Genomic DNA, 72089 nt, shown 5'->3' on the forward strand with positions numbered 1-72089 from the left:
AGTGACACTTAACTGACTAAGTGTGAAGATAATTGGGAGATTTACTAGTAACATGCTCAGTAACTTTCATCAACTTCTAAACACTTTTCCATGTGTGGCCACGGGCCTGGGAAGGAGTAGATGGATTTTGGTAATCTTCACCATTCTTACTGCTATAAGGGTTTATGGCCAAAAATGCTTGCAAAGTAACATTCCATTGTTATCATTTCAATCTGATTGTTTCTCCATTGGAAAGTATAAATGAGACAGATGGATTTGCAATGGGGGGGTCTTTTGTCCCACTAAACTGTATAAAAAAAACTTTGAGTCATTACTACTGATGAGCAATTACAATTAATAACTGGATTGACCAAAAGTTGGGGGAGGGGATTTTGGTTGAGACCCAGAAAGTGAGTGGTCTCCCCAAGGACTCAGGCTTATGGAGAGAGTCTACATGTCCTGAGGTTAAAAATTAATTTTGAAAGAAACCATAAGTAGTCATATTCACCTGCAAGTACAGACAGGTAATAGTCAAGAATGATTCTAAATAACTTTATCTTACATCTCTATAATAGTTTAAACCTGGAAACAACTCTAATCCCAGGTAATGTTGTCTGTATACCCCAAGCCAGCACACTTACTGGATGAGGGTGGCATAGACCTATGGCTTCCTTCTCTGATCAGGTTGGCATGACTCATAAATCCTCCAGCAACACACCTTGCTTTTCCTCCTGGTTCTACTAGTTGTATTGCTGCCTGGAAGAAACTATGGATTGAGAAAAGGTACAAACTCACTCTGTCTTGTATAAATTGATCTGGAATTGGCATAATCCATGTGTTCTGTCATTTGATTTCCTCTCCCAGGCCTTCCTGGTTACAGGGAGAGTTGGAATTCTCAGAGGAACTAATGGAACAGAGAGCGCATGTGCCAAAGTGGAGTTGGTGGTCTTAACAGCAGTAGAGCCTCCCAAGTGGAGGGAAGACAAAGAAACCCAACAGTCATCAAATATCAACTGCATCTCCCTTAAAATATGACCTCAGCCCATCCCACTCTCACCTAGAAGTCAGTTATTTGATTTTGTAGTTAGAATGTTTGGATTTATTGTGGACTTTGGTTTATGTTCATTTTAATTTACAAATTCCTGCCATCTAGTGGCCAAATTAATAACATTTCCTTTGAACATTCTAGTATTTGCCCGACTCAAATCTCTTATCCTTGTAATTTGAGTTTTTAAAGATGCTTAATGCAAAGCATATGTACAAAAATATTTGTGACATGTAGTTCCCAAAAGTTTCAGGATATGGAATATGACACCCCAAAAATGAAAAATAACCATATCTGACAATATTTATTGATAAATTCTTTTGTCAATGCATTGTAATTCAGTATGGATCTCTCCTGAGAAAAATCATAGAAGAGCAAGAATAGCGAATTATGCTATGGACGCTATCTTCACCATCATCATCATCACCATCAACATCATCACCATCGTTATCCAGACAAAAAGGACCAACAACAGACTTGCCTTGAGAAAAAGAAATGGACTATAAGGGTGATTCCAAAATCTGCATATTATAATCACCCAGGGGTCTTCGAAACATTCTAAAACCCAGGCCACGTTTCAGACCAATGAAATCACAATCTCTGGGAGTGGCCCATGCATCAGTATTTTGAAGCTCCCAAATGATTCTAATGCTCAGCCACATATAGGGATCATGGATTCTGAGTTTTTAGCATTTACATCATGCAGTGGTATCATATATGAGCATGGCACTTCACAGTTTACGAGAGCATTTTGGCATGGAATATCTCAGCTAAATCTTGTGCAGTAAGTATAATTCCTAAACAATAAGTACAATGGTCTCCTTGGTGGTTCTAAATTTCTGTAGAAGGATAGCAAATTGGTAACCCAAAAGTTTGGGGAATGGTCTAAAAGCTAAGTTTGTATAGCAAGCCTGCTCCTCTTTCCTATATTGTATGGTTTTTTGGGGTACTGGGGTAAGAAAACTGATGAAGGATGTGGCAGCCTAAAGATTCCCCTCTATGGTCTCCTAAATGATTTACTATCTGTACTTTTTAAGAGATGGAGGCTGTCCTTAAAGATGCAAAAAAGTATTCAACAGAGGCAACCCTATGACTTAGATTGAAGTTTCCTGAGAACTCTTCAGATGCTACTGGTTCTTTTCACTCACAGAGCCGGGATCTACACCTTGTAGTGATCTTCATTTAAAGCAAATTGGATGTAGAAAATACAAATTGTGCCAATTACATGAGGTTATTACTTTGTGAAAGTTGTTTTCTCTTTATGAAAAAACAATTGTCATAGAATTTCTTAGGATAACAACTCCCTGTCTATATTTTAAATTATTCCATTTTAAAGTTGAGTTATACATTCATCTTTTCTAGTTTTTTAATCGTTTTTGGATTGAGGCTAAGCATGCCCAAATATTTGTTTATGTCATTGACTCTACATTTTTATACTTGTCTATCCAACACACAGTACCACAGAAAGAGAAACTTTCCAGAAACCAAAGAGCTGACCTTCTCTCAGGGTTGATGTTATGGGTGTATAGATTGTGTACTGCAGAACCCCAGAGGGCACACATCATGTGAACAGTAATGTGAGTCATACCTCCTCATTTGTGTGATAAAGTATGGCTGCTATGATGTTAGGTATTGCTGAAGAAATAGAGGTGCCTGCCTTGTTGTGTGTTTCTAATCTGAATGCTGGTGATGCACCAGCTCAGTCTGGGAAGACCCCACAGCCAGACCTAATGGTTATCCCTTTAAATCCAGTGCTGAATCTCCTGGAGAGGCTTCATGTTGGTCCTATGTCATATCTCCAGTCATGTAAAGAGCATTTCTTCTGGTATTTAAAAGAATTTCTCTGAGAACATTTATTTTTAAAGATTTGTCCCAGCTCATCTATATTCAAGAGAACTTCAGGCCTTTTACCCTAAACCTGAAAAGCTCAGTTAACAGAAAGAACATAGTGTCCTCTCTGCCAAACATACACCATGGCCCCTTACCGACCCTCAGCACCATACTTGCCATGGTTGTTTTGCGCAAACACTGATTCCCCTTGTATTCAAATACAATTTTCACCTCTTCTGAAGCATCTGATGAATTCTGTGTTTCTGCAGTTTGCTTATCTTTGAGGGTAAGCTTCCCCACAGTGGGGTCCCCAGCAGCTTCTGGAAGGGGAAGGGCAGATCTTGGAAGGCTTGTTCTCCTATTCAATACAAAGCTCACAAAAATGAATATGTTAGGGCTGGTTGTAGCTCAGTGGCAGAGCGCTTGCCTAGCACATGTGAGACACTGAGTTCAATCCTCAGCACCACATAAAAATAAATAAATAAAATAAAGGTATTGTGTCCATCTACAAAAAAAGTTTAAAAACAATGTGTTAAGAACGGAGGGGCTAAAGTCACCATGACCCATGGTCCTTTCATTTCTTCATACAACCAGATCTGCAGTCAATGCCAAAGTCATCTTTGGAATCCCTAAGTCTGAGGGCTATTCTCTGCACCACCACCAGGAATCATAAAGACCACATTTCCTTCTTAGCCTCTGTTAGTTGCCTGGAAGTTTAGGGAGGTTTAGAGCTTCAAATTCTCTCCTCTAACGTGGCTTTCTAATGTGATTCATCCAAATTCATTTGGTCATTTTAATCTTGCATTAGTATGTTCAGTTTGCTTATTTTGGTGATTTTTATCTTGAGGCTGACTCAAATTCCTCTAGGAAGATCAATAGAACTTTTAAAACACATATATTGAGCTGCAGATGTAGCTCAATCATAGAGGACTTGCCTAGCATATGTGACAGCCTGGGTCCCATTCTTAGTATCATAAAAACAAGACAAAGTGAACAACCACACACATTGGAAATATGCAGTTCTATCTCCAAGCCTTTGAGATTAGGTCAGAAGGCAGGAGACCCCTGAACACTGCTTCCTGGTCATGACAATGGCAGGAGTGGTTAGAGAAAGGAATGTATTTTTTCCTATTTTCTTAAATACATAGGAATCATAGGTTATAAATCCATAGCAATAAGCAGGGGCAGCGTGTGCAGTAATTCACTTGATAGGATTGGGAGGTCAAACCCACCTGATTTCAAATCACATCTCCACCACTTACCACTCGTTGATCAAGTTACTTTTTCCTCTCTGCCCTTCAGTTGATTAATCTGTAAAATGGGGGGTATTAATTCATACCTCTTCAGCTTTTGTGAAAATTAGTTGAAATAATGCAAACTCTTAACACATTGCTTAGAGTATGTACAATATGGGCTTAATATATGTAATAGGCATATATAATGAGTATAGTTTAATAATTGTTTTTTTCCAGGAGAACCTGGGTAACAATTATATGCAATTATATGACTGGGTTTATTGTTAGTCATCATTCTAAATAACAGGCACAATTGAAATTGTTCTTTATGAAAAGGTTCAGGGGCTACGGAAGAAAAATTTCTAGAAATGACTTTTTTCTCTTTGCAAAATTTTTCCCAGTTTATGTATGTGTGTGTGTGTGTGTGTGTGTGTGTGTGTGTGTGTGTATATGCATACATATTCCTTTGAAATAATATGCATTTCAAATAATATGCATATCTTTTAAGTGTAACTGCCCTTAAACACTAATTAGGACACTTGAATGTTTCATTTGCATACAGTAATCTTTGATTCAAGACTACAAAACACCATTCCTTTGGGGTTTGTTTCTGAAAATAAAAATTAAAAATACATGATCTCAGTGCACATTCATTAAAATAACCAAGAAGTAATATATTCTTAAATTTCATTCACTTTTAGAAAAACAAGTTCACTGGAAGGTTCTCTCTTGGAAAATTAAAATACTGAGTCAATAGTTTAACCAGGAATGCCACATACTTTCCATACTTTAATTTCTTCAAATTCTTGAGGAAAAAATACAATAAGATCAAAATTTTACCAAAACAATAATGATACAACAAACCTTTTTCTGGAAAAAATGAAAATATATTTCTAAAATAAATATTTTTCAGAAGTTAAGCTAACCCTGAAAATCTCAAGCTACATGGTTATAAGTCATATTGCTAACCAACAGCTTCTGACACATAAATTTGAATTTCGACATTTCCAATATTACCTGTTTTCTTAGGTAACATTATTCATTTTAAAGTTGATTTTTTTTGATTCTCTAAATGTACAAAGAAGGCAGCAGATGCTTTGCCACGAGGAGGAGCAAAAGTCCTTTGACCATTTAGATCTCTCTGTCCCCTATCTGCAATGCTCTGGTGAGGCTAGTTCAGAATCAAGAGCATAAGAATAGTCTCCATGTTAAGAACATTTTACCAGACCTATCTGATATGCAGTGTTTGTGTGTGTGTGTGTGTGTGTGTGTGTGTGTGTTTCCTACAACAGTGAAAGCACACTCTCTCTACAGCAGGATAATTAAATTTCTCCAGCCTCATGCACGTCCTGAGCTGCATTACAGGCCCAGGATAATTGGAGACAGGCAGCTATTTGCCCTCTAATTTAAACAAGTCCTAAGGCTTAGAAGCACACAAGCAAAACCAGACACTTGTAGGAGTCACTGGATCCATGGAGAGGGGTGACTATGGGATGGCAAAGCACAAACACAGGCATGACGAAAGAGTACAATTGACACATGGCCTCCATAGGGCTAAAATAGAGATTGCTGGGGTAGATGGCAGAGGCAGAATGCTGCCCAGGTCAAAGATATCAGACCAGGTTCAGGGACAGACGACTGTGGCTACGAGGAAAAGCAGGATTGGTGTTACCAGATCATCTGATTTTTTAAGATAAGTCAAAGGTCTGGTGCTTGTATGAAATCTTCCACATTTGAAAGTGAACATCTCATTCAAATTAAAGGCTGCAACACAACCACAGCACTATGCAGACCAAAGAAAATAGAGCTGCTGGACATTGGTTTCCCAATTTTGGCTTTGAGTATGTTTTCCATAGGGTTGCAATTTTCCTTGAAATATACATTGAGACAAATGCCATTCTTTTAAAAACTCTTCTCTGATGACAATATTAAAGAAAAAATCTTGCATTCCGGATTGGACCCTGGAAAAGGAAAAAAGCCCATAGTCATAAGGAGCAAAATCCAAATCAAGTCTGGAGATGTTTAGAATCCCACTGGTTCCCTAAGGACAAATTGCCTTATCCAACATTGAAGAGTGAGTGATTATCATCTGTGTTTCAAATTTTTTAAAAATCCAACTTACAAACAAACAATGGAGACAAGACTTCCAATTCTTGTCCCCCCTTACTTGCTAGGTAACCTATGAGGCTCAGTTTCTTTATCTGTACTAATGGAGCAATACCCAACAGGGTTATTGTCAGAGTTAATGTGACTCTCTGAGAAGGAACTTGACCTATAATAAGGGAGTCATGATCCTTTCTTGGGGTCTCATCAATGAATGAGTCAACAAGCAAACTTTTTCTATATTAAATTGATATGATTTATTGTTATTTGGGTTTCATACAATACTGGTGTTTGTTAAATGTATTGTATTGACTTCATTTAAAGCAATCTGGAACTGAAGGTCTAAGTAGCAGAGAGAAGTGAACAAGAATTAAAATTCCTGATGGTGGCTGGCCAGTCCTTCTCTCACCTATGACAGTGTGACCTTGAAACCATGCCAAGAAAGTTAATCATTTACTAAGCATGGCTTTTTCCCTAAAGACACTTGAGCTGAGGTTTTTTCAAGCCTGAATAAAGTCACATTATTTATTCTTTTAAAAGATTAAGAAAATCACATCATGCTTTTGAAAATCAATGTGGAGATAGTTGTTATCATGTATTGGCATTTGTGGAATTTTTTTTAATAAACTGTGGTTGTAAATCAGATTATTATATATGATAAGTCTTCAGAAAGTACATACAAAATTCTTACCTCCTTTACAGCTGTAGTTTGGAGGGGAAGATGTTTTCAACAATTATTCATTTTCTCTTATTCTAAATAAACACTTGTTTAAATGAGCTGTATAAAAAATATTGAGAAAGCTTTGATTTCAATGTTTCCCCATGATCATGGCTAAATTAATTAGGCAGGATAAATAATTTACTTCTTCTTAGCTGGCACTCCCGATACCTGAGGAGCAAAAGATACTGAACATGGGAGAAGGAGAAATAATGTCAGAATCATAGCCCTGATAACCTGATTGGGGAACAGCAGAGAATTATGGTCTAAAGATCTACTTAATAAATAAAACAACAAACAAGAAGGCAAACACTGTTAAATTCGGTGCTATTCTTCCAATGAAAGGAGGCTTAATATTCTGAGGGGAAAGAAGAAGAGAACAAGCCAATTCAGAATCTAGAAAGACAAGAAACTGAGGGGAGAATTGGAAAGGTGGTGGTGGTTGTTATTGGTGTGTGTGTGTGTGTGTGTGTGTGTGTGTGTGTGTTCCTTATTATATAATGATCGGAAAGACATGCTTTCTTGAAGTTATTTCTCATTGTTCTAAGAAGTTTCTAGAGGTCACTGAATGCTAATTCCTATCTTATAGCTAGATTATTTCAAAGTGTGTCTATGTGAGTACAGCATAAAGAGACATGGGTTTTCAGAAAGATGCCAAATGCTGAACAGTTTTTTGTTGTTGTTGCTGTCTACCTTGATCACATCAATTGCAAAATAATCACATTTCCAATTAACTGTGCACTGTGCCTTCTCTGAGAACAAATTTAAGGAGCATTTGTTGGAGAGCACTTCTAATTTTTAAAAATTTTTGCCTGCATCCCTTCTTTATATTTTATGATTTTTGTATGAGAATCTGCCAAACAATAAGCTAGATGAAGGATTGGCAAACTGCTTACGGCCTGCTGGCCAAATCCTGCCTGCTCCATTTCTATATAGCCGTCAAGCTAAGAATGGTTTTTATATCTCTAAGTGGTTGAAGGAAAGAAACCACAAAAGAATAATAATAAATAAGAATAAAATAATAATGAGAAGCAGAATATTTCATAGCACATTAAAATTAAATGAAATTTAAATTTCAGTATCCATAAATAAGGTTTTACTGGAACACAGCCACACCCATTCATTTATTTGTGCTACGGCTGCAGACTTGAATCTTTGGAACAGAGATCCTATGGCCAGCAAAGCTGAGTATATTTACTCTCTAGCCAAACATGCTTATGGGCTTAGGATGTAACTGTGATCAAGACTGACCCAATCCCTGGCCTAGTATTGCTTATATTCTAGTCACTAATGGGAAAAGACAGTCAATATTCAACATAAGACAACAAAGAGATAAATGAAGATAAATGGTGTAAAGGCAACCAGAACACAGAACAATGTGATAGAGAAAAGCTGGAGTGGGAATGGGGAGGAAAGGGAGTGATTATATATAGGGAGGTTCAAGAAGTAATATTTATAAACTGACTCAAAGAACAAAAGAGCTGAGGCTTTATGATGGAGGAGCCATGGAAAGAGCTTCTCAAGAGAGGAAGGTCAGGTGCAGAGGGCCCATAACCAGAGAGATTTTATGTGTTTTAGAAAGGGGTTGAAAGGACCTGAAGGTAAGTCAGAAAGGTCACATGAAGTTGGAGTGCAGGGATGATGATTCACTCACTTTGATTGTTAAAAACAAAAACAAAAACAAAAACAAACAACATTGTGATTGTTGTGTAGAAAGAAGTGGGAGGGAGGCAAAGATCCTGGGAAGAATGCCCTAAGGAGGCCCCTGTAAGGGCTGACTGATAGCCATGGAGATGGAAGAAGGTAGGGAAACTTGAGGTCCAAACTTGGCAAACAAAACCAACAGTCTTGGAATGGGAAGGGCAAGAGGCAAGTCACAGTCAAGAGTAATTCACACGTTTTGGACTTGACCAGCTGGATGATGGTGGCACCATGTATTCAGGAAAGAGCAGGTTATTGGGAGGTGGAGTATCATGCTTCCCAGTGGAGAAGTTCAGCTTTTCCCCAAAATGACCAAATACTAATGTGTGTTCAGAAGGCCAGTGTCTCAACCACAACCCTTCAACTCTGGGTATCACAAGAGCAGACACAGACAATATGTAAATGAATGAGTGTATAAATATGTAAAAATTGATTTATAAAAACAGGTTGTAGACATGATTTAGCCCTGGACCAGAGATTGCCAGCCCCTGGAGTATGTTTATTTAACTCTGACCCTTACTGGAGAAGTCTAAGCTTCTATAAGTAAGTGCTCAAGATTGTCACTGGCCTTGATGACATCAAGGAGGACATATAAAAAGAGTGAAGGTAAGAAAGTCCAGGATCCAGAACTGGGATGCAGCTCAGTGATAGAGCTCTTGCGTAGTGTGTGTGAGTTCCTAGTTTGCATCCCCAGCATTGGAAAGAAAAAAAAAGGAAAAGAAGGAAGGAAGGGAGGGAGGGAGGGAAAGAAAGAAAGAAAAAAGGAAAGAAGTAAGGGAAGGAGGGAAAGGAAGGAAGGGAGAGCATAAGAAAGAAACAAAAAGAAAGCAAGCCCAAGGACATACATGGAGGAATTCCAATTTTTTTTGGCTTGATGGAATAATCTTTATCAAAATTGCATTACTGGAATTATTTAGAAGAAGAAAGCATTATCAGAAGAAAGGAGAGGTACTCTTTATACACCACATTAATCTAAAATTGAAATTCTTTTCAACCACATTCACTTACGTGGTGGAATGAAGTAGAAGGCAAGAGAGAGCCATAACAAAGAACTGTCTGGCTCATGTTGACTTGGGCAAGTTACCCAATATCTCTGTTCCTCAGTTTCTTTACACATGTGAGATGAGGTTGATCATAATGAGACTGATCTCATAAGATTATTTTGAATGTTTTCTGTATAGTAAATACTACATACATATGCAAAATTATTATTTCTTCTCTTAAAAGCTACCTTATTCTAGAAGATTTGCTGAAACTTGCTTTTATTGGTCCTTACTTAATTAAGGCTCTCCAATTTTCCATCATATTGGTTCATACTAATGTTAAGCTCAGTCCAATTTCAATGACTTTATATTGTTCCTCTCATCAGAATATTACCCTGCCTCCTTCCTGAAAATCCATCTATCCTTGAATTAGTCTGCTTTTAATTTGCTATGATAAAATACCTAAGTCTGGATAACTTTGTAAAGAAAATAGGTTTATTTCATTCCCAGTTTTGGAGTCTGAAAGTCCAAAGAGTGTGTCACTGGTTTGGGCAACAGTTCTGCTGGCTGCATTACCTCATGCAGATGACATCATTATGGGGCGTATATGAGTGATCATGTTGCCAGATAGGAAGCCAAAGCACACAGAGAGTGGCCAGGTTCATTCTTTTATAACAACCTTCTTATACATCCTCAATGACCATCCACTAGGCCCCACCTCTTGTGTTTGTGTGTGTGTGTGTGTGTGTGTGTGTGTGTAGCAGGTATGCTGGTGATTGAACCTAAGGGTGCTATACCACTGAGCTATATACTTTGCTCTTTTTTACATTTTTAAATTTTGAGACAGGGTCTCACTAAGTTGCGTAGAGCCTCACTAAGTTTCTGAGGCTGGCCTTGAACTTGTGATCCTCCTGCCTCAGCCTCCTGCATTGCTGGGATTGCCGGGGTACACCACTGTGCCTGCTAAAGAGTAGTTCTGTACTGAACAATTTCAGCTAATCTTTTTAGACAGGAAGGATTGATAGAATTAGAAGTTTCCCATTTTTCAAAGGTAAAAAAAAAAAAACAGCCTTATAAATGGAGGAATCAGAAAATCACCTTAAACCAGTGATCAATCTCAATATCACTAATAGCAGAATAATTTGACATATTAATGTTGGATGTGATCATGATATTGGAGTCATTAAAAAAATGTCCTAGCTCCCTTCACATCCATTCTTGCCCCAGATCTTGAATCAGCCAAATCAGCCAATGATGCTTGTGTGCTTCCTGTGGAGGATAGTACTACAATTTGGATCTGGAGTGCCTCCCAAAGGCTCATGTGTTGAAGTCTTGGTCTCTAATGTAATGATGTTTAGAAAAATAAAAGTTTTATTTAGATTTAATTCACATACCATGCAATTCACCCACTTAAAGTGTCATATTTGATGGCTGTTAATATATCCACAGAGTTGTGCAACCATCACCACAATCAATTTTATAACATTTTCACTACCTCCCTAAAAGAAATTCCACTCTCCTTAGCCTTCACCCACCCAACATTCCTCCATCCTCTCATGCTCCAAACATAAGCACCCTTTAATTTACTCTCTAGATTTGCTTGTTATAGACATTTTATATAAATGAGCTCATGCAATATGTGTTGTTTTGTGTAGAATTTTTTTATTTAACATAATGTTTTCAGGATTCATCCATGTGGTAGTATGAATTTGAACTCCATTTCTTTTTATTACTGAATAATATTCTATTGAATGTATATACCATATTGTGTTTATTCAATCATCAGTTGATGGACATCTGGGTTGTTTTCTCAGCTTTTGTCTGTTGTGAATAATGCTGCTGAGAACTTCTCATAAACTATTTGAGTACCAGTTTTCAGTTCTTTAGGGAATATACCTCTGAGCGAAACTGTTGGCTCATATGGTGACTCCATGTTACCTGCTTGAGGTAGTTTTTCAGAGCACCTCACCATGTTACCTTCCTGTTGCCAACGTAGCAGGCTCCAGCTTTTCCACATTCTCACAACCATTTGGCAATATCTGTCTTTTTGATTATTACCATCATGGTGAATGTGTAGTGGTAGTTCATTGTGGTTTTGATTGGCCTGAGGGCCAATATGGTTGCCAGCATTTCATTTATTAGCCATTTGTATATCTTTTATTTATGTATTTATTTATTTTGGTACCAGGGATTGAACTCAGGGGCACTCAACCACTGAGCCACATCCCCAGCCCTATTTTGTATTTTATTTTGAGACAGAGTCTCACTGAGTTGCTTAGTACCTTGCCATTGATGAGGCTGGCTTTGAACTCACAATCCTCCTGTCTCAGCCTTCCTAGCCACTGGGATTACAGGCATGAGCCACTGCACCTGGCCCATTTGAATATCTTTTGGGAGACAAGTCTGTTCACATTCGTTGCCCACATTTTTTTTCATTGTTTAATAGAACTTTACATTTTAGAGAAGTTTAGATTCATGCCAAAACTGAGTAGAAAGTACAGAGTTTCCACAACCCCCCTGATCTCAGACCTGCTCAGCTCGTTCATATCAATATTCCACACCAGAGTGGTACATAGGCTACAATGAATTTCCATTGACACTCATTATCACCCAACATCCAAAGTTTATATTATGGTTCACTCTTGGTGTTGTGCATTCTATTGTTTTTGATGAATGTATAATGTGTATCCACCAATAATAGTGGCATGCAGAACAGTTTCATTGCACTAAAAATCCTCCATGTACTACTGATTCATCCCTCCTTCCCCTCAAATCCACTGATATTTTTAGTGTCTCTGTAGTTTTGTCTTTCCCAGAATCTTATTCTTAAAATCATACAATATGAATGGAGCCATCTCAGGTTTAATTCTTTCACTTAGTAATATGTTTTTAAGTTTCCTCCATGTCTTTTCATGGCTTGATAGATCATTTCTTCTTAGTGCTGAATGGTATTCCTTAGTGCTGAATGTATTACTGTTTCCTTACCCAGTGAGCTACTAAAGGACACCTTGGTTGCATCCAAGTTTTGACAATTATGAATAAAGCTGCTGTCAACATCCATGTGCAACCTCCTTTGCCAATTTTTGAATTGGGTTATTTGATTTTATATTATTGAATTGTCATTTGTTAATGTAATACAAGTCCGTTATGAGATATATGATCAGTAAACATTTTCTCCCATTCTTTGTGTTGTCTTTCACTTTCTTGATGGTATCCTTTGAAGCACGATATTTTTTTAAAATTTTGATGTACAGTTTATATATTTAGTGACTTCTACTTGGGCTTTTGATGTTATTTTTTAAAAAAGCATTGCCTAATCCAAAGTCATGAAGATTTGTACCTATGTTTTTCTCCAAGAGTTTTAGTTTTAGTTCTTACATTTAGATCTTTGATCAATTGTAAATAATTTTTTGATTATACTATGATGCCCTTATACAGATATAGGCTGAAGAGTATAAACGTGAATATATGACATCTTCCATTTACTTTAAAATATTTCCAAAAAATAAATGAAGTAATTTTGGCAAAATTTTTGATGGTTGCAAAATCTATGTGATGGTTGTATGGGTGTTCATTATACTCTCCTCTCTGTTTCTGAATTTTTCTTTAAGCAGTAGAAGATAAAAAGGTAAGATATATAAATAAAAATCAGAAAAAACTATTTGATTATGTGTGAAAATGCCACTAATAATGGAGTAACATTGAGTCCACTTAAACTTATTTTTAAAGTGATTTGTTTATAAGCTTTAGCATTTTATAATTAGTCACAAATTATTTGCCATATCCCTGGTAGAATTACATAAGAGAATGAATGTGTTGGGGCATCTTGCATAAGTCCTGGAAACCAGTGTTCTAGAGCTTCTAGCTCCAATAGAGCAACTACTCGACATATGTGGCTGTTGAGCACTTCAAATATGGCAAGACCAAAGTACAATGTGCTATATGTGTAAAATATACATCAGATTTGATGCCAAAAAAAGCATGCAAAATATCTCTTTAATATTTTATGCCAATTACATGTTGGATTAATGTGTTAGATTAAATAATGTGGATTATTAAAATCACCTGCACCTGTTTCGTTACACTCTTTTTAAAATGTGCACACACAAGAATGAGAAATTATACCTCATTTGATTCAAATGTATGATATGTCAAGATCATTGTACTGTCATGTGTAACTAATTAAAACAAATAAAAAAATAAAAAATAAAAATAAAAATGTGGCTATTAACAATATAAAATACAAATGTTGCTTGCATTAGATACCTTTTGGGTAGCACTGTTCTATAGAGGAAAAGACCAAGCTAGAAGACCTGAAGCCTAATTTTTTTTGCTGCTTTTCAATAGCTGTGTGACTTTGGGCCTTTTCTTCCACTTTGTAGCCCTAGTAAAAAGTAAATTCATTCAGCAAATATTTAGAGCTCTTACTACATGGAAAGAACTTGCCTAAATGAAATGAGAAGTTCAAGATGTGGAACTGTCCACAAATTCAAATCATTGTTTTCCCATTTCATGCCTATACATGAAGACAGACATCAACAATGGAAATTATTTCATCACTTTATTCTTTCCACATTTTATCTAAAAGAATGAAAATTTTATAAGATGCTCAAAATCAGAGATCCTATATACCCAGAGTATATGTTCTTTTTCTCCTCTGAGTCTTGAGTTTTGAGTACATGTTCCAGTTTTCCCAGAGCTCCTACAGCTCCACATTTACTTCAAAAATAAGTGCACTGTGTCAGACCTTTAGTGGATCTCATATTTGTGCTTTTAAGTTGTCCCATAACACAATGACGCAGATCTTAGCTAATATGAATTACTTTGGCCAGTAAGATTTTTTTCAAGAGAGCTTGTCTGTTTTTAATTTGACAGATATTAATCTTATAGTTCATTGTGAGTCCTTCCCACCCCTGTCCCAGCTCCCAGGAAGCTCAAAGTCAAATTTACAGGCGATCTTTTTCTTAGTAGAGCATTATAGTTATACACAATAGTTTGGTTCATCTTGACAAATTCATACATGCATGGAATTTGATTTCAGTTTATGTTCCCCCTGATTTTCCCTTCCTCCTCAATCCCCCCCACTCTCCTTCCTCTACTCTGCTGATCTTCCTTTTGCTCATTTTTAAATTTCTGATTGGTTCTTTCTACTAATGCATAAAGGTAAAATTCCCTGTGGTATATTTATATATGCACATATCATGATTTTTAAAAATTCATTCTGCATTTCCTCCCCTTACCAACTCCTCCTCTCTCCCTCTGGATCTCCTTCTTCTACTCTACTGATTGTCCCTATATCTTTATGATATCTGATCCTCCCCTCCATCCTTTCTTTATTTTGCTGTCGCTTCCATATATGAGAGAAATATTTGACCCTTGACTTTCTGAGACTGGCTTAGCACTTAGCACTTAGCATGATGTTCTCCATTTCCATCCATTAACCAGCAAATCCCATGATTAAATTTTTCATTATGACGGAGTAAAACTCCATTGTGTATATATACTACAATTTCTTAATCCATTCATCTATTGATGAATATCTGGGTTGATTCCAGAAGTTGGCTATTGTAAATTGTGTTGCTATAAGCATTGAGGTGAATTCATCACTATATTGTGCTGATATTAAATCCTTTGGATAAATACCAAGGAGTGGAATAGCTGAGTCATGTGGTGGTTTCATTCATAGTTTTTTGAGGAATATCCATAATGCTTTCCAGAGTGCTTGCAACATTCTGCTGTCCTACCAGCAATATATGAGAGTATCTTTTCCCCCACATCCTTGCCAGTGTTCATTATTGTTTTTGTTCCTGAAAAATGGTACTCTAACTGGACTGAGATGAAATTTTAGTGTACTTTTGATTTGCATTTCCTTGATTGCCAGAAATGTTGAACATTTTTTTTCATATATTTTTTTGGCCAGTGGTATATTTAACACACAAGATAAAAGCAGAAGGCTGATAAGCACTTGTTCTCTGAAAATCATCTTTTGAAACACTTCTTGGACCCCCACAGCTATGCTGTGAGGAATCTCAAGCAGTCCCTTGGGAAAGTCCACTTGGAAGAGGAAAGAGCTAGGGGTTCATTCACACAAATGATTCTTAGCCTGGAGTAATTTTTCCCCCTGGGAAATATTGGACACTGTTTGGGAATACTTAGGATTCTACAATTGGTGGAGAGGTACTACTGGCATTTCATAGAGACCAGGGACGCTACTAAGCTTCCTTCAATGTACTGGACAGCCCTACAACAAAGAATTACCCAGCCTATCAGGTGTGCTGAAATTGTGAAATCCACCCAGCTCAAGGTTTCTGCACAAACTGGCTCCTGTGAATCAAGGAAAAAGAGGCTTAGGAAAGAAGGTATTCATGCAGAATCTTCTAAAGCTACTCTTTTGAGCATGTACATTTCCCAATGATGGCTTTCTCTACAGTCTATTACTCATGTTGATTTTTGATGATCCCAATTAGTATTCTCATCTATTGCAATGGTGTATTTTCCCTTGTTTACATTCAGAACTTAAGCATAGTAAGTCATCAAACCATTGAAACAAAAACCACGTTTTTAGTTACCCAAACCCAGATATTACTTCAACCTGGTGTTATCAAGGTCATGGAATGGGTGAGTCACAATTCAATGCTGGCATCCAAATCCCAATCCATTCAGCAGCCCGGTGACCAGGGGCTTTAATTTAAAATCCACTGGCCTTGTCATCAAAGAACCATGTCCCTACTATACTAACAGAAAGTCACTTTCCCTCTGAGTAGAACACATATATATTTAGAAGAATTCCATTATTAATCAATTTTGTTCATAAATGAAACTTTAAAAATGAAAATTACAGTAATATTGGTGGGTAGTAAACTTTATTGGCAGAGTTTAAATATAATTACATTAACAGACTCATTCAATAAACATTTTAGACATATGGTTGAGTATAACTATAAATCTCATTGATATGGTAATTTAGTATGCAAATTTAATTTAATCTGATTTATTATGATACATAGTCATGTGTCATTTAACGTCTGGAATGTGCTCTTAGAAATACATCATTAGGCGATTTCATCCTTGTGTGAGCATCATAGAGTGTAAAGGAACTAACAGTTACAACAGCACTAAGCAATATAATCTTTTGTGACTACCTTTGTATTTATGGTCCATCATTGACCAAAACATGGTTATGTGCTGCCTTACTGTGCATAGATTATAAAACACAGCAGGTAGGTTTTTTTAATATAACAAGCAGAATAAAAAGGGGCAGAAATGCTACTGGAAATGGTGCTTTGGGCAACTTTTTGGTAAGCAGGAACATTCAGATGTTTAAAAGAATCACTGTATGTGTAAGGCATTCCACTTTGCAAAGTGATATGATAATTGCAATAATCTCCTAAATCTCAATAATATGAAGTTGAGTTAGACAACAGCTTAACTACAGGTGGCTTTCACTATGGGTAGAAAGCCAATTCTTGCCAAAGTTTGTAAAACCCAGCCATTTCTCTATCAGACTTAATTATCTACAGTGAATTGTTAAAACTGTGACCAGCATCACTAGTGCCCATGCCTCCATGGAAACAGGACACATTTCTTCCCCTACACTTGATTTATGCCCAAAGGTTGGCTCTGGTACTGCATTAGCTTTTTAAGAAAACATTCTGGCTGGTTTCTGCCTGGAGAGAAGTGAGGGAGGTGCTGATTCCAGGGATGTCAAGAGACCGAGGCTGGGTGCCTATCTGGGTGGTTGGTGATCCTGGGATCAGGTTCTTGAGAATCCAAAGGGCAGGAGGTCCTGATAGCTGGCCCAAGGACACCCACATTTACCTAGAGGTATCTGAGGGGATTTGCTTTGATCCAAGGCAAATCTTTCCACCTCCACCTATGGTCAGGGTTCAAATGGTGGCTGGATATCGCTGGTTTTTGAGGACATGGAACAACTCTATAGTTCAAGGATCAACATTTAACTATTAAGGACAGGAAGGTAAATATTTAAAGTTTTGTGAACCAAGAGGCAAAAGGGAAGATATTTTACAGGTACTTTTAAGAAACAGAAAACCAATTTTCAGTTTTATTGATAAAATCCAAAGTGTAATAATATCTGAGTACTATTTTTGTAGTGCACATCTACTAATGATAGAAAGGAATTCTTTCTATGGGGAAACATTTCTTTTAAATTGGGATTCAAAGGTGGTGTATGCTACCATCAGATAACGTGCAAAAGTGCTTAGCTCTCTGGTACAAACATAGGCAGCTCTGAGGGTTCGTCCCGCGGGCCAGAGTGTGCATATTCCTGCTAGAAAAGAACACCAGTGTTCTGCACTGGGTTTGGGGCGCACCACACTGGGAGGTCGCTCTTTGATTCGAGGCACCTCGGTGGCCCCTTCGCTCATTTTCTGTGCCCTGTTAGTCCGGTTCTTCGGACTTCCCCTGTGAGGCAGGTCAGAGAGGTCAAGTGTGGGGTGGGAGCTCTCCCACGGAGCCAGAGCGCCTTATTGGTTCAGGACCACCCAGGGCTTCACAACCTGCAGCCTGGCCCAGTGGGCAGTCACAGCTTCCCGGCACCCTCCAGCTGCCCTGCCACGCCCGCTCCTTCTCTCTCTCTCCCGCGTCCCCGGCTCCTCCTCCAGCTCCGCCCCTTTGCTCCGCCCCTCTTTTGGGTCCAGCCGCCGCGCTTTCCCGCTCCCGCAGCAGCAGCCGTCTTGTCGCTGAAGTTGTCGCTGTCGCTCTTGCTGCGCGCCCCTCGGATCCCACGCCTCACCATGCCCAACATCGTGCTTTTCAGCGGCAGCTCGCACCAGGACCTGTCCCAGCGTGTGGCCGACCGCCTGGGCCTGGAGCTGGGCAAGGTGGTCACCAAGAAGTTCAGTAACCAGGAGACCAGGTGGGGAACGCGCTCTGGCGGGCGCTCGGAGCGCGGCTGCGGTCCGGGACTGGGACCGACGCGTGCCCCAGCCACCTCCCCGGCCGCCGCGCTCCCCCTTCCGGGGCGGGACGGCGGCAACGCGGCCTCTGAGCCATAGCGGCTGCGCCCAGGGAGAGAAGTCTAGGAGGGGCACCCGCGGCCACCCGGGCGTCCCTGCGTACGTCCGGGCTGTCCCTCCGCTGGCCCGGTCTTGGGCCCCGCGACCCGTCGACCCCAAGACTTTAGGGTCCTTCCAGTCACGCTGCTCAGCCTGACTCCCCAGTCCGGAAGGGCGACATCGCGGGGTCACAGACCATCGGAGAGAGAATGGACACAACCGGTGGGAACTGTATCTGTGCAGGGCTAGGAGGAGGGATGTCCCTGGGTCTGCCTGTCCTGGTTTCTGTGACCCTGCAAGGCTGAACTACAGACCTGTGCGTGGAGAGGTTCCCCTCACGTCCGGTGCCCTGGCTGGTTTTACCTGGAGACCTTTCAAACGCTGTTTCCCGGGCCTGTCCCAGAGGTTCTAATCCAATGGGTGGACTGAGGATCCGTGTTTTTCCAAGTCCCCAGGTGACTCTCACTAGCAGCCAGGGTGCTTAGCACTTCGTTATCCAGAGTCAGGTGAGATTGTGCTGCGAAAGACTGTAAGAACTCCAGGACGCACGTGCTGGGCTCCCCTAGGCTTCCTCTAACTTGGCTGCCTCAAAGATGATGGACTTTCATCTTCTTTGTCGTTCTGGAAATCTGCTGTGTGAAGCAGCAAGGCCCTAGTTCGGTATAAATTCCATCCATTTCTCAAGTCCACAAGTGGTCACCTCTGCTCATTTTGGTCAGGTGGTGTCCCTCCTCAGAAACTGGGCTGAGGGACTCCTTTTTTCATTTTGCCTGATTCAACGAAGTGTTTTCACTAATTTCAAATTGGTCTCATTTCCCCCTCCCTCCTCAAATGTCTAGTACAGTTAGTTTACTGTACACAGTTACAGATAACTTTTATATCTTTGGCAGAGTTCCACTTCCAATTCAACCTTTTAAGAAAAGGTGCTGAAACAGTTGGACAGCCAGATGAACAAAAAAGGAACCTCCATTTATACTTTCCATTAAATTAAATTTAATTCTATTAAATTAACTTGGAATGGATCATAGGACTAAATGAAACTCTAAAGCTTTAAAATTTCTAGAAGAGAGCATGGGAGAAAATCTTGATGACTTTTTGTTAAGCAAAAATTTCTTAGTGAAGAGTGACATTAATATTGATGGCAAAGATGCTTTTATTTGATTTTTAGGATATGTGAATCCTTTGTGACTTTATCCAGGTGGTGAATTCCAGTTACATGGCTCTGACAGTAATATAAGTGAAGAGATTTTGTAGTGAGTGAGTGGCCTGTGGTATTACTGCCCAGAAAGCTCTGGCTAAAGAATTCCACTTTGCAGAGTTTAGTGCACATGACCTGGAAGATGGTCAAGGGCTGTGGAGGACAAAGCTGGGTTTTAGTATTGCAATATTTGCCAGTCCTGTTCACGTTTCAGTAGTTCTGAGAACACCAAGAGTAATAGTTTTTGTTCACAAGTGTTGTCATACAAATAAATGAGAAATTTCTGGATGAAGTGGGTTTTGAGAGCAATTATGTTGCCTTTCCGTGTTATCTCAGAACAGCACAATCCCTTGCTAAAGAGCGTGGTTAATCTATATCAGTTCATTGCTAAGTCAATGTTGTATTTCTGCTAAAAAATATTTAATGACTGTTGGGTGAGACTCACTCAGACATTCAAGTATGATTGTTCATGCATTTGTTTTAAATATAAAGCAGACTCAATTTTTATTTGATTTTGAGTGCCATTAAACCACTGCTTGATAATTAGAAATCATAAGGTCTCAAAACCCACTCAGCATGAAGACTCTGAGAATTGCTTATATAGCTACATTTTATGTTTTTATTTATTTTTATTTTTTAATTGTATACAATACCTTTATTTTATTTATTTTATGTGGTGCTGAGGATCGAACCCAGGGCCTCACAGGTGCTAGGCAAGCACTCTACCGCTGAGCTACAACCCCAGCCCCATTTTATGTTTTAATATGTAGAATATAAAAAAATAAATTTCTGAGTTTTCTGTTTCCCACAAACTGTATAGGTACAGAGGTTGATTTTTACCAATAGCCCTCTCAGTGCCAGGTGCTATACTAGTGATCTGGATTTCACAATGGTCCTAGCAGTGAGAAACAGAAGGGCAAAACGAAGAGAAATTTGATTCCATTCCCATAAGAAACCCTTTCCCACATCTCTCACTGAGCCAGGACCAGAAATCTGATGTGCAGGGAGGTCTACTCCAGCCACACTGTAGACCACAACACCCTTCAGTGACTTCCAGGACAACATTCATGGTTCTAGAGTCTCTGTTGTACTTTTTACCCTAGTCAGTTAATGTGCTAGTAGGGTGCTTAGCTGTATTGTGGGACCCAACGTTCTGGTTACCATGTAACAGATCACCCCCAGAAATTAAGGAGTTAAACCAGTAATTGTTTATTTGGCTCACAAATCTATAGTTTGGGCAGGGTTCAGCAAGGAAAGCTTGTTTCTGTTTCATATGGTGGCAACTAGAGTGGCTATGAGGGCTGGAGGCCATTTCCAAGGTAGCTGATTCACATGGCTAATAAATTCATACTAGCTTTTGTCTGGAAGCTTAGAAACCTAAGTTCCTCTTCCTATTAACCTCTTCACAGGGACACTTGAGCTCCCTCCTAGCATGGAAGTTGGATGGCAAGAGGAGGTGTTTCAAAGGACAGGAAGTGGTAGCTACCAGTCTGTTAAGGCCTGGGCTTGCAAGTTGGTACATCATCAGTCCTGTCACATTCTGTTGGTCAAGCTCAGAGCCCTCCCCAATTTGAGAGAAGGGGATAGAGACCCTGCTCCTTGACATGAAAAGTGTTAAGGAGTCTGTGGCCATCTTTCAGTTACTATGCCTGTTGTTGAGTCAGTTATGCTCTTCAGCCTTCTTATTTGGGGTCCAAAAAGATCTCTGGCTGAATGGCAAGTGATGCTGCCTTCTATCCACAAGCTGTTAAAGACTTTGAATATGGATCAGGAGTGATAATCTTTATGAGTAGAAGCAGGACCATCTTTGGAAAAAATGTTGCCATGGCATTCTCTGTCTTTCCCTGGACTCATGTGAGGTTTGAGGTTCCTATGTGAGGAAAAAAAAAAACAGGACAAAAAGTCTAATATTGTGGGATCAAGAGTCATAAGACCAGGCTGGGGATGTGGCTCAAGCGGTAGCGCGCTCGCCTGGCATGCGTGCGGCCCGGGTTTGATCCTCAGCACCACATACAAACAAAGATGTTGTGTCCGCCAAAACTAAAAAATAAATATTAAAAAATTCTCTCTCTCTCTCTAAAAAGAAAAAAAAAAGAGTCATAAGACCAGGAGCCAGGAAACTTTCTGTAAAGGGCTAGATTTAAAATATTTTAGGCATTGCTGGCCACATGTAATCTCTATTGCTGCTATATCTTGCCGTTATGTTTGAAGTCCATGGTAGGTCAGCAAGGCTGCATCCTCTCCTGAAGTTCTCAAGGGAAATTTGTTCCTATTCTTCTTAGATGCAGCCCACATTCCTTATCTCTTGAACCCTTCTTCCAGCAACAAAGTATCTCTCTGACCCTGCTTCAGGCATAACAACTCTTTCTCTGACTCTTTTGTCTTTCTGTTCTATTTTTAAGGACCCTTGTGATTACATCAGACCCATTTAAATAATCCAGTATAATCTCCCTATTTTAAAATCAGCTTGTTAGCATCCTTAATTCCATCTGCAAATATGCAAGTTCCTTTGTCAGGTAATCAAACATATTCAGAGGATTAGGGCATAGATTTCTTGTGGTGGGGGAGGCAGTCATTACTCTATCACACCATTTGTAGCTCATGGACCATACAAAAATAGGCTGTGTGCTGTATTTTGTGAACCACTGAGCTATATAATACTTGATTTCCAAATTAAGTTCATCCTTCAGTTTATGTAATATTCCACTGTTCTGTTAACCCCTTAGAACCCAAAACAGAAGGAAATGCACATTGAATTATTTCTGTCTCTTTAATCCTGAGTGTACCAATAATAGCCATAGCAGAGAGCATGCAAGAACAAGATCGGATGTTATCAAAACTTATTTTCAGAAATATCAACTTAAACATCTTCATTTTTGTCTTCTGATTATTCTCTTTGAAGTTGTATATAAGCTTCTGTTTGTTTGAATAGACTACATAGTATCTCAAATGTTGATTTGTTTTTAAATCGTCATTATTTGTAATTGGCTCTCCTAATAAAGTAATTTTATTGGGTACAATTGGTTCTGATAGCAAGAGAAGAGAGAAGGATAATCATGTGTCTCACTTATAAATTCATTGTATTTAATTTTTGGATGAATTTGCTTATATCCAGTTCTGCTATAATATGACATATGGGTTTCTAAAAATTACCATGCTATGAATCATGCAATCAAAAGCCACAGGACTTATGAGAAAAAATGAGGATGGGCATAACATTCAAAAACTTCTTTGATGACACTTGAAAAAATGGTAATGTAATATGAACAATAAGCCACTTTTACAGGTATTACATATTTTAAAAATATATAAATGCTACAAGAAACATGGCACTTCCTGATGAAAAATACCTTCCCTTTGTTGATGGTCTCAGATGGTTACAGCTTTTGAGTTATTAGGAAATGGTAGAAGGAGGCAAGTTGGGACACCAGATGGGGATAAATGTGGCTCATTGCCCTTGTGAGTTATGTGCTTGTATATGCTTAAAGGATTTCTCAGGGACTCCATTCAGCTGGACTTAGTGCCGTTTTCTGCATTCTATCTCAAGATAAGAGGTTGTGCATAGTAAGCAAATAGAAAATTCACATTATGCTCAAATTGTTCCAAGTATGTCAATTATTGGAACAAATTTGCCTGCTCAAAACAAGCACTAATAACAGTCTATGTTCTTGATTCTTACACAGTGCTCTGTGAATGAACTACCAAAGCACATGAAGCTACTTTGCTTTTCTTTCCACAGCGGGCACAGACCAGGGATGGGCTGACTCTCATGTTGGATACTCAGAATTCTGTACCAGCAATTTCAGAACTTTTCAGACATGCAATTTAAAAATTTAGCTCCTATTTACTGTTCCTAAAGACACTAGTGGAGGATACATACCAACCAGCCAAACAAGGAAGTACACCATAAAAGAGGATACAGAAAGTGGGTATTTGAGTGCAGGACAGAGGCAAAGAGAATCCCCAGATGACTGTGGGGCACAGACAGGAAGATAAGTCAGGTCATCCAGCTCTAGAAGGAACATATGCAGGATGATGAAATGTAGATAGGACTTGAAACATTTGACATTGGGAGATTGAAATTGTTAGTGAAGTGTTCAGAATAGAATCTGAATTCAGTATTTACAAAAAGTAGTAGAAGAAAGATAAGATCATTATCTATAGGGAAAATAGAACAAAACAGAAGTTGTACATGGCAGGAGAATATGAATGTTGATTTAAGTTTATTGCATGGCTCAGCTCTGAAGAACATTTATACAGTTCAATTGAAGTGGTCAGTTTTGAGTTTGAATATTGATCTTTATTGGGACGATGACGTTTTGGGAAGGGTTATACCCATGTGATGGGACAGAGAGGACATTAGATTTAAATCCTCATCTTCCATAGCAAGAAGTCAATCATAATCAAGACATAGCACTACTCACATATTAGTCAGAGATTTGGTAAATATGTTGAAATTGGTTGCTTCCAGGCTATTTATCCATTATCAATCTTACACAACAATGTGAATTTTAAAAGTTGTTTTTATATATAACTTTAATAAAAATAGAAAACTTAAAACTAAATATAGTATTCTGCAGAGAAGTGTTATCACACTAGGTCTGGAAACTTAAAAGGCCTGCTTGTAAAGTTGGCCCTCAGTTGGCAGCTAGGAAGTTAGATTTTGCGAAGCTTCCCACTGTTCCTTGATAAGAAAGGCTCACTAAGCTGTTAACAACTGGCAAACAATGCAGCTGATGCTGAATGCCTAGAGTCTGGCATTTTGATTTGCACTAGGCAATGGGTCCCTTTGTGACCATCCCCCAGTAAACTCCTGGGCCTTGAGTCTCTAAGGTGGTGCCATGCTAGACAACACTTTGTACATGTTGTACCCACTTGCTACTAAAGACCTTAAACTTACCTTCTGTGATTCGTCTCTAGGAGAACACTTGGAATCTCACCCCATTTCCTCCAACTTCATTTCATGAACTTTGCCCATTTACTGATCTTGTTCTGTGTCCTTTCCCTATAATAAATCAGAAGGAATGAATGTGACTATATGCTGAGTCTTGTGATTTGGCCTGGTGGATCATTGAACTTGGAGGTAGTCTCAGAGACCTCTGAGATGCAGATATACTTTACTATTAATCAATGGCATTTTTCTTTCCCTAGCGTCGAGATTGGTGAAAGTGTGAGAGGGGAAGATGTCTATATCATCCAGAGTGGCTGTGGAGAAATCAATGACAACCTGATGGAACTGCTCATCATGATCAATGCCTGCAAGATTGCCTCATCATCCAGGGTGACTGCAGTGATCCCATGTTTTCCATATGCCCGACAAGATAAAAAGGACAAGGTAGGAGAGGTGTGTCCTACCCTTGAAACCTGTTCTAGGTCACCATTGTTTCCTCACATGTGGCCTTGATTGGAATGTCTGGGAAATGTTGGCTTTCTCTTTTAATGATAATATAAATACATATCCTCACTTATTTTTCAGATTTGCCTTTGAACTCACCATAATGTTACTATTTATAGATATCAAAACAGGTAAAGCATGTTTTGCAGATATTAAAATACCATTATTTTCCTTATTATGATAGAATCATTGTGTCTCTGTGGTGGACAGAACTGAATATGCACACATGCACACACACATAAAAACACACACAACTCAGGGAATCCAAGTCAAACAGGAATACCCAAATCAGATCACTGGATTGTATCAATTTCAGGGTCCTGGTTGTAATGTTGTGCTGTATTTTTGGAAAATATTATTTTGGGAAGACTCTGGTAAAGGTCTCTAGGATTCGTGCATTACTCCTTACAACTGCATGTAAATTTATAGTTCTCCCCAAATAAAAAGTTTAATTAGAAAAATACTGTTGTCCCCTTCTAGTCTTTCAAGAAGAACAGAGTTAATATTGGTTAATTATTCTTTTAGCAACATTAGCATTGGAGGAGGCACTATAAATCTCTAGGAGAATTTGAAAAAAATACTTTTGGTCTTATCCTTCAAGATATATCTGGGATGGAGTTTATGGGGGAACTTTGAGATTACATTCATTTGCTAGGACTTCCTTAACAAATTAGCATGAACAGAGTGGCTTAAAAGAGCAGGAATTTATTCACCTACAGGTCTGGAGACCCAAATCTGAAATCCAGAAACTGAAAAGAGTCACAGAAGCCTCATGTGTTCCTTGTTGCCTTGGGCTTGTGGCAGCATCTCTCCAGTCTCTGACTCTGTCTTCACATAGCTTCTTCCCCATGTCTCTGTATGTCCTTTTGTGTCTCTAACAAGGATACTGTCATTGGATTTTGGATCTACCTTAATCCAGAATGATCTCATCTTGAATTTTTACCTTGGTTACATCTGCAAAGACCCTATTTCCAAAATGAGGTCACATTCTGAAGTTGTGGGTAGATGTGAATTTTTCAGGGATACCATTGACCCACTACAGGGATCAACTCTAAGCTATTGTTTCATTTCTAAAACAACAAAATTTGTGAAAACAGCACTTAAGATCCCTGCAGATTTGGAAAAAAAACTATATAAGTCTGAATTCATATACCAAGGTCTTCCTGAATTTTAATCCCTACCTCCGTAATTATAACTCTGGTCCTTCTGTTGAACATGGCTCATCAGTAAATTTCTTGCTAAAACTTTGATATCCAGAACTCCATTCAGTACTTGAGATGATTTACCTTATTTAGATTAGAAGGGCCAGTCTACTTTTCTATAAACGATACCTGTTGCAGCTGCTGAACTCTGTGCCTCAAAAGCAACAGCAGACAATAAATAAATGAATAGATGTGGCTGTTCCAATAAAACTTTATTTGTAGACACTGAAATGTGAATTTCACATCATTTTCACATGTTATAAAATACTATTCTTTTGATTTTTTTCAACCACGTAAACATATAAAAAGCATTATTTGCTCACAAACAACAGAGTAGTTAGTATAAGCAGTATCAAAACAAATGGCTGGCTAGATTTGGCTCATGAGCCAGTTTGCCAACCCCTGTAATAGATTACTGATTACTTTTCTTAATCAGTTTTGCATTGCTATAACAAAATATCTGAGACTGGGTAGATTATAAAGTAAAGGTGTTTATTTGACTCATAATTCGGATAGCTCAAAAGGTTCAAACAGCATGGCCACTGGCATCCTGGTGAGGTTCTTTCTGTCTGTGTCACAACATGGAGAAGGGGAAAGGGAACTAGCCATGCAAAAGGGGCACGTGTGTGAGCAAGGAACAAGAAAGTAGGGAGGGGCCAGACCCATTCTTTTTATAATAACCCACTCTTACAGGAACTAACCCACTCCAAGAAATCCACATCAATCCCTTCTCCTGACTTAACCATCCTCTGCTAGATCTCAACTCTTCACCAAAACTTTGGGTCACACATGCTTCTGTGAAGCCATGTCCTCCCACTGGTTATTTATATAGTTTCTTTTATTTTAAACTGGATTCTGAAGTTATATGTGTTAGTTTAGCTGCTAAATTTCAATTTTTAAATTTCATCCCATCAGTATAGTGTGAGTGCTTCCACCCATCTTTGTGTTATGATAGGATAGTTTAATATCTTTATCCTTGTCCATATTAAAAAGGACCTAATTTTCTGCCACTTTTTCTATTCCATGTGACAAGAGATTTGGGAAATTCTCATCTCATTTAGCTATTTTAATGAAGTCCTTCTATTTCCAGTAAGTTCTACATCCTGTATTTGGCTGAAATATTTGATACATTGTCTCTTAACTCAGTAAATTATTTCTTTTATCATGACAAGGCCTCCATCCCACTGTTTAAAAATTGGAAACATGAAGTTCCTCTTTGATACCAATATTGAGATTCCTACATTTTTTTGTAAGCGCGTATCTGACTTAAAGTAGCCTCTTTTTTTCAAGGTTGTATTTTTCACAATTTGTATCTTATTTTTATTCATAGTGAAGTCTTTGCAGTAGAGAAACCAGCCATCCATTCTCTGCCCCTTTAAGTGCAGGAAGTGGTAGCTCCAATTGCCTGTACTGCTCCCAGCCACTATGCTAACAAGAAGAGCCCTACAGCTTTCCAATAACCAATGGACCTGTTTTGTGGAGCAGCTGCATTATCTGACCAGCTTTTTAGCAGTTTTCCTGTTGTTGGATATTTAGATGTGTTTTCCACTTGGGGCCATTTGAACACATTTTTTTCTGAACTTAACTGCTAGTAGAAGAAATGAGACTTGGATCATCCAGCCAGAACACTATGGAGATTGAAAGGGGGCACTATGACTAAGTATGCCAGAAAAGAAGTGCCCACCCACACTGCCCTAAGCAAGACTGATATATAGCCATTCTCTGTATAGATCTTTATCCTCTGAACTGAACTTGCAGGTGGCCAAGACACATAAATTGTTCTGGCTTCGTTATTTCTGACACATCTATATAGTCCATGCGACTCATCTTATAGGAAGGAGACAATTTCATTCTTTCTTCAGACTTGTTGAAAGGAGAATTCTGGATTTGATCTATCACTTGAGGTATTTTTGAAGTTTCTGACAGTTTTTCTGTTTACTTCTTCCCTTGGATTGAGCAGCTTGGTTTTTGTACAGAGATACTGCTTAGAGGAGGGCAACAGGAATTTAGTTAGCACTTTGGAGAAATAGCCAGAGCCTATTAGTGTATACTTTACTTCTTGGCCAAGTGCTTACGTTTACCAGTGTGGAAAAACAGAAAGGAGACCAGGTATGATTTGGAGTGAGGGTACACTTCTGCCTTTTTGTTTCACTTAGGTAGGTGGAAGGCCATGTGATATTTCTATGAATGTCATAGAAAGCCAAGGGCTACACTTGATCTTGGACGTAGACAGAAAATTGTCCTCCTTGGCAACAGATAAAGCTCTGGGCAGACCTCCCAGGCTTTCTGTTTCCCTTTTCCCTTCCTTTGGGACTCTATTACCTATGACATCTGATGACACACTGAAATTCTGTGTAATTGCTCTACTTAGAAATACCTGCAAAGAAGCTCAGAAAAATCTAGACCCTTTAATCATCTTCAAAGCTTGTTTATTTTTCTTTTTATTATATGCTTCTTTTTAAGAAAGTCCTGAAAATATGTAAGGTTTTATTTTGCCTTTTATTTGTATGTACAAGAACCCAGGGGCAGGTTCTGACAATGAAGGAGTGGTTTTATGATACATTGCAATGTAATATTTACAAGGAAAAGTGATTATATAATATTAATTGTACAAGATGTGGTGCAAAGTGGTCTGAGATTTGGGTTGTTCCTTGGGAATGAAGTGGACTCAGGTTTATTTACTCAGTTTGTCCTTTGTAAAAGGTATTTAAACTATGCATCTTTAGTTTCCTCATTGTAGATTGAGGATAGTTTAACTAGTATTGATAAAGCACCTAGTATACAATATAGGAGTGAGCAGACTGCCTCTGAAAAGAAATTAGTGACAAATATTTTAGGCTTCATAGACGATTGGGTCTCTGTTATAACAGCTCAACTTTTGCCATGTTAGTGTGAATGCAGCCATAGCCAATATGTAAACAAATGGGCATATCTCTTTATGCACAATGAGATATGAATTTTATATAATCTTCAAACGTCTCAAAATATTGTTCTTTTTTTCATAACCATTTATAAATGAAAAAATATCCTTAGCTCTCAGGCTGTATAAAAACAGGCTATAGGTGGCTATAGGTGGGATTAGCCTATGAGCATAGTTTGCTGTCTCCTGCTGTAGTAGACATTCCATAATTGCTAGTTCCCTTCACTAGTGAAAACCATAGGTTGTGGGTAAGACAGGGAATAATTACTTTCTGAAGGAGGTGAAGGACTTTGAGCTTGGAATTTTTTTTTTCTGTTTTCAAAATCACTTTTAAAGTCTTGTTTTTCTTTCAATTATAAAATATTGTTTTTTATTTTTAACTGATATAAATCTCTACAATCTTGTAATTTCCTTTAAACTTTGTCAGATTTCCCTCAAAGCAGGGTTGCATTTGATGCTTCAATTTAAAATCCTGAGAATACTTGACTGACTTGAAAAATGTTTCACCTGTATACATTTTACATTAGAGGGACTAACATTTTAATTTTTGGCTACTGTGCCTTTACTCTACTTTGTTTAAATGCTATACTAATTTTTTCTCTGTATAGGCTATAAAGTTAGTTAACTTGTTAATCACTCTTTCTGCATGATTTGGTTGGGTATCAAACCAAACTACGAAACACAGTACAAAACCAGATTTGTAAACAAGGGCTGAAGAAGGAAATCAGAACATCTGAGTTTAGAAGTTACCCCTATGGCTTGGATTCCAGAAGTAAGAAATGCTTGATGCCACTGAGGGGAGAGAAGATCCTTTTTGTTGGTGTCTTAGTCTATTTGTGCTGCCATAATAAAACACCAGAGACTGGTAAATTGTATTTATTTATTTAGGTACCAGGGATTGAACTCAGGAACACTTAACCACTTAGCCACATCCCCAGCCCCCCTCCTTTTTTGAGACAGGCCTCACTAAGTTGCTTTCAGGTCTTGCTAAGTTACTGAGGCTGGCTTTGAACTTGCAATCCTGTTACTCAGCCTCCTGGGCCACTGGGTTTACATGCGTGCACTACCACACCTGGCAGACTAGGTAATTTATAAAGAACAGAAATTTATTTTCTCACAGTTCGAGGACCTAGAAGTCCAAGGCACTGCTGTTTGGTTTCTGGTGAGGATCCTATCCTCCAAAGGGAGGAATTCTTTATCTTTATAGGATGGAAGACAGAAGGGCAAGCTCCCATGATGCAACTGGAAACTTCTTTTATCAGGGCATTAATCACATTAAAAAGGATAGAATGGAGCCCTCATGGCCTCATGGTCTCTAAAAGGACCTGCTGCTTAATGTTATCATGTTAGCAATACCTGAATTTCAGAGGGACACTTTCAGTCCAGAGCAGCTGCTTATAAATGGAAGAAGAGTCCCAAATTGATAGCATTGTGAATCAGATTCTATTACAAAGAAGTCACAGTGACCAATTTGTTCTTTTTATTATCCTGGCAAGGTGGAACATAGCATAGAAGAGTTAAACAAGGAAAATATGAATTGTGATATAGTTAGTAGGAAAGATTGAAAAGTTTTTAATAAAGAAAAATTTCTCCATTTTCTCCACAGTTTTTTAAAAAAATCTACTGTTAACATTTTAGGATGTTTCAGTCTTTTCTTTACATTTTAAGTTTATACACAAACATATATATGTATACGTATATATATATATATATATATAAAAATAAAACAAAATATTATACATATTTCCTTTTAAGAATCAGAATAGTGTTAGAGAAAATAAAAATACTTTATTAACCTTTTGATATAATTCTTTCCTCTGTGTGTTTTTACATGAATATACTGTGTATGTGTGTGTGTTTAACAGGATCATTTATTTGTTATTATTTTGAATGAAATCTTTTTTAGACTTCTATTTTCTTTTTCATAGCTAGTATTATACAGGAATACCATTGTTCACAGCAAATTGCTGAACTCTTCTTCAATCATATCTGTATAGTTTCTTGAGTTTTTTTTTAATGTGGACAGTTTTATTGTCCATAATTTATAATGTGGAAACTAAAGCTATAAAGAAGTTTTTTGAAAAAGACATAATGTCAGTGTGTCTATTTCTCTAAATATTAAATTATCAATCACCATAAAGTGTTCTTTCTTTCCCCTGGTTTTTGTTTAATTTGTAACAGCAGTAGTTTGCAGCTGTCAGTACATGAATGCCTCTTTAATAACTGGGCTTCTTTCAGTCCCTGGCTGTGTGAAGCTCTTTGGCTTCAGCCATCTCACGCATACCATTGTATCCTTCTAGAACACTGTTCTCCCTGCCTTTGTCACCTTGTCTTAAAAGCAATTTCCTCAATGGGTCCTCTAACGCCTACCCTGTTTAAACTTTGTATCCTTTCTGCGGTCATCTCTCATTCTGTGCCTTTTATTTTAGGTCTAGTCACTTCTTACAATTTGAATAATACAAATTGTGACATTATACATATAGTATATAGATCTATCTGTTTGCTTCTTTGACATTTGTTTTCTATACCCAGTGTTAAGCACGTTGTTTCACAATGATTCATGTAAATATTGAATAGTCAATGAACAAAATGGTATGGATAGATCTTTTGTTGTCACAACTTGTGTAATTTTCCTTATTATGCTTTGTTGATTTTTCTCCATTTTTTCCCGCTATCGAATCCATGTCTTTTTTTTTTTTTTTTGGCAGTGCTGGGACTTGAACCCAGGGCCTTACACAGGCTAGGCAAGCACTCTACCACTGAGCTACATCCCCAGTCCTATGTCTTTCTTTTTTAGAGTCGTGCTCCAATTTCTGCAAAACTTGTGGCTAACATGCTCTCAGTTGCTGGGGCTGATCACATCATCACCATGGATCTGCATGCCTCTCAGATACAGGTACCAAAATTTTCTTTCTTCCAAGGGTTTTGTCTTAATACTTTGTTAAGTTAAATAATTTTAGGAGGTAGCATTATTCATGTTTGAATTTGTGTATGGCTTCTCTCTGGAATTTTTCCCCTTTGTGAACCTAGAAATGTAATTTAATGTTGATATCTCCTGTCTCTATCACCACCTTGGCTCTAGTTATGTTTTGAGGAGTGGAGATGGTGTCTTGGAGTATATACTACATAATTCCACCTCACCTTTGAGAAATGATTAGAATGGCAGAATCATGATGTGCATTTTAATCTCTACATTACTTAGTTTCTTCATCCTGAAAACAGACCACATTATACCATGCCCACTTTACAATATATAATGAATATAAAGTATTTGGTTTGTAATAGGTGCTAAAACAAAACAAACCTCCCCACCCCCACCACTGCCCTACAAAGAGGATAGGCCATCCTAAGTGATTTATCATGTCTTGAAGTTGGGTTGGATTGAAACATGCCCTGTAACATATCTCTATTGATTTGATTCTGTTAACAAAAGTGAATCTATTATAATGATTTCTTTGGAATTAAAAATTCAAATGTTATTCAATAAAGACAATTAGTTGTTTAAAAAATAAATAAAACCCTGCAAGGTGACACTCATTTTTCCCCTTAGGGATTCTTTGATATTCCTGTGGATAACTTATACGCAGAGCCTGCAGTTCTGCAGTGGATTCGGGAGAATATCACCGAGTGGAAGAACTGTATCATTGTTTCACCGGATGCAGGGGGAGCCAAGAGGTAACTCACAGGCAGAGCCATGCAGATTTCTCATTTTTGTGAATTGCTTTTTCCTTTCCATATTTCTCTATGTCCCCCTGCCCCTGCACCTTGCTGGGGATCAGAACATATGCTAGGCAAGTACTTTATCACTGAGCTACACCCCAGTCCCAGGAATCATGCTTTAAATTATTTATCACTTTATTTTGCAAATGAGAATAAAAACACCACAGACTTCACTTTCAGAGCAGAAATTTATCCTCTTTGACAACATTTCATCATGAAAATTTTTAAAAAGGCACATACGATATGTATATATTTATTTGTTTTCAGCAAAAAATGGATGTATTTTGTTTTTTGAAGTTATTTTCTGATTATAAAAATAATGCTCTTAATTGAGAAATAAGGCTTTTAATGAACATCACCATTGATGGAGCTACCTTGGAAATGGTAGCCTAAGCTGAAAAAAAATTTTAAGAAGACCAAGAAACCTGAGGCCCAAAAATAAAGAAGATGTTGACACTGCATTTCTGGTGCTGGAAGGGGAAGAGGCAGGCTGGTGGCCTGGCTGTGAAAGCTCATGTTTGGGCCTCCATAAAGAAAGGAGCTAGAAGCCAGAACTCTAGCTAGCAATCTGGGCCTTTTAATGGGAGCAGAAAATAGTCCCCCATTAGGAATCAAACCATAAGCCTATGCCACAGGCAGATGTACAGTGGAATATCCACTCTCCCTGAGGTGCAGGAATCCCTACACTAAAAACGTTAACCCTGAAAATGTGCCTCAAGCTGCAGAGCTACTGCAGAGGAAGACTCCCAGTTGCTCAATGAGCACTCCCTACTGAATGTGAACGTGACCAGATGGATGCTTGATGATCCAAAGTCAGCAATCCAAGAACACATGATTCTCCCAGACCCAGTGTATGTAGACAATAGGGCGGCAGGCAGCCAGTAATGTGGGGTGATAAAACAATTACAATGCTATCAAGTGAGCAAGTTTCAAAGAAAAGTAAGGAGAAAGAAGAGATAAAATCCAATGTGGTACTAAAAACGCCCAGTAGAGAAAGTGATGCTGAGTAACAAATCTGAAGGGGTTTTAAAGGAGACTCAAGGAGGTAGTGAGCCATGAGGACACAGGGTGTTAAGAATCAAGGCCGAGAACAATAAGTGAATGCTGATCTGATATAGTATTGAGGCTGGGGAGTAGCCTTGTAGAACTTTGCAGCAGCTATTTAAGAAGAAAAAGACAGTGGAATGTGGGAAGAAAAATAGAAGTGGAATGGAGTTGTATTGCCCATTTAGGGGCCACCATAAGGTAAGGAGGTAGGAGACACTTCTACCCACCAGCCCAGTGCAAAAGCAAGGAGGAAAATAGGTATGTGTGACTAGTGCCGAGTGGGCATCAAGTCACGGGAGGACTTTAAAATGCAGGGGCTGGGGATATAGGATGCTTGCCTAGCATGCACGAGGCCCTTTCAAGCCCCAAAACAAAAAAAGCAAAACAAAAGATTGGCCCTCATTTGGCACCCTCATCCACCTGAAGCCCATCTGGGGACCTAGAATCATTTAAAAGCTTAGGAATGACCCAGGAAGTGGTCACAACACCCATGTGAGGAAATGTAGGACCTGATTCTCAGAAGAGCCCCATTCGTTCTGCTCTCTGCTGTCTGTCCAACGGCTGCCTAAGTTCCCAGCTCTGAAGAGGAGGAAGAAATGGGCCATACATCTGGAGATGGGCCTCTGACAGCTGCAGGAAGTGGCTGTGGAGAGGAAGGAGACACAAATATATAAATGATAGCACAGAGAATTAGTTTGCAAAGCCCTCAGAGGGACAGCAATGGTGTGGAAAGCAGCACCGTGTTATGTGGCTTGTTACCGAACATGATGGGCACACATATGCCTTCATCTATCTCATCAGAGTTAAATAAAAATGTGAGCAACTTTTCAGAGTCATTTCTACTGAAAATGCTTGCAGTTTTCATGGAAACTTACTTAAGTCACATGATGGAATCTGCGTTCAAATATTGCTGATCTACTGGTTTGGGGTGAGGAAGTAGGCCAAGAGGTCCAGGTGCATAAGTTGTCCTTGGTTTATAATAACAGCTCTATTAAATTGCAATTCAAATACCTACAGTTATTCCATATACAGTTGAGTGCTGTTAATATAGTCACAGATTTGTGCAAACATCGCCACTGTCTAATTCTGGAACATTTTCCTTGCACCAAAAGTAAACCTTATATCCATTAGCAGATGCTCCTCCCCTGAGCCCCTGGCTACCACTAATCCACTGTCTCTATGGAACTATGTCTTCAGTTTTCGTATCAATTGATCATAAAATATATGACCTTTGTGTTTGGTATATATTTTTTTTAACCCGAAAATGTAACTTTGATGGCTACTAAGCCCAAATAGATTCCAAAGATTTATATTGCCTTTTTCTTTCCTGTCTCATCCCTATTTTTATACATATGGTAAAAAAAAATACAATTGCTATGAGTAAAACTTGAAACAGTACAAAAGGTGACACCTCTCTTCTTTAAGCACCACTATTCTTTCCAATGTCAGAATGATGTTATTCAAACATATATTCCCCCTATTTCTTACATACAAATGTTAATGTGCTATATACTTCGTCACTGTGCTTTTAAAAAAAAAACACTTGCTATAGTTTAGCGATAGTTCCAAAGTTGTATAAAAGGTCTGCTTGACTGCTTTTTCTTTTACAGCTGTGTAATGTTCCCTTATGTGCATACATTATAATTCCTGTGGCCAGTCCCCTGTTACCCACTTGTAGGTGCTGTAATTTGGACACTCCTTAAGCATTACTCTTTCTTTACCATTTAGTGCATGGGTACAGGTGGGATACATTCCTAAAAGTGGAATTGCCAAATCAGAGAGTACCAGCCTTTGTAGTCTTGATGGACAGTGCCAAAATGTGGTCATTCAAAACAGACTGAGGCATTCCATCAAGTACAGATGCCAGTAACTTTTTACAAGCCTTGCTTACACAGTGGATTATCAGACAGTTTTACTTGACAAATCTGGTGAGCAGGGTTTGCTGTCTCCTGGTGACGGAAAATGCTCTTTGTGTCATGGCAGATTCCTGAGTGATCTCTTCAGACCTTTTGCCTGTGGCTTTATGGCTGGAGACCTTGCCTATGGATTGTCAAGAGTTCTGCATGGATATGAGATCACAGCTTTGTTTCTTTTGTGTGTTGCAAATATTTCCCCAAGTTTTTCCATTTCTTTCCTCTTTTTATTTTTTATTCTCTGTGGGACATTTAAAAACCTTCCTATTCACTCATATTTATCTTTTCTTCATATTATGGCTTCTGGGTTTATAAAGCGTTTGCCCTTCTCTTGCAAATTTTTCTTCTATGATTTTGTATGTTTGGGGGGCTCCCTTTTTTATTTTTGGCACTAGGTATTTAACCTGAGGGTACTTCACCACGGAGCCACACCCCCAGCCCTTTTAATTTTTATTTTAAGACAGAGTCTTGCCAAGCTGATTAGAGTCTAGCCAAATTGCTAAGGCTGATCTTGAACTTGCAATCTTCCTGTCTCAGCCTCTTGAGTGGCTGGCATTATAGGCATGTGCCACCATACCCAGGCCCTTTTTCTTTTTTAATGTTGCAATTTTTATCTGAAATTTATTTTGGAAAAATAAAAGAATGAAATTAGAACTCAACTCTTTCACACTCCCCATTCCCTAGAAAATAAAAGAATGAAATTAGAACTCAACTCTTTCACACCCCCCATTCCTACCAACTGTATAGTTGTTCCAAAACTATTTATTACATAACCCATCTTTTCCTATTGTTTTGAAATGTAATGTTTCTTGTATACTAAGCCCCCTCTCTGTTTGCTAACTCCTAAATACAGATTAGACTAACCAGAGGAAATGGCCAGGTTTGAGATTCCATTTTGTTCAGATCCCTTCAAATAGCCCCACTCATCCACCCCACTCTCTGTCCCAGGAGAAGCCAGCGTAGGAATTTTTGCCACCTCCTCTCCCTTTTCCCCAAAGTGACAGCTATATATCATTGTGTCTTCCTCATGTTCTGGAATGAACTGTTCTCGTACTGACAGTCCCCCCAGAACAACCTTTCAGGTAACAAGTAATCCATGCAGTAGTCATTATCTCTGATTTCTTTGCATAATGTAAAAAGCATATTTCCCTAGAGAAAATATATCTATATGTCCAATTGGAGCTTGTTGCTTTGGAAAAAGCTTTGAGGCCCAACTCTTTCTAGGTAAAGCTTAGTATTGCCACAGGAGGTCACTCTTGAGTAGTCTTTGAAGCTTGATTGGGTTGAAGAAACAGACCCACCCCTTTTGACATAGTAAATATCAACCTGAAAGTGACAAGGGAAGTGAGAGAAACTAAATTCATATTTGACTTTTTTTCTGATTATGTATGTAATCTTTGAACATTTTCTATAAAAAATTTTTGAAAAATTAGAAGAAAACTTTGACTACCTCCCATCTCTATCAATGATAATATGTTGAACAATTCGGTGTTATCATGTATCTGTCCCTCCTTGGTCTGTCCCCTGACATTGGTACACACACACACACATACACACACACACACACACACACACATGAAAGAATGTAAAAATTGCCAAATAACAAACCAAAATCTAAGAGTATGATATTTTTGTTCTAGTTCTACCCACCTAAGATTTCAACATGACACGTTGTCTTAACCTCATTTTAGGAATATGTATTGTGTATCCATCATATACCCAGGAAAGAAAAGTTATCTGTAGCTTTTTCAGGAAATAGTGTTATAGTAACCCAGAGGGCTTTTTGCAGGGATGTTTTCATTTTATCTTCTATCTTTGACATCACTACTGGGTACCTGATATTGCTGGAGCTCTTCACCTAGATCTAGATGTCCCATGTCCCCCACTACTAAGAACCCCATAGTTCAACTTCTGTCTGAGACAGGCTTCCGTGCCTTCCAACTGTATAGTTGTTCCCAAACTATTTATTACATAACCCAGCCTGTATACAAGCTGATGAAGACAGGAGTCTCCTGGCAGACAGGGGAAAGCAAGTTGTGCCTGGTCTTTGCAGACTTAGAACTTCAGCCACAAGTGGCAGTGTTTTCCAAGCTGCTCTGTGGACCAGGACTATTCCTGTTCCTTACCAAATAAACAAATAAATAAAAAATTAATGCAAATGTACATTTTGTGTAAGGTATTCAAGTATCCTTTCTTGAGGAAGCTTCTTTCATGTTTTAAGAAACAAGCTTTCCTTAATTTGAGTTTAAATGACTTGTCTCTCGTAAAATTGGCATGTAGATTGGTAGTATATATTTGAAGGTGATTATGGGGTGAAGTTTTTGTCTACCTTCGAATTACGTTTTTTTCTTTCAGTGAAATCCTTAGGTAAAGAAACTATTGAAACTTTAGAAACTAAAGGTGCCTACTAGGGCTACTGTGATTTTGGTTCCTGCTTGAAAAAAAAAAAATTAAGGGAAGCAGAAACATGGACTTCATCTTAGTAATGCTTCCTTTTGCTTCTAAAGATACTTGAGAAATCTAAAATTAGTGTCTTCTCATGACAAACAGTCTGTTTTACTGGAAAGTTTGTTCCCTTTTCTGTTACATGATTACTAACATTTGGATTTATGACCACAATCTTATGCACTTTAAAGCTGTTGCCTAGTATAGCTTTTGTTTCTTCTCCACAAATTGGACATTATCATTGCAGTTTTACACAATCAACATTTATTAAGAGCTGTTCACATATCAATCAATATATATGCTTACTTTTGTTCCCTACCACATCTCAGTGTATAATTTTTCTTTTACTTAAGTTGCAATCTTTAAGTCATATGTTAGAAATTAATTCTCAAGGTATATAATTCGACCAAAAATATCTTTAGGTTGTCCTTGTTGTAGAAAGACAGTTTTGTTGGGTATAGAATCCTAGTTTGACTTTCTTGGTAGAATTTGAGAATTTGGATGCCAGTTTGATTGTTATTCCTTTTTAGGTGACTGATCTTTATCCTTTGCCTTTTTGATTTCTTGATCTTCCATAGTTTCATATGACTGTTTGGGGATTCGTTGGTTGAGTTTGTTGGATCAGAGAACTAGTGTCTTCCAATAGTTCTGGGAAATTTTCAGTCATTGTCTCTTTAAATATTTTCACTTCTTTGTTCTTTTTTCTCTTTCTAGAACTCCATTTATTCATGTCACCTTGTTACTCTGCTGTTCATGTCTCTTAGCATCTTTTTCGTGTTTTTTCTCTTTTGTCTCTTCTACTGCATTCTGGACAATGACTTCATCTCCATCTTCCAGTTCACACATTCTCATTTTGAATATTTTCCAACTATTTTATGTTGTATTTTTAATTTCAATAAAATTTAAATATAATATTTCCCAAAATTTTCTTCTATTCATTCTTTTCTTGATGGGATGTTATTTTTCATCCTTTTGTTCTTATCTAACATTCTGTTTTATTTCTTTAAAACAAAACAATCGACTTATATTCCTTTTCAGCTAATTCCAGTGTCTCATTCTTTGTTCTTATAATTAGGTGACACTTGTTTCTGGTGGCTCTCAATTTTGCTGACTTGGGTGTTTTGGGCTCTGTTCTATAATCCCTCAATTTCCTTAGAATTTTATTATTGTAATCCTTCTGAGAGGGTGTGCATGTGTTATTGCCAGCTCCCTTGGAGAACTACCCCCAATATTTACTTTTAATTAAATTCTCCACTTGAGGGTTTTCATCAGACACATAATAGGAATTTGGACAAGCAACCCTCATGAGAGCTAGAATGTGCTTTTGAACTCTCTAGTAAGAGCTAACCTTCTCTACTCAGTATCAAGTTTGAGATAGGTAAGCATCCTTCCTGTTTCCAGGTGGGCAGCAGGTTTATTTTTTATTGTTTGCTACTATGAAAGAAGAGCCTGTGGTGTCCCTGTGTAATAGGAGAGTTTCTTGTTAGACCTTCAGTCTTGGCTGAGCCCTAGGCTTATTCTCTCATCATCTGCCAGTTCCCTGCCAGTAAAATGGAAGCTTAAGATTGTTAGGGTTTCTCAGAAGCCCTCAGAAGAAGCACTTTGCTGCTTGCCAGTTTCTTAGAATCACCTACTTCTACATTTTTTCCTCTGCTGATGTCTGCCTCTGAGTTGATGATGTATTTGTAAAGATAGTTTCCTTGGCTTACAGTATCATCTAGCATTGTTTCCACTTGGAAGGGTAATCAGGCTACCTAGTCTGACAGAGTGCCACAATGCAACTCCAAAATGTCATCTGGAAGTAGAGATGTGTCTGTATGGAATAAAGAAGGCCTTCCCTGAGGTCTCATTTTCCTATATGTCCCTTGCTTACAATGGCAAATATCCTTGCTTTATAATGTAGAAAAAAAAGCCTGAAGGTTTGAAAGAGGTTGCTGCATTCTCTGTTCACATTTAGAAAAGGTAACTTGAAACTGTTAAAATACTGACCAAATAAGTTATATACAGTTACATATGTTCTGGCAATTCTACTCCCAGGTTTATGCCCAAAATACTCAGACAAAGGAATTCGGTGTCCACAGCAACACTGTTCACCATAGCCAAATGGTAGAAATAACCCAGGTGTCCATCAGAATATGAGTGGAGAAGCAAAATGGTCATATCCTTTCAATGGAATCTTACTCAGCCATAAAATCAGTATTGATATATGTTGTAACATGAATGAACCCTATAATGTTATGTTAAGAAAAACACCAGACAGAAAAGTACACATATAGTATATTCTATTTATATAAAAAGCCCAGACTAGGTAAGTCTATAGAGACAGAAAGTGGGTTCTTAACAGAGAATTGCCCACTCTGCCCATGGAGCACACATGGAGGTCCATTACCTGTTGAAGTCTGAAGATAATATGATGACTAGGACCAGTGCTTTAAAAATAATGTCTGGAGGTGTATACTCCATGCACTGCATCCTAAATTGGGGTGAGTGTGCTATGAATTGGTCCCATGAATATTTTTCAGCTGAGTTGCCTAATGACTGTTATGTTAAAAACTGGAATAGGAAATTGAAGTGTTATGTTATATCCATGGCATTGTTTTGAAATATGTTTCATCATTTAAGTCTAATCTTCATGGGCAAATCCAAAAATGTGCTGTGTTCACCAACTATCCAGGCCTACACCCTTCTCCTTCTCTTGCCAGCTCAGCTTCTCCTGAGCCAGTGACTTTGGAGCATTAGCCTTGAATGTACAGAGGGACTGGACTCATAGTTTACAAATCTTCTTAGGCCTTAAGTGAACAAAACTCATTCTCATAAGCCTACATATTACATGGATGTATTAACCAGTACTTTTGTCCCTGCTGTCTGTTTTAAATTGTGCCTATGATTTAAAAAATGTACCTCCCCAATACTAACAAATTGAATATCAGTTTCTTATCCAGTAGTTTATCCAGTGGTCAGGGTGCCCTGACCTTCATTTCCAGCTGTCAGAAAGGCAAAGGTTTGTTTCTCATCAGCATATTTCTCCCTGTGGATTGCTTATTGTGTACCTCAGAGTATGCTGGCTTAACCTGAGTCAAGTCATTTTCTTGACTGTAGTTTCTTGCCATGTTACTAAAATACAATTTCAAAGAAAAGATTGTCTTTTTTTTCTTTTTTGTGTGCTGGGGATGGAACCCAGGGCATCACAGCTCCTAGGCAAGTGCTCTATCATTGAGCTACATCCACTGAAGAACAAATTCCTAAATGGACTGTATTATCATGTTCCTTTGCATCTTTGCACAGGGTCACATCAATTGCAGACAGGTTGAATGTGGAATTTGCTTTGATTCACAAAGAGAGGAAGAAAGCAAATGAAGTGGACCGGATGGTTCTGGTGGGGGATGTGAAGGACCGCGTGGCCATCCTCGTGGATGACATGGCTGACACGTGTGGTACCATCTGCCATGCTGCTGATAAGTACGTGGGAGCAGTTTGGAAAGCATGAAGACATCTCCTTAAAAAAAAAAATCAGTTTTTAGAAATTGAGCCTGTTTTTCCTAACTATTGATGATGCTTTGTGGTGGAATTTTAGACCAAAGGACATTCTAGGCCCATTTGGTTTTATAGTTGTTGTTCGGTTTGTTTATTTGTTTGGTACTGGGGATTGAATACAGTGGCACTCTGTGCTGAGCTACAATCCCAGCCCTTTTTATTTTGTATTTTGTGATAGAGTCTCACTAAGTCACTAAGGCTGCTTACAGTCCTCCTGCCTCAGCCTCTAGAGTTGCTGAGAGTACAGGCATACAGTACTATGACTGGCAAGGTCCATTTGTTTTTATTCTTTTTATGATACAAAAGAAACCATAGACCTTTTCATTTTCCAGGTTGAACTTTAGGTGTATTTTAAAAAGGGTCAGAGAAGGTACTTCCCTGGAAACTGAGCACAGAAGAAAAGAGTTTTATGGCTTCTTCAGTGCCTTGCTTCCTTCACTTTGCCTTTGCTCCAACTCCCTTGACAGCATGGGTCTCCAGAGGCTGCAAACTTGCACAGTCCAGTGCAGAGACCTTGCCAGCCACTCACGGCTGTCAAGCACTTGGAGTGTGGCCACTCTGACTTGAGATGCACTGAGATAGCTCACTAAGTGTTTTGCTAACACATACCTTTAAAAATCCTAGTTTTGGCTAGTAAATTTGAGTGAAGTTTGTCACATCTTTTCCTTTATGTGACAAACATTTTGCTTTTAACCCTGATACTAAGGCAGAATATCTCAAGACTATTTGTATATACTTAACTTTTATCTTCCATTTTACAGACTGCTCTCAGCTGGGGCCACTAAAGTTTATGCTATCCTTACTCATGGGATCTTCTCTGGGCCAGCTATATCCAGAATCAATAATGCTTCCTTTGAGGCTGTTGTTGTCACAAACACAATTCCGCAAGAGGACAAGATGAAACACTGCTCCAAGATTCAGGTACTATCCCACAGGCAGAACCAAGCAATGAGGCACCCGCTTTAGATTCCTAAAAATTACACCCAGTATTCTCTGTGTGACTGCTTGCTAGTGCAGGTGCTCACTGAGATTGCAGCTTCTCAGCACAGCAGGGTTTCAGTCACCTTAGATCTCTGAGAAAGGCCAGGGTCAGCAGAGATCAATTCCACTATTTAGAAATAGCAAATAAATAAAATCACAATAGAAAAACAGGCTGTGCTGAAGTTATGTACCAAATAGTTCCATCCCTAGGTATATCCCCCAAATTTGGGAACATGTTCAAATAAAAACTCACATATAATAATCATAGGAGCACTATTCACAATAGCCAAAAGGTGGAAACACCCAAATGTCCGTCATTAGATACAGAGAAAGCCAAAGTGTGGCCTAGTGCTATAATGGAATATTATTTAGATCTAAAAGGAAGGAAATTCTGACATATCTTATATCATGGATGAATCTTGAAAACATGTCAACTGAAATAAGCCTGTTACCAAAGCAGGAATATTGTATGTTTCTGCTTATATGAGGTACCTACAATAGGAATATGGTTAGAGACAGAAAGTGGAATGGTGGTTGTCAGAAAGTGGAGGAGGGCAGCTGGGGAATTAGCATTTAATGGGTACACAGGGGTATTTTTCTGTTATTTGTTTGTTTATTTCTTTGTTTTTGTTTGTTTGGTTGGCTTTTGGTACCAGGGATTGAACACAGGGGGCTTAGCCACTGAGTGTATATATATATATATATATATATATATATATTTTTTTTTTTTTTTTTTTTGAGGCAAGATCTCATTAAGTTGCTGAGGGCCTCATTAAGTTGCAGAGGCTGACTTTGAACTTGAAATCTTCCTGCCTCTGTTTCCCAAGCCACTAGAATTACAGTTGTGGGCCACTACACCCAGCCCATAGTTTTTATTTGGGATGATGAAAAGGTTTTAAAAATAGATAATGGGGATGTTTACACATCATTGGGAATATAACTCTGTTGTATACTTAAAGGTTTAAGTGGCAACTTTAGTTATATAAATATTTTAGTATAATCAAAAAGCAAGGGAGGCAGTGGAAAGCAGCAGACTATACTAAGGATCTTTGGCACTTTCATCTTTTGTATCCCTCCTAACTATTTAGTGGCATACAGGCCACTGAAAGCTCTTGGCTGTCACTGACACCAAGTAGCCTGGAATCAGTCTAAAGGTTTTGAGTCATCATTTTGCCTCTGTGTTTCTGTGAAACTTGGCAAGTCCTTTAATTCCTCAGAGCCTGGGTTCCCTTCAGTAGAATGTGTAGGTGGATCAGATTGATCTACCTCATGATTTTTAACCCATTATAGAGAAAAAGAGTTCATTTGAAACAAGGAGGTAAGTTTGAAAATGGTCAAAATACCAGTTGCTTTTATATGTATGTATATGTATTTGCAGGGAGGGTGGTGGAATTAGGGATTGAACTCAAGGACACACAACCACTGAACCACATCCCCAGCCCTATTTTGTATTTTATTTAGAGACAAGGTCTCACTGAGTTGCTTAGCACCTTGCTGTTGCTGAGCCTGGCTTTGAACTCACAACCCTCCTGTCTCAGCCTCCAGAGCCTCTGGGATTTGCCCACGCGCCCAGCTGGTTACTTATATTTTAATGTGTCATTAGTGGAATAACTTAGGAGTTGGCAAACTGTGGCCATAGGCCAAATCATTGTTTTTATAATGAGGTTTTATTGATCACAGCCACACCCATTCATTCATACATTACCGATGGCTGCTTTCATACTACAATGGTGTAGCCCATCTGGCTGTACATCCAAAAATGTTAACTCTGGTCCATTATGTAAAACGTAATTTGCTGACCCCAGAATTAGATGATCACATTTAATTGTGCTCTGAAATGGCACACAGAGAGAAAGAAAAAGCTTCTACCACCTTTTCTGAAACAGAGAAAAAAGACTCCCATTGATGATTGTGTAAAATGAATTTTAAAACAACTCCATATCATGTACAACTACAAGAATGAGATCTTAATTAGAATAAGTTATACTCCATGTATACATGTCAGTATACACTCTACTATCATGTGTATTATTTTTTTTTTTGGTGGTGCTGGGGATTGAACCTAGGGCCTTGTGCATGCGGGGCAAGCACACTACCAACTGAGCTATATCCCCAGTCCTTACTATCATGTATATCTAAAAACAACAAATATTTTTTAAAAGAATGTAAAAAAAAAACAACAACAAATTCCTAAGATAAGGATGTTTCTGATAAGGATGTCTCTGATTAACAGCCGTCCTGGAGATCCTTTAGATGTCTGCACTGAAAATCTTCCTTCCAGGTTTGGTTCAGCAGGTTGTAATGTGAAAATAGATCCCAAAGCTATCTGCCTTCCCAAAAGAAATGGATGTGGGAGCATTTAACAGTAACACATGACATATACTGAAGAAATCATTTCTAGACTTTTTGGATTTTAATTTTTTAAAGAATTATAACTCCTCCCCTTCTGTTTTCTCTTTGGCATTCAGGTGATTGACATTTCAATGATCCTGGCTGAGGCGATCCGAAGGACACACAATGGGGAATCCGTGTCTTATTTGTTCAGCCATGTGCCACTGTAAATGCAAAGTGAGAAGTGTCGAGCAGGCCTCCTGAGACTTCTCACTTGATTTATTTGCTTTTTTAGTGTTAGGACTAAGCAATGGTAGGCTAATCACTGGCAAAAGCATCAGATTTTTGTATACTCTGAGATTCATTGTTTCCCCTTCTGAAGCCCAAGACTATTTCTTTCTGGTTTATTGGGGGAAAGGTGGTGGTTATTTGGTATTTAAGTGAACCATCTTAAATGAATAATGTTTTTATCATCTTGACTTCTTCTGATAGGTGATGTTTTCTTTTGTTCTTTTAGTATTTTGAGGCGACAACTTTCAAGTATAAAATTCCATTGTGGAAATTCATCTTTTATGTATTTTGAGGTTGCCAAAGGTGACTTCACATTAAAGCCTTCTGTGTAAATATATAATGATAATGCCTATGGACATTTGGGTAAAACCCTGTATAGCCCTTTACTTTGGAGTGAATCTTAGAAAATTTTTAATACCAAGAATTTTGAATTTTTTTTTCTTCTTTAAAAATGGTATCTGGGTTTTAAATAGACCACCTTAACTGTTCCCCTTTTGGACCAAATTTTGTTTAGCTAAAGATGGCCACTGACACGTTGATTTTTGGTAGACCTTAGACATTTCAAAGGCAATATAGTTCTGTATCATTTTTTATTACCACTTTTAAGTGATATTATAACTATCACTTGAAATACCATGTCCCAAAACTCCAAAATTATGTTCTACAATTGTTCTAATTTATAAACCATTTTGAGTTGTGGTTGCTGAGCTCAGGGTCATGTTTGTACTCTCCTCTGTCCACCCCAGACAGATAATTCTTTAGGATGTACCTTGTGTCCCTGTCCCTGTCATTATGTTTCTTTACACCATATTTTTATCCATAGCTTTTACTTTGTATTTTTTCCAGTAATTTTGCTTGAGGATTTCTACTAAAATCGATGACTCTCTTAAATTCCCTCAAATTTACTAAGCTGATCATTATTTTCTTTTGACACACATAAATGTGAATTTTTTTATGAGTGCCACCAAATGTTAATTTAAACATGAGCTTTGAGTAAATGTTCTTTTGCCCATGGAAGTAGTAGGTCTCTGGCAAACAAGTATCTTAACTAAAGCTGGTACACACACACACAAAAATGTGTGCAGGAGAGGCCTATGGAAAGTAAAAATCAGTTGCTTCATTAGGATAATGTTCAAAAAGTGGCTCAAAAATTATTGTGAAGATTGTAAAGGGAAATTTCACTGAGGAATGCCTTCTCTATAAATGGCCCTTGATAACATCCTCTTAAGTGAAGTGCCTTGCTATCTCTGTGGCAGAAGCCAAGTGTTGACTCTCTGAATTTATTATATGCATGTCAGTAGACAACCAACTGAATTCATCATCCCCCAAAGAACAGGATTCTCCTGCATAGAAAGCCTAGTAATGAGAAAAACAATCCCCTCTGCTGAATCTTTTGTCCACTGTTTTATTGGATTGGAACTGGAGATTAAAACCTCCTCTGCTGAGTCTTAAAACTGATAGAGAATAAATGGTCTGATAGAAATTCTTCAGGTAGAAAAATCAAACCTAAGTCATTAACAAACTTGAACAGCAGTCTTTAGAATTTCAAAATTCAAGACAGCAGAAGTTGTAGTTAGAAAATATCATTTAAATTGTTACTGAAACTAGCATTTTGTTGTACCTTAAAGTGGTTCCTGAGAAAGAGTGATGGAACCTGGTAAAAAGTCAGCTCTGCAGTGCAGATTGACTCTGTCTAGAAAGAGTCAACTGGAGATGAGTAAAGAACCTATATGGATGCTTTGGAATTTTCCTTTTTTGATAAATGTCTAACATCTGTATTTCATGGGATGTCTATGCTTGTGTGAAATGAAAAAAATTGTGAATGCTTATGTAGACAGCTTAACATACAAGTATGCAAGTTCAGGTGTGTTGACTAAAGACAGTTGATTTAAAGGTGACCATTTTATCTAAGATACTGAAAGTCTAAGAATTTATAGAACTAGTTTTCTAATAATGATTTCCAGGTGTAAAAAAAAATGGTTACTATCATTATTTAGCCCCACTTTTGCATTTCAAAATACTCCTGAATACATTTATGAACTAATTAGATTGGACTTGGCCTTACACCGTGGAAATACAGGCTTTAACTATTCAGTGGTTTCCAGTTGACAGAAGTGATGAAGAGTGCCTTGTGAACAGCCTAATCCCAGAACATTCTCATTCCTTGCTGTTCATGTTGTGAAAACTTAAATGAAACCACCAAAATGCATCAGTCCTGTCCAACTCTCCTGAATGGGAGTAAACTTTGCATATATCTAGCCAAAAAGGGGAGCCACCAAAATATGAATATACCAAAGTTGTTTAGCCTCCAATTTAAATTATACTAGTCAACTTATAGATGTTCACATGATAACTGTTCTTTATTAGATATGATGCCAACTAGATTCATGAATGTATCATTTGCAGTGCTTGCATTGGTTAGAATCTAGGATTTTAAGATCCTACAGTGTACTAAAACATTTCAATAAAATCCTGCTGACTACTTTGTTTCATAGTTTGCATCATTTTGGTAGAGTTTTGGGTTAATGCAGGACTGAAGGTGTTTGCTACTTTACAAGTATAGCCCAATTTACAAAAACAAAAGCCTGAAGTTACTTAAAGTCAGCTCTTCTCCATTTTGAATGGTTTTCTTTGTGAAGGACTTCCTAGCAATCTCTTAATCTAAGGTATAACAGCTATGCCACATAAGGCATCTAAGTTGGTAATTATAGATATTCCCCTTAAAGATTGCACAGTGTGTTTAGGCATTGAAGTAATGATGTTCAATACCCATCTATTGGAGCATAACAAACTTAAACATAGGCCACATAAAAGTTATTCATGTGTTTTGATGTCAGAAGCAACTGAGAACTGTTTCTGTCCCAGAGAACACACACCTGTTCAGTGTTGCTAAGTTCCTCCAGTGAAACTCAGCTTCAAAGTATGGATAACACTGCAAATAGCAACCTGATGTCTTAAAGTCACAGTGAAATATGAAGAATAACAACCAGTCTGCACAAAAGTTGATCACGGTGTGATACAGAACATATAGAATGTACTAGAGAGAAGGAAGGAAATGAAGGAGAGATCTAAGCCAAAAACAAATGCTTTACAATTCTACCTGCTAATTCAGTTACATCTGAAGGTGTTTCACTTCCTACCCAATCCACTGGCTGAACTACAGCCAGGCAAGCTAAGTAGGGAAGGGAAAAATGGATACTAAAGAGTTTCAGAGCATTGAATCAGGCTGGGGAGATCAGGGAGGGCTTTGTGAAGGAAGCAACATTATAGATGGTACTTCACAGCAGAATTTTCCAGAACCTAATGGCCAAGTTCCAGCATGGACTGAAGCAGGATAGCACAGGTTGTTCAGTATGTGATGTGTTTGAGTGAAGATAACCAATGAAGATGGGAACTAGGACCTAAAACATACTACCATATCCTTCATCTGAATTGCATGTCAAAGTCAACAGAGCACCTACTTTTCACTACAGTCATCTATATTACTGATCTATGGTTCTGTCCCCCAGGAACACATCCCTCTACCTTTTTCTTGCCCTTGCTTTCCAAGACCACATTCAGGATGCTTTACTTTATTGCAGTCTTGGAGCTCCATTTTCTCTTCTAGAAGAACATAATGTTCATGAACACAAACTCTACCACTTGCCAGATTTAAAACAACAATTTGGGCTGGTTACTTAACCTCATACAGTACCTCAGTTCCCTTGTATGTGAAATGGGGATAATAATATTACCTCCCTCATGGGGGTGTTGAGGATTAAATGAGATGTTATCTGTAAAGTGCTATGAACCCATCTATTTATACATTAACTTAAACTTTTAGATGGGCACCTTTAATCTCCCCTTGGAAAGAATGTAAAGAACAAAAAAACCAAATTTCTTGCATTTTTTAGGTGTCAAACCTAGAAGGTAACAATTCTGTCACCTGCCATTTTAGATGGGGTATGTGGTCTTGACACATGACTGCCTTAGTCAGTGTTAGCATTTAGGTGATAACAAATAATTGCATTTTGGAAATATTTGCAGTGGGCTTAGAGATGACAGAAGTGAATGTCCCCAGATCACAGAGATGGTGACCCATTGAGGCCATTCAATGACCCAATTCTATTCTAGCTCTCTTTCACCATCCCATCAGAAATATAACTAAATGTGATGCCCAATATAAACCAGAAGAGCAGTTTTCGCTCTTCCAACAGCTGGGTTCTGTGGCCAAAAGACAAGCCAACTGAACTTACTTTACATTTTAAGAGGATGATAAAAAGAGAAGGAGGAGACAAAAAAGAATGCAGTGGGAAGCACCCTAAATTGGGAATGTGGCAATCTGGAGTCTGGTTCCTGATATGCTACTAGCATGCTGTATGACCTTGGGGAAAATGTCCACATCTCTCTGAGTGTCTCTGTTATGGTTTAGATATAAGGAGTCCCCCAAAAGCTCATGTGTTGAGACAATACAAGAAAGTTCAGAGGTGAAATGATTGGGTTATTAGAGTTTTAACCTAATCAGTGCATCAATCTCCTGATAGAGATTAACTGGATGGGAATTATAGATAGGTAGGGTGAGGCTGGAGCTACCGGTCTCTGGGGGAGTGCCCTTGGCATTTATATTTTGTCTGTGGAGAGGGGAGCTCTCACTCTCTCTTTCTCTCTCCTTCTGCTTCCTGGTTGCCATGTCCTGAGCTGCATTCTTCCTCCATGCCCTTCTACCATGATGTGCTGCCCCATTTCAGACCCAGAGCAATGGAGTTGGTCATCTGCACTGAGACCTCTCAGACAACGAGCACCAAATAAACATTTCCTTCTCTAAAATTGTTCTCATCTGGACTTTTGATCACAGTCCAGAAAAATGCTAAGTGAGAGGGGGAAAATTATTGCCAAAATCATGAGCATTTTATAGGCTATGGCATCTACTCTAAATTCAGACGAAGTTGTTCTACTAACTGAAGGCTGTGGTTCCAATGAGGCAAATGTGGGTTGGTTATTTCTTCATCAAGTAACCATCTTGTTTGGGTTTGCCTGACACTTGACTCAATTTTAGCGCTGAAAATTCTACATCCCAGGAAATCATGGGCAAACTAGGATATTTGGTCACCTTAGTTCCCTTGCTTATAAGACAAAAATTTCTGGATTCCCAGTACCATGTTGGCTAAGGAATCTCATGAACAAGACTCTGCCCTTGTGCTGATTGCAAAAAAAAAAAAAAAAAGGAAAGAAAAATAAAAGCAGATTATATCAAGCTCAACAATGTGCCAAAGACCTGCACCATTATAGTTCTTTTTATATCTGTTTTCAACCAAATATAGAAGCTGCATAGCTGCAGGGAAACACTTAGAGAATATGTTCAAGACCTGATGTGTTCCCTAGTCATTCAGCACAGCTACCTTTAATGCTGTAAATGGCCTGTAAAGCCCTCAGGGCAGAGTCCAGGTGGAGAGCACTGAATGTTTGCTGTTGGACATTTGCCCTTCGGTGCACTGAGGGGTCCCTAAACTAGCCAAGAGGTGTTAAATCTAGTATTGTCTTGCATTGAATCTAAGACTGACCATGAATTGTGGGAAAATATTTTAATACTAAAACTGAATTAATATGCTCCTTTAAAATCACTGATGAAAAGGAAGACTGCACAAACCATGGGGTCAGATACCTCCCCCTGGAGGAGAGTTCCTCTGCTGTTGACTTTATGGACTGGATATTTGCTGTGGGACTGCCCTGTACACTCTAGAATGCTTGGCGACATTCCTGGATACCCATCACTAGCAGATTTTTTGATATGGCATGCAGGTAATAGGTTACCTGACCCTTCAGTTATTTTTCATCCCTCTATGAGACCAGAATGAAGATGAATCATGGCAGCATAGGTAATTTAACTCTTATGCACTAAGATGGCAAATGTGGTCCATGGTCAAATCACACAGTCCATTACCTCTCCTGTCAAAGATCATGAAATTGATAAGATTTTGGAGTTAGGTAGAACATTGATGGCTAAATGATTCCCATCTCATTTTACAGACAAGGAAAGTAAGACTCAAAGAGATGAATTGACTGTCTTAGTAAGGTCACACTCTTCCTTAGAGACAAACTGGGATTAGAAAATGGGCTTCTTGATTCTTCACATGAGGAGGTTTGCTCTAAACCAAGAAGCTTCCATTCATTCTAGTGGCTAGCTCCTAACAATGAAGGAGCATACCACTAAACCCCAGGGTAAGAAAAGAGCAAAATATGACACAATAATTTCCATCACAGCCTGGACTTCTTGCTTCTGCTAACTTAGTTATTCCCATACTTCCTCCAACCCTTCAAATTCTTTATTTTACTTGCTGCATTCTTCTAGATGGTCATGCTAACAAGTAATCCAAAATAACAACATTGGGTAATAGAGGTTTTTACAAATAATGGTAATTTATGAAGTGTGGTCCTGAACTAGCAGCATCTGCATCAACAGGAACTTAGAAGAAAGTTGAAAACGAGCCCTGATGGTTAAATCCATGTAGGTGCTAGTGTGATGGTTCCTGTTATAGTGCAGGGAAGATCCTTTCCTTCTCTGACAAAAAAGCTTCTGACTCTGGTAAGTTCCACTCAAATTTAATCATGCTTAATTGTAAATCTTGTATTTAGCTGAGAAACTATGTCAACTTGGTGGACATTTGAAGAGAATAGAAGCTTCTGAAATATGTAGAGTTTCACAATTCCTAGATTAAAAATATCTGATATTTGTATTCATTCACCTGACAGTTATAATTGTCAGGGGCTGTTTCAGTTGCCTAGTATATTTCAGTAGCTACTAATGCTTTGGTTGAATGAGAAGAAAAAGATAATGCTGGTCTTCTTGGAACACAATGTATAAGGTAATGCTTCTATATTATTAATATACCACTAGTGAAAATGCACTTATGAAAAATGTTGCAATTGAAAATATTTAAATTACTTGTAATAAGGAGGTTAATAAAAACACCTTAATATTTAAGTAAATTCATTTTAGTATTTCATATTTTAGTAACATGAGAATAGTATCTTTAGGAGGGAAAATAAAAATCAAGAGAAAATGATCAATATCCTTTTTTAAAAATATTTTTAATTTTAGTTGGGCACAATACCTTTATTTTATTTATTTATTTTTATGTGGTGCTGAGGATCAAACCCAGTGGCTTGCACATACTAGGAGAGCACTCTACTGCTGAGCCACAACCCCAGCCCCAATTAATATTCTTTTATTTAACACCATGTTTAAAAACACTATTGGTCAGTTAAACAACAAAATTAGTTAAATCAGGGAGTTAATTTTTTTAAATACAAATTTGCAACTTAATCATTTTATGTTAAATTGGAATACATCAATGAACTTGTTTCAAGGTGACAATTCTCCATGGGTCTTTTGCATTTCCATATTTCTTGTGAGCAGAGGCGTTGACTGCCTTTATTCTAGAAACACTCAACAAAGATGTTGGTACAGAAAATAGTGGGTAGTGTTGGAAGATAAAGTATCTTCCTCTGGCACAGGTGGCAGATGTGTTTGCTGTCTAGTATAATAAAGATAATTTCTAATAATGTCTTCCTTATGGTAAAGTTCAGGGAAATTTGCTTACTGCCCCCTATAAAAGTTTCAGTTCTCTAAGCATAGGTTCTCCAGCTGTGGTGCAAACCTTCTATGTGCACAGCATCTACCTGGTGAACTCTGTGGATGTGGGGTGAGGAGGAACAAAGGAACTGATGTTTGCTGTGCCATTAAGAACTAAAGTCATTTGTCTTTTAGCCAGGAGTCTCTTATACTCTACTAGCTTCCAGAGAACTCTGGTGAGTTAACTTATTAACTGGCAAGTAGGATGAAAGCATGAATCTTTTATAGTCTTTGACAATCATATTCATCAATTGTTTTAATGTAAGGCAAAGGCCCTTTGAATATAGATTCCTTAGTTATCTGCCTTCCAGAAACCATACTTGGGATACATTAGCAGTTATTTATCTTGATCTTTTTTAAAAAGAGAGCAAGAACTTTAAAAAAATATCCCAGAGTGATCTAACTTACAAAATCCTTCCAGATATTTTCCCCTTTATAATTATATACATATAATTTGGTAGCTATATCAATCAAGGGTCTTTGGAGATACAAGACCAATAAAAGATGATATAGATACATAGATTTATTCTTAGGAGTAATGGGAACTGGCAAGTATGAAATCTATAGGGCAAACTGTACACTGAAAACTGAAGCAACAATGGGTGTTACATGTGGAATATGAAATGTATAGGGTGGGTTGACAGGATGGAAACTCAGGCAGGGTTTCTATGTTCTTGAGGCAGAATTCCTTTTTCTCTGAGAAACCTTGGTTTTTGTTCTTAAGGCTTTCAACTGGTTGGATAAAGCTCACACACATTATCAAGAGTAACTCCTACTGACTGTAAATATTATTCACTTCTATACAATACCTTCATAGTAATACCTAGACTAGTGTTTGACCAAACAACCAACCATGTCCTAGGCAAGTTGACACTTAAAATTAATGCTCATAATAGCTTTTTTTCCTATTTTAAGCAACTTACTTTGACTGTTTTTCCAAAATATCCAGCTGTTTCTTTTTATACTCTTATTTAATGGAGCTCTAGTATTACAATTAAAAATACACAACTGGCATTAAAAGGTTTAGAAACAAATACGACTGACTCTGGGAACACAAGTTTACCTGTGGGAGCAAAAGGGAATATGTACTAGTACACTACCAACTTGAGAGGTTAACAGATCCTGGAAATCAGTCAATACTTGTTTACAGACAAGAAGGAGAATACAGGTGAGCCAGTCAGATTAGAATTCAGATCAGTTAAGATAGTTTTGTCTATGCCTGGTGGTCTTAAAATTGGCTGTCAACTTGAACCATGTGGACAGTATTAAAAATGTCAAATACTCAAGCCAAACCCAAGAGTGATTAAATTAGAATCTTTGGGTGCCAGGAATCAGGGACTTCATAGTGATCCTTTTCCAAAAAAACTGAGATGGAGAACCTCAGGTCATGGCTGCCAAACTCTCAAGTTCTGCTGCCTCCTCTCAACATGACAGTGTATCAGCTTTGGGATATCACATTTAGAAAGTGTAAAGATTGGTGGGAAGACATAAAGAGAAAAAGACACCACCATTAAGACCACAAACCAGTACAAGTCAGAACCTACATTTTGGAGAATTATTTTTTTCTCTCCTTGGAATTCCTACAAACAGAATCCCTCTATTAAAACAAGGCCTATTTTACAATCTAATCTATTTGCTCATCAATTTGTACTCCCTCCTAGAGTGTCTAAATCCTGGCCAACAATATGAATTGATAATCTTTTTTTTCTTTTTTTCCAATGTGATAATTTAAAAACATACTGGGGTATGGTTGTATGTACATTTTTATTAGAACTTTATTCTATTAACTACAGATACTTTACAGAATCTATAAGCAATGTATCTATTATATAGATGTACTAAAACTTATTAATCTATCAACAATTGTTGCAATACTATTTTTTTATTTTCCTCAATTATAATAGCACTTTATTATTGATTAAGAAATAATATGTATTCCTTGATGTAATTTTGATAAATACAAGGACAAGAAATGAAAACAAACAGCAATAACAATGGCTAAAAGCATGATGGATATCCAAACAAGTATTTATTTTAGAACTTTATTTTTGGTTTACTTTTAGCATATTATATTTTTTCTGTTTCATTTAATATTCTAATAATGTGATTTTCAGAGGTTGTGTAGTATTCTAAAGTAATATTGAAGTCTGATATCTTTCCAAGAATTGGAAAAGACAGATCTTGCCTTAAATACTAATCCCTTTACATTTTACAAGTGATGGATTGTTACTTTGATAGTTCCTAATGAACCATTCCTCCCATTATTCATGCCACTGCTGAGTGCCTTTTCATATTGACTTTGGTCATGGCCAATAAATAGGATGTGAACAAGAAAGACACAAAGACTTCATAAATGCTGATTCACTTGAGCTCATCTCTCTTGAAATGCTGCCACTTAGGATCTAACCACCATGGAAAGAGTCCCAAGGTAGCTGTGTGGAAAAAGAAAGAGGCATAACTTTCCAGCCTTCTGCATGGAAGCAGTAGACAGGAGAAAAGGCATCAATCACAATCTCATGGGAGACTCCAACTGAGACCAGCTGAAGAGCTGACCAGTAAAGCTCTAGCCAATTCACAGAATCATGAACAAATAAATGGTTGCTGTTGTAGACCAATAAGTTTTAGGAGAATTTTTCACACAGCAATAGATAAGCAAAACATGACAGTATCTAATATGAATAATTGCATTGATTGTGGAAAAGAAATCCTTAGAATCATAAACTCAAAAGAACTTTTTCTTACCTACTCAAATTGCTGAGGTCCTGGCAGCATAGATGTCAGAAAGAACAGGAGCAATGGAATTAAGACATGAGTTGTAATGCAGTTTGGTTCATTACTAGATCTAAGATTCTTTGAACATCAGCTTCCTTATGGGAAAATAGCTGCCTTGTGGGTATTTTACTCTTAGGCTTTAGGACTAATGGAGCCTCTAACTCCATGAAATCATAAACAGGATGAAGGCATTATTTAAAAAGTAAACCAAGGCACAAAATTTTCAAAGTGTTTATGTGGGAAAAAAGAAACAATGATTTATGAATCAGGCAGTTCCAAACCAGAAGTGGTTCAGGAACTCAATGGAGGGAGCAACTGGGGAGCTTTTATAGAATGGATACAGAAGTAAAGAAATTATTTGATTGGTTACACTTATATAGTTGCCTTATTTGGTCTGTACCATAAGGAAGCCCTTAGCTATATAATGCTAAGTTTATTGGCTGCTTTAGACTGCTTAAGTTCTATAATTCATAAATATAGGCGTTTACGAGAAAAGGTTTAAAAATCAAGGAAGGTTGAGGACTAACTGCTTTTCAGGCCTGGACTCCATCTTGATTTACTTTAATAGCATGAACAGGTGTGAGTTAACATTTTTATTAGCTAGCCATATCTCTTAAATCCCGAGCAAGTGCTCTTCCACTATACCTAATACTGATAAATCACTTATGGGTCTATGGAGACCAGATGGTGAGATGGATTGTGTAAATGCCCACCTTAGGAAAGCTGCTTTGGAGTTTCCAAGACAGCAAGAGACCATTATATACAGATATAGCCTTTTAACCAAGTCACCTACTTGATTATTTGCATCAGTATCATGAACTTTAGTCTCATTTGGTGAACTCTGGTATGTATTGAGGACTAGCCTTCAGCACAAAAGAACATTTTTGTCATATTAATTTGCATGTCCTGTCAAGGACGTATGCAGAACACTTTCATTTCTTAGTAAAATGAAACTTAGAAATTAAGCAGTGAAGTGCTTCATGTTTCAGTTTAAAGAGGGAATGAGAAACAAAAGACAAGGTTAATTATGACACTGGGGCTTTACAACACTAAAAATATACCCTCTATAAAGGAATATGTAGGCTGTGTTCTTTTTCCACATGTCATTTACAAAGAGCAGGCTCAAGGTACCTGAGAATTTCTAATAAAGCACATTATTTTTAAAATATTCATAATTGTATCTAACTGAAGGGGTTAAAATTTCAGACTAGTTATAAAAATCCCGTGAGGCTTGTGGTTGAAGTTCTGCTTCCTTTTCATCAAGCAGACCCTGGCTTACAGAATCTCAGAGTGGAAATAGCCAGCAGAAATTGTAGAAGCGTTGGGACTCATCCTTACTTCTCATTTACAGGCTCCCCCAAATCGTGTAGAAAGAAACCAGAAACCTAATATTTCCACATATTGAGGATGCAGCATTAGGTAGAATCCAGCAATTTGAATCAAGATTTTATTTAGTTTACCATCAGTAAAAAGGTGTTTCTCTGGCTGTGGAAAAGTATGTATCATGCTGCTTCTACTGACCCATTTAGATGTCTGTGTCTGAGACCAATGGTAGAACTGAGACTCAAACCTAGGACTCCATCCCTACCCATATCCTTATTCAGTCACCATTCTGGATAAAGCTCAAGTCTGATCTTCCTTTTCATCTCAGAGACTTCACCCCAAAGAGTCTTTCAATGTTTAAATCTTTGGACCTAAAAATGGCACTACACTAGGAAGGGTAGACAAAATACAGGACATCCAGTTAAGTTTAAATTTTAGATAAATAACAAATGATTTTTCAAGGGAAACATATCCCAATTTGTTAAGTTTGGCAACCCTACACTAAACCTTACCTGCCCACTAAGGACTGTTTCCTATCTTCTTCATTTTTACCTGAAGGGAAAGAAAAAAATTCAGTGAGACTGAGAAGCCAAAGTATGAGGCACCTCAGTCAACAAGAGGCCTGTTCTCACAAGATAAATAGAAGAATTCTATCCTCTTCATCCAGTGATTTTTCTCAAGCTAACTTAATAGCAGAGGACTTGGCCAACCACATAGGATCTGTGGGATCAATCAGACTGGGGTAATTCATAGGAACCACACGGACTCTTCAGAAGAAGGCTTCAAAGGGCCAAAGTTAGTCATTGTAGTAAGCACTTTTTCTCCAAAAGATCACAAATAGCCCAAATGTCTGTAATAGAAAAAAGGTAAAGTAAATTGCAGAATATCCAAATAATGAAAGCTATTCTAGCTTTGAGAAAAAAAATGAAGGTGTAGAAGGGACTCCAAAAAAAATAAGCAAGAGAAGAGCAAAGTATACACTGACAAATTATACCCTTCTAGGGAAAAAAAAGGGTGATAGGAGTGTGTTTTCATTGATTTGTATGCCTAAAGAAACTACAAAAATAAGTAAGAAACTAAATAACAATGGTTTCCTGTGGGGATGGGGTGTGATTGAGTGGTAAGAGAGTGGAAGATGTTTTACTACATACTCACCTACATATGTTTGCGTCCATGTGTATATGTAGGTACATGTCTGTACAGAAAACAGTTAACAGTGGGGTTGGAGTTGTGGCTCAGTGGTAGAGCACTTGCCTAGCACATATGAGGCACTGGGTTCAATCCTCAGTACCACATAAAAATAAATAAAATAAAGGTATTGGGTCCATCTACAACTAAAGTAGAAAAACAACAGTTAATAGCAGGCCTAAGACTGTTGTGATGAGAAAGGTCTGCATGCAAGGTTGGCCCTTGACTGGTGTCTGGGAACTTGGCTTTAGGAGTGGTTCTCATCATTTCCAGAACTGTCAGGAGTAGTTCACTGTTCTTAAACTGTGTAAGCAATGTGCTAGGCAGAGGGAGCCTACATGACAGCCCTCAGTAAACATTCTAGGCACTGAATCTCTAATGATCTTCCCTATCAGAGAACATTTTGTGAGTATTTTCTCATCTGGGCTGCTGGAGGAAATAAGGCCATCCTTTGTGACTGCATAGGAGAAGACTCTTGGAAGCCTGGGCTTGGTTTCCCTCTAACCAGTACTCCAGGCACCTTTGCCCATTGCTGATTTGGATTTGCATATTTTCACTATAATAAATTGTAGCTGTGAGTAGGATCATATGCTGAAACTTGTGACTCCTCCTAGTGAATCACCAAACCAAGGGTGGTCTTGGAGCTCCTACCATGATATAGTGTCTCTCCCTCTCTCTCCCTGTATCTATCTTCATATCTCTATATAAAAGTTAAGTACTACATGAATATTTATTACCTATTGAAATAGGAAATTGAAATCAGAGAAAAATAAAAAGGGACTTTATGTTTGCCCAAAAGCCCCATTTGATCAATTCCCTCTTTCTTTATATTTCTGTTTCCTCTCTTTTTTCTATTTTAGAGTTTTAAACTCATGGCTATTATTTTCCATAAAAATTAAAGAAAAACTTTTTAAAAATATTGTCTTATATTTGCCAACTAAAAACCCCAATCAAAATTTTTTGCAGAGAGGAAGGGAAAGAAAAATGAAAGAAATAAAGAATACAACGCACTTCAGTGATTGATCTCCAAGGAGATTGAAAATTCTTGTAGCTTTTAAATGACAATGGTATGTTTAATTTTTAACTTTTTTCAACTTTTATAAATTAACGTTTCAAAATCTTAAGGCTTTGTTTTAGAATAATATGGTTCCTCTTTGTACTTATAAAAACAGTCCAGTCCATTACTGGAAAAACAGGTCTGCCATTCATGAGAATGTTTTTGACACAGAGCTTAGAATTAACTTTGAAGGTATTGTACTTTTTTTTCACAAGTTTTCATATAAACAAAGATTTAAAGAAAACACAGAACTCTGAGAGGCTTCTGAATCAGAAAAAAAATAAATATAATTTAAAAAGTTATAAAAGATGTTTTGGAGACAAATTGGGGGAATTTGAATGCAGAATTGATGAGATTATATGAATTATTAGTTCTCTTTGATGTCATCCTCATTTTAGGAGATATTGCCTTAGGTATTTAGGGGTAAAATTTCATGTTGTCTATGAATTTCAGATGATTAAGAAAAATATATAAGTATCTATCCACATGTAAAAGGATAAAATCAATGTAGCTCACTGATAACAGTTGTTTAACTTGGACAACCAGTGTTCAGGTTATACTGTGTAATTCTTTCATATTTTCTATATTTTGGAAATTTTTCAAAATAAAAAGTTGGGAAGAAAAAGGAAGCTTTTTTTCTTTTTAAAGCAAGGATATTAATGTAATTGAAATCAAGACAGAATGATGCCAGTGGGGACGGGCTTTGTAGTACAGCATTTGCCTAGTGTGCACAAGGCCCTGGGTTCAATTCCCAGCACTCCAAAAAAATTAAAAAGTAGAATAATATAATATCAGTTAGAAAATCAATATCCACTCTGCCAATCAATTTACCATACTGAGTTAAGAAGGAATTAGTATCTTTTGGTGGAAGGCTTACTGGGGTTTGAACTCAGGTTGCTGTACCACTGAGCTACATCCCCAGTCCTTTTGATTTTGTGATAGGGTCTCACTAAATTGCCAAGACTAGCTTCCTACCTCCACCTCCTGGGTCACTGGGATTATAGGTATGTACCAAGGCACCTGGCTTGTAAGGACTTAGCATCTTTTGAATAAGAAAACAGAGGCTTTGTTGATGTTTGACTATTAGAAAAGGTGCACTTGACAAAAATGCTAGTTAATTCAACCAACTAGTGAACCCAGTCAGATGACTGATTACTTCAATGGGTTAATCTGCCTAATGATCTTCCTCTCAAAATCTGTTTAAATGATTGAAATGTTCTTATTTTCACTTTTATTTTCTTTTTAAAAAATATTTATTTTTTAGTTGTAGTTGGACACAATACCTTTATTTTATTTATTTATTTTTGTGTGGTGCTGAGGATTGAAACTAGGGCCTTGCATGTGCTAGGTGAGTGCTGTACCACAGCCACAACCCCAGCCCACGATCACTTTTATTTTCATCATCATAATGAGCAACTTCTTAAACACCTACTGTGAGCAGGATGCTGGAGACAACATGTTCTTAACTCAATGGATCCATAATATCACTGGGAAACTAGGAGATATGAATAAAGAATAAATACCTATACAAGAAAGCATAATCAATATGCTAAATGCATAGTATCATGATCTCTCAGCACCTTAGCAAACAAAACCTGGATGTGTCATTACTTGTCATTCAGCATCACTCAGCCTCATCTCTCATGTTACAGATGAGTAAGATTTCTTTTTATGTATTCAACTTTCTCAATGTTTTCCTTAAGACATTGAAGTTGTTGCCAGTGGGTTTTTTTGTGTGTTTATTGTTGTCAAACTTAGAACAAATTTCACACTTCAAGATTATGAAAACATTTATCTAGGGTTTCTTCTAGCAGTCTTAGTTCAACGTGTTATATTTAAATTTTTGAACCATGTGAAATTCATTTTAATATGAGAAACAGGGTTGGACGGTAGGGTAGGTTTTTTTTTTTTTAATTTCAAGCCAGTTGCCCAACATTATTTGAATAATCTTTTATACTCTACATGTGCTTTTACTTAATTCTGACTTCTCTGTTGTATTGATGAGCCAATTTTAGGTTCTATACCATTCTAGACAACACATCATTATAATAATTCATTATAGATCTGGAAGAGAAACCCTTCACTTGGTACTTTTTCATTCAGAAATTACCTGGCTGTTCTCTTGCCCCAGTCAGGCTAAATTCCTAAGAACCAGTAATATACTTTTTATTATACAGAAGGAGATGACATTCATGGTTAGTATTGCCCCAGTCTTTGTAATAAACAAAATAGCTCAACTGATTTTCCAAATGTCCCTCAGTTTCAAATCCATCTGGTAAGTGTCTTAAAAAATCCTATTGGTATCTGATGGAGATTGCACAACATCTACAAGCAAAGCAAAATTTCCATTTTTTACAATGTTGTGGCCCCTATTCCCAATAACAGCATATTTCTCTTCCTTTATTTATGTCTTTGCATGCTCCAGGGCCTAAACAGGAAACAGATGTCACACTAATATGAGAAATTGATGAGCTCAGCAAAGTGACTGTATTACTTAGACAGGATCTAAGGAAATCACAAAGGGTGTTGCACTTTAGGGAAAAGCCTCCTGACTCCAGGCCTAAAACAGCAAGGGGGAAAGCAATTACTGGAATTCAGGAAAGAAAGCATCACTGAACAAGAGCATCATTAGATAATAGTTGCAGCTGATTCACAACCAGGCAGGGGGAGGCAGCCAGGGGGAGAGAGACCCTGCACTCAGATATCCAACCCAGGTCTCCCAACCAGAAGGCAGTGAGCTGGGAACAGTTGTTCATATAGCTTAGCCTCCAGGGACACAGAGCAGGATGGGAAGGATGACAGAGCTGGGACAAGGTGAGGACTGGCAAAGGCACAACTTGAAGTCTACTGGGTAGGCGAAGCTGCTTCCTCTTCCACCTTGCATTTCCTGTCAATTTTCTTCTCAAGCATTTCTGACTTTACTGTTCTGGATGGGCTCTCCCCTTCCAGGGCCTCTTTAGGTCAGTTACCATTTATATGTAATAAAACTATTAATTTTTGCATATTACTTGCATAGCAGAGTTCTTTGATAAGGAAGTGTTTGATTTTTAAATTTTTTTTAGTTGTTGATGGGCCTTTATTTATTTATTTATATGCAGTGCTGAGAATTGAACTCAGTGCCTCATACATGCTAGGCAAGCACTCTACCACCGAGCCCCAGCCCCAGCCCAAAGTGGTTGATTTTTATGCATATGTGGGTATCACTTGTTATGTGACCCAGGGGAAGTTCAATATCCTTTCCGCATCAATTTCAGTATTTGTAAAAATAAATGGGTAATAAAGGCTGGGATTGGGGCTCAGTGGTAGAGCACTCACCTAGCATGGGTGAAGCACTGGGTTAGATCCTCAGCACCACATAAAAATAAATAAGTAATGGTATTGTGTCCATCTACAACTAAAAATTATTTTTTAAAATGAGTAATAAGATATTTACTTCATTGTTTTCAATTAAAATGTTAATACATATGAGGCAGCTATAATAGTATCTGGCTCATAATAAACCCTCAGTAAATGTTACCTATTATTATTATTTTTTAAATATTTATTTATTTATTTTAATTGTAGATGGACACAAGACCTTTATTTTATTTATTATTTTTATGTGGTGCTGAGGACCAAACCCAGGGCCTCTCCCATGCTAGGCAAGTGCTCTACGACTGAACCACAACCCCAGCCACTGTTATTATTGTATCTAGTAGTGTTTCAGGCAATTTAGGGCACCAGCAACTTCTCAACACAGTGTATTGATCCTGGTCATTATCAGCTGAGTTTTCTATGCCAAAGTCTGAATTTACCATTTTTTTTTCAGACAGAACAGGTGGATTAAATAGCTTTAAATATAGTTACAGTATCTTGGCTTTACTTACTAAAGGCTCTAATAATCAGTTAAGAAAGGAATCATTCTCTTGGGGACCATGGTCTCAGAAGCAAGGCTTTATCTGACACTAAAATGCAAGTACGACTGGCCTTTTTTAAACTAAAGTGAATGAACCAAAGAGTAGCTTAAAAACCAGTATCTCTTCCAGCTGGGTCCAAAACATGAGGTAAATTTAGACATGTCTCTGAGATATCTATAGAACTGGTGGTTATCAACCTGTGGTATTTTGTCCCTTGGGGGATATTTTGCAATGTCTAGAGACATCTGTGATTATCACAACGGAAAGGAAAGGAGGCAGTGCTGATGGTATCTAGTGGGTATATGGCAGGGATACAGCCAAACACCCTGCAATCTAACAAAGAATTAGCTGGTCAAAAATATCAATACTGCCAAAGTTGAAAAACTCTGTTATAAAAAAAGAAAATATTAGTCTGACCAGTGGTTTGGACTTAGACGAGATATTGCCCCAATTATGGTGGTAGAAATAAGAGGAACCTAGTGGTTCTGCAAACCCCATGTCTGGGTGGTTTAAATAGTCATGCTCCTCCTTGCTCCCCCCTCCCACATCATCTTTGCACTTGGAAACTCCAGGGCTGACAGCCTAGAGTCTCTGTGACTCTATGTTTCCTCCTGCCTATCTCTTCATCTCAGAAGACTCCAGATATAGAATCACTCCATGCAATCAAGAAAAGTATTTTAAGCATTGGAACAAATTGGAATAATTTAAGTAAGTTGATGTATGCACTGCTATAAGGGAGTGGGGAGGGAAAGAGAGGGAACCCACATCATATGCAAACAGTTTTTAGAATATAAAGCAAAAATGTGGTAGTCTATAATGTCAATTATTCAAAGACAAAGACTTTTAGTAACATTAGAAATGGTTTTCTGGAGTTCGTCTCTCTTTTACCTTTGAGGAAATAAATACTATTAATAGGTATTTTCAATAACATATTTTAAAGCAATGTTTACAGCATGTTTTTAGGCTACAGTATGTTGGTGTCTTTGTGATGTCAAGTTCAATGTCTGTTTTTATCTTAGTTGATGCTATTGAGTCCATCTCAGGCTGATCTTGGTACCTCTCATGCTCTTCCCTCTTCCACCAGACCTCTATATTCCATTTTGGAAGAAGACTCAAAATGGTAAGAAAGCCAAGAGATCTGTAAAATTGTTATCTGTGATGTTTGGGGGAAGAACTAAAACCAGCTGGAAAGAATAATACTTAACATTGTATTTTGGCTATTTCCCAGGGGAAAACAGTTTTGTGATATTTCATAATAGAGGTTAATTGGGAAAGCATTTCATATTTTCAGATTAATCAACACTTTCTCTGTCCAACTTCCTACAAAAGTTATATATGTGTGCTGTAGTGAGCAGGGGCAGATATTTGGACTGGAGACATGGCTTCTATAGATCTCATTTCTTCATCCTACATTTTTAGCTTTGAAGCAATACCAATCACTGAAGTTACTTTGAGCTTCATGCAGCATATGGTAGGTTGAATGACTACATAGATAGGACAGGGTGGGATGAATATAGGACTAAGATTCCACCAACCTCCAAGCTTGGGTGCTGTTAAAAAAGAAAAGAGCTGGCAAATAGTTAAAGTGGTACTATCAGAACTATTGTAACAGGGGAAGAGAGACCTCAGTTAGTATAGAACTAGACTCAATTCCAAATATAGCAAGAATAAGTAGGAATTTATAGTCAGGGAGCAGAATGGTGTCAGAGGATAGAAAATTATGGAGAGGAAACTTCAGGGATTAGGAGATTCTGGTTAAACTGATCTGGAAAGATTCTTACTGGAGGCAGGCCAGGGGGATCAGACATTTCCTGGGGAATGGTGGGGGATGAAGAATTTGATCAAATGCTAAAGGTGCTCACAAACCAAGGTATGGGGGAGGATTCTCAAAAAAAAAAAAAAAGAATTCTTGCTCAAATCAGGCAATGCAAAGATGGATGGAGTGGTCCTTAGAGGCTTCTGGGCTTAGAAGAGACTGACTAAAATTTTGTCAAGGAGAGTCTTTGTCAGTACTGGCTTTCCCAATCACTATCTGGGGGGAACTTGTGCCTATCACCAAGGCTTCTGAAGCTTGATTTCTCTGATTATAAAATGAGCATTAGAATATCCTCCTCAATTGCCTTCAGAGCCATTGTGAGTTTCAAATAAAAATGTATTTGTTCAGATCCTCTGCAAGTGGCATGATGCAAGTATAAGCAAACAGGTGTGCCAAAATTAAGTAAGAAAGAGACATTGGTGGCCTTTTCCTGAAATTGTTTTCTCATCCAAATTAGATGTGATGAAGAGTATTCACCAGGAACCCTCTGCAACCTCTGGATCTGAATGTTGGCTCTTGGGCTTATTTTGTATCTAAGATCTTATGAAACGTTAACCATGAGGCTATTCTGCTACAAAGGAAATGACTGTTTATAGTTTCATTTCCTCGAACCCCAGATGTCTATTTTATTGCACACATGTGTGTACAATTGTCTTTGCCTCTTGAGGGATGGCATGATAGTAGTGATGAGAGTCAAAAGAGCTCACATTCTTGACCATTCTTGACCATTCTTGCTTAGATCAAGCATCATGCTAAGGGCTTGATACACATGCTTCTGTTTCAGTCTCAAATAGTCCTGTGAGGTACAGATGAGGAAACTGAGACCTCACAAGAGTAAGGAGCTTGAGGATGTGGCTTGGGCAGCCTGATTCTTTGAAAGGGGGGCCCAAGGTCTCTAAGTTTTTAAATCAAGCCTGGCATGCACTTTTACCCAGCAGACACTCAATAAATGTAGGTTTGATTATGATCTTACTATTTAAGAGAATAGGGGAAGTTGGCACATCTCTCATACAAAAAGACATTAAAAATAATTTTCAAAAGAATAAATATACAGGCTGGGCATGCAGGCACGTGCCTGTAATTCCAGTGGCTTTAGAGGCTGAGGCAGGAGAATCTCAAGTTCAAAGCCAGCCTCAGCAAAAGTGAGACGCTAAGTAACTCAGTGAGACCCTGTCTCTAAATAAAACACAACATAGGGCTGGGGATGTGGCTCAGTGGTTGGGTGTTCCTGAGTTCAATCCCCAGTACCAAAACAGAAAAAAAAAAAAAGAATAAATATACCAGGCCCCCAAAACAGAGAAAATATTCAACCTTACTAATAGACATGTCAGATCCTTTAATCTGGAAATCTGACTTCTAGAAACTCTTCTCAAAGCAATGATCAAGTTTGTGGTGAACCATTTACCAAGTCAGTGTATGCAGCAGGGCAAAGGATGTATCTCAGGTCCCTTGTTGGGGAGGGCTTAATTCATTGTGGTCCACCCATTAAATGGAATCATATGTAACCATTTAAATTCTATTTTTAAGAGGATACTGAATGACATAATAAAATATTCATGTTATAATGTTAATTTTAAAAAGCAAACTAGAATCAGTAACTGTTGTGTATTCCTGATGTTTTTAATGCACATCTTAGATAAGTGCTGGGTGATTACTAAACGTTAGACCATCTGTGAAGATGTTTCACATACATAAATGTGTTACATATTTTAATTTTCACCAAAAAATCCCTGTATTATGATCATTTTACAGTTAGGAAATATGAGTCTTATGAGGCAAAATTATTTATGAAAGTCTGAGAGCTCTTATGAGGTAGAATATGAATTTAACACCAAATCTTTCCACTGACAAAGCCCTGGCTCTTACTAAAATGTTTCTCACTATGTGAAATAGATACAGGGATGGGGAAATCCACATTAGAGGGAAACATATCAAAATGTTAAAGCTAAGAAATTTTTAAAAATAAAAATATTAAGTTACCTTAACTATAGCTAATTTCTTTATGGCTAAATAAAGGGATAGTAAGGTTATCTATTTACTAAATTAATAATTATTTAAAAATTCAAAGTAGCAAGGACTGAAACAACTTACTGAGACCCTGACTCAAAATAAAAAATAAAAAAGGGCTGGGGATGTGGCTTAGTGATTAAGGACCCCTGGGATCAATCCCTGGTACAAAAAAAAAAAAAAGAAGTTTGAAGGGTTTGCTGAAATCAAAAACATCATTACAAATTAATCAACTAGACTCTTCACAGCCTGAGTATAGAACATTTTGACATCAGAAGTTTATCAAAGCTTAGGATTAAGACTGGCAAGCTCTGGCCTATGGGTCATATCAAGCCTGCCATTTGTTTTTGTACAGCCCACAAAATGTTTTTTTTATGTTTTTAAATGATTGAAACATAATGAAGAAAAATTACTATTTCATGATACCTAAAAGTTATATGAAATTCAAATTTAAGTTCCCACAAATTAGCAAGGATGGTGAAATGTAATGGACATCATTATACAAAGTATATGTATGAAGACTTTAAAAAAAGTTCCCACAAATAGTTTTATCATTTTTGTACTTGTTTATATGTTTATAACTGCTTTTGCACTCTGATGGCCAACTTCTCAAAGAATTGGATAGGGAGAGAGACTGTGTAACCTCCAAGGCCTAAAATATTTACTAACTTGCCCTTTATAGAAAAATTGCCCATCTGTGACTTATGGAAAACAGGGGATAAGGTTTAATGTCACATGTGATTTAATATCTTAGGGTCTTTGGTGACTGTTGTAATACATAATAGCTGCTAAATTCCTAATATACATAAAACCACTTGATGTAATTATATTCTTTTCATTTGAAAACTAAATCCATTAGGCTAAAATGGTAAGAAGCAAATGATTTTTAAAAAACTATTTATTTATTTACAATACTGGAGATTGAACCCAGGGCCTGGCATGCGCTAGGCAAATTCTGTACCACTAAGCTACATTTCCAGCCTTTGTTATTTTGAGATAGGGTCTGACCAAATTACTCTGCTGGCCTTGAACTTGTGATCCTCCTACCTCCGCCTTCTGAATCGCTGGGATGACAGGTGTGTACCACCATGCCAGGCTAAGATTCTCCCTTTTAAAAAGTGTGTTACACCATCATACCTCAATTTTTTTATTGTTATAAAATGGGACTTTGATACCAATGGTTTTTACACTTCACAGAGATTAGCCTATGATTAGAAATATTTCAGAACTCTCAAAAAGGGGATATTGGGTGAGAAATCTGTTAGGGAAATTCCTAGTAGAAGTTCAGTGTATAAATAAATATCACTTAAGCAACTTCCCTAATTCAAAGTTCTTGATTAACCCCTAGAGAGACATACAAAGCACAAACCTAGTTAACAAATAATTCAATAACATCAACATATCATGAAAGTAGAAGTCCTCTTCCCCCAGAAAAGGCGTCCCTCATTCCATTCCCCAGAAGAAATTGCTGCTAAAGGTCACTTGAGTAATCTTCCACTTCTCTTTGCAAATACAAACACATGTACATATATTCAATATAAATTGATCATATGCTACATATGATTTTGATACTGCTTTGAAAATCCACTTTATGTTTATAGTCATAGTAGGTCTTGCACAGCTTGTCATGTCAACACCTATAGCTCTACCACATTCTTCTTAGGGAACATTTCATATCCCACTATTGGTGATTTCTCATTTTTAACCATTCTGCCAAATTGATTGGTTGTTATCCAGTTCTTCCCATTCTTACTATTTCAGAGAGCTTAATCAAACTAACAGTCTTACCTGAAGACAATAATGTTTAGTTAATATTATCAAAAGGTGTATTTGCTTGTTTTCCCCTTCTGTGGAATCCTTAAGATGTTAATGGTGTTTAAAACTTTGCTTAGGCCATTTTGAAATGGCAGTAGTTTGAGGTTCTGGAGGGCTATGAAGACCTATTGACTAAACTGCAGATCCACATTATACCATGTGCATTTGCAGTAGATAAGTTTCAGGGAACTCCAAGCCAACAATCAGTCATAGAGTCAGCACACTAGAAAAGGACTTTTCAGGCCCATTAGTTCAACCCCCATAATCTATAGATGAAAAAGGCAAGATTTAAAAGAATTCAGTCAGTAGCTCTAAGAGGCTGAATCCTGGCCTGTCTGTTCACAAGATTGATAACTCCCAAAATAAATAAACGAGGAGAATTCAGATGAATCCTGGCATGGCTCTAATTTGTTACAAGAACACAAGCTACTTGACCTCACTTCCTCATTTTTTGTTTTTTGCCATCTACTAGTTTCCAGTTACATACATCTCCTTCTCATTCCTGATATCACAACCATATATCTCTTACAAGCTTGCAAAGTTTTGAAGATAAAAATGCTATATGCAAAGCACAAAGTTCGTAACATCTTGGTTAAAGTTTCTTCCTGTTGGTAATCATATTTCTACAACTGTAAACATTCTGGTGGAAATATAATATAGATCTAAAATCAGGAGAATTCAGTTCAAGTACAAACTCAAGTCCTGCCACCAAAATGGTGCATCTGAATGAACAGGTTCTGCCACTTTGAAGATTTATTTATTCAAGCTCTTGTTTGCAGGGTGGGCAAGCAGCATTACATTTAGATACAACTAAATGTTATTGTCTCACCATATATTTTCCTGATAACAGAGGAAGTTCTGTTCACAAGAGAAAGTCAGGGCTTCTGGTGACTCAGCCATGGTTAGTAAATGAGCAGGAACGGGGTCTGACTCATCACCAGTCCCCTACTTTGTCTAACACAGTACCTTGCACAGAGTACGTTCCCAGTTCTATTTGTTGAATGATTACATAAGGGTAGAATTTCCTATTATGAAGGTAAAGCTCAAGGTGCCTTTAAGAATATAAATTCATAAATTGCCCCCAATGTAGCACAGCTATATCCTATGTCCATAGGATACAATTCACAAGAAATACAGCATCTGAAAAAATGTCTCTGCTTTTTTCCCTTCAACTTAGTTCTACTCAAAACATAAATACCACTTTTTAATATTTGGAAATTTTATTATGAAAACATACAGTCCTGCCCCCCACACCCCCCTAAAAAATAGGACAAAACAGAAATATTAAAGTGCCAAGAATCACTAATTGAAAAGGAAATTGATTAAACTGCAGATCCACATTATACCATGGGCATTTGCCATTAACTGTCTCAGGCAACTTGAACATAGATGGGTCAAAACCGAGTTTGAATATTGGTTTGAAATTGACTCTCAGATCTGTGCTTCCTCATCAGTAAAACAGGAATATTTACATGCCTTTTCAATTTCAGTGTAAGGGACCAGTGATGCAATAGAAGTAGTGTGTCTGCCTTAATACCTGGCATACAATAAGTAGGGAATAAAAGTCACTATTTTGATACTAACACACACACACACACACACACACACACACACACACAGATTGAAGGCCGCACAATCTGAATTCTACATTTTCCCCTTTAACAAATGATGTGATTTAGTAAGAGAATAGAAACACCTGTGCATACAAAAATTACACACTCCCATTTCTACCATAATTAGTTCACTAATTGAGCATCCAAATTTACCCAGTGTATTTGCATGTGTAATTAGCTATGATTCATCAGCAAAGCCAGGCTTATGTCATGGTGTACTATGCTATTTTACAAATCAAATTACTAAAAGATGCATGACTTTAGGCACTCATTGACCCAAAAAACAGGCAAAACAAAATTACATGGATTGTTTACATCACTTAAAAAATTAGACCTGACTCAGAATGGAACTTTTACATTTTAAAATAATATGATTTGAAGCTAAGTACGTCTGAAGCTGGTTGGAAAGGGGGAATTTCCACACTTAAAAAGTTCCATTGGCATAAAGGAATATTTCACATTTTGAAACCATGCTCTCCAAAAGATCCCTTATGTTAGGAAGCCTCAAAGGTATCTTTCTCTTTAAATAATAAATTTAGAAAGGCTTTGTTCATTGAGCTCATTTCTCCCTCACCTGCTTGATCAGAGCCCAAATTTCTCATTGCAGTTGATCCTGGCATGAGTCCTAGAACGCTAACTTGTTGATATCTTCAATTCCCAGTCTTTCAGCCCAGCCATTCGGGAGAGCTAAGAGACACCTTGTTTGCCATATAACATTCCAAGGGCTTGGGCTCAACTATTGAGCACAGAACAGGACTAGCCTTGTCCTGGTTGTGCCTGTTCCCAGGTGAGACAAATAAACCCTGTACTTCCACTGGTGGTTCAGGATGGAAGGGATAGAACTTCTGAGAAAAAGGGTGAGGATGGAATTTCCCTGATCTCCACTGCCCATACCTTTCTAATGACACCAGCTGCTTTTCTTCTGTGACACTATTTCCACTTCAACCCTTCCTTTAGAGGACCCAGTCCTTTCTAGTCTCTCCTTATCCACTTTATAAAATCTGACCTTCAGAAAAAAAAATCTTTCTAGTGATGATAGTTTAATATGGGACTTCTATGGGATTCTTTTTTTTTTAAGTTTCAAGCTTTGATTTCCTCAGCAAATGCTGATCATGCACTCACTATGCAGCATTATGATGAAGTGTAAATAAGGTGTCTGAACCTAAAGTGTCCCTTGCCTGCAGAGAGATGAAGACAGCACAGTAGAAGGGCTAGAGGGAAGGCTCTGTGCTTAAATTACCTGGAAACTGCCTTGGTGAGTTGTAGCATCTCTGCTTTTCACTTTCTTCGCTGAAAATGAACTTATCTCTTAGAATTGGGAGAAGGAGTAAATGATTTTGAAATTAGCCACATGTGAATGGATTTACAGGCTTTTCAGGTAATCCCACTTCTCCTTGGTAGACTT

At 37.8% G+C, this 72089-nt stretch overlaps 2 protein-coding genes across 3 annotated transcripts in view; both read left to right on the forward strand.

The window, feature by feature from the left end:
• The first annotated feature begins 18252 nt into the window (after positions 1 to 18252).
• LOC143381456 (ribose-phosphate pyrophosphokinase 2) lies at positions 18253 to 48026 on the forward strand. 2 transcript variants are annotated; one of them, XM_077106595.1, is made up of 7 exons: positions 18253 to 18469; positions 24958 to 25141; positions 32121 to 32219; positions 32874 to 32998; positions 41734 to 41907; positions 42744 to 42903; positions 45432 to 48026. In XM_077106595.1, exons 1-7 carry the CDS (start codon positions 18348 to 18350, stop codon positions 45522 to 45524), a joined length of 957 nt encoding a protein of 318 aa, XP_076962710.1. In that variant the 5' UTR covers positions 18253 to 18347; the 3' UTR covers positions 45525 to 48026. The 2 variants fall into 2 exon arrangements, with proteins under 2 accessions (XP_076962710.1, XP_076962711.1); XM_077106596.1 differs by lacking the exon at positions 18253 to 18469 and adding an exon at positions 18755 to 18830.
• A 15963-nt stretch (positions 48027 to 63989) lies between these two features.
• The window catches only part of Tlr7 (toll like receptor 7), a 17819-nt gene continuing 9719 nt past the window's right edge, over positions 63990 to 72089 (forward strand). Inside the window, exons 1-2 of the mRNA XM_077106772.1 lie at positions 63990 to 64141; positions 64453 to 64553. Of these exons, the coding sequence (XP_076962887.1) occupies positions 64551 to 64553 (3 nt within the window). The 5' untranslated portion in view covers positions 63990 to 64141; positions 64453 to 64550. The remainder of the gene's footprint in view (positions 64142 to 64452; positions 64554 to 72089) is intronic.

This window comes from Callospermophilus lateralis, chromosome X (assembly GCF_048772815.1).
Source record: "Callospermophilus lateralis isolate mCalLat2 chromosome X, mCalLat2.hap1, whole genome shotgun sequence".
NCBI lineage: Eukaryota > Metazoa > Chordata > Mammalia > Rodentia > Sciuridae > Callospermophilus > Callospermophilus lateralis.

Bases quoted from the DNA above. Each gene is read 5' to 3' on its own strand.
- LOC143381456 (XM_077106595.1), top strand. From the start codon at position 18,348: ATGCCCAACATCGTGCTTTTCAGCGGCAGCTCGCACCAGGACCTGTCC. The intron at 25,142-32,120 runs GTAGGAGAGGTG...TTTCTTTTTTAG, and splicing joins GACAAGATAAAAAGGACAAG to AGTCGTGCTCCAATTTCTGC. The intron at 42,904-45,431 runs GTACTATCCCAC...TTTGGCATTCAG, and splicing joins AACACTGCTCCAAGATTCAG to GTGATTGACATTTCAATGAT.